Source organism: Chenopodium quinoa, unplaced genomic scaffold, assembly GCF_001683475.1.
Source record: "Chenopodium quinoa cultivar QQ74 unplaced genomic scaffold, ASM168347v1, whole genome shotgun sequence".
Taxonomy (NCBI): Eukaryota; Viridiplantae; Streptophyta; class Magnoliopsida; order Caryophyllales; family Amaranthaceae; genus Chenopodium; species Chenopodium quinoa.
Window position 1 is genome coordinate 1,582,945 of NW_018744151.1, and position 71,388 is coordinate 1,654,332.

Sequence of the window (71,388 nt, forward strand, 5' to 3'; positions counted from 1 at the left end):
AGTATATGAAAAAAAGGATAAAAAGGATTATGAGAAGTTTGAACTAATCTTTCGAACTTTAAACAAGGTCAAACGAATCATATAGTTTCCATCCAAAGCTCAAAATGAGATTAAGATGCATAAAACATTTGAAATGAAATTTTTATTAATTAGAAAACTAATTTGAAGACTTTTAAAGTCATATTGGTATTACTGATTTACCGCAGTTTTTTTTTTTTTTTTTTTTTTTTTTTTTTTTTTTTTTTTTTTTTTTGAACCAAGTATTATCATTTTCATTCTATGGTTCTATCCTAATTCCTAAAGTCTCTAGTGTGCCTCAAAAGTTACTCTCATTAGTTTTTTCCAAAATTCTACTTTAGCTAAAGGAAGCTACCCAAAAAGGGCGAGAAGCTAGGCTAAACAAAACAATACATTTTTTTTTTACCAATGATAAAGTTATATACTAAATGTGCTTTAGTCATACCTTTAGAAATAGAGGAAACAATCCACTATACTACTCCTTACAAAACGAAGCTAAGTTTGGTCTAGTGGTAAAATTGTCACCTTCCAACCTTGATGTTAGGGGTTCAATCCCTACTATAGACACTTTAAGGGTGGGGATCCCCTACCCTTCCCCTTCGTTCCCCCTACCCTACCCTTCAAAGTGTAATATACACGGAAGACATGGAAAATTTTATACCAATGTTATACTTTGTAATATTGTTAAAGTTAAGTTTATATATACTTCATAGTCAACATGCATGGGAACACACTAAAGAAGATTGTGTAGGAAGGGAAGGCAATGGTATTTTACGAATGACTTATGATTCAAAACTTTTAGGCTTGTAATTGACAAAGGAAATAATCGGTATCAATATGCTAATTAGGTGCCTTTATGGTCAAAATAATCGGTGCAAAGTGCAATTAACGTTAAATTGGTATATTCTGCATGCTCTATGAATTACGGAGTACATTTTGAGTGCAACGCAAGGTGTGGCATAGTATTTAAAAATATAATTATATGCGAATTTGTGTTAAACTTTGAGATAATACGAAATGGACTTGGGGAATTAAAATGGAGGTAAGTTAGGTCCACAAAAAAGGCCTAAGAAAAATCCAAACTAAAATCAATTAGTGATAGCTTTGTGTCACAAATTCTTCTATGGACCCTAGTCCATCTAGAAATAGGTGGATCATGCATATACTTTTGAACATTTAGTAAGAAAATATAAACAATTGCAAATATTGAACATTTAGCAAAAAAATCAGAACATTGCAAATTTTGGACATTTAGTAAAAAATACATGAACAATCGCAATGTACCAATACTTTTGAACATTTAGTAAAAAAAAATATGAACAATTGCAAATTTTGAACATTTAGTAAAAAAATCCGAACATCACAAATTTTGAACATTTAGCAAAAATATTTGAACAATCGCAATATACTACACTATACTTTTGAACATTTAGTAAAAAATCTGAACAATCACCTAGGTTTTTAGCGAGAAATGAAGTTTGTAGCGTAAATGTGCCTGTGGTACATCGCAAATTAAAATATATGAACAATCACAATATACTACGCCTATACTTTTGAACATTTAGTAAAAAAAAATCTGAACAATTGCAAAATTTGAACATTTAGTAAAAAAAAAAAAAATCGAACATCGCAATTTTTGAACCTTTAGTAAAAATATCTGAACAATCACAATGTACCATACCTATACTTTTGAACATTTAGTTAAAATAAAAATCCAAACATCACAAATTTTGAATATCTAGTAAAACAATCTAAACAATTGCCTTGGTTTTAGCGAGAAACGAAGTTTGTAGCGTAAATGGGCCAGTGGTGGTTCAGCTAGAAGCTATTCTAGTTGGACCAGAGTTCACAATAGACTTATTGGCTTTGTGTTAAATTTTTAAACAATGCGAAATGGGTCTAGGCAACCCGAACAAGGAGGAGGAGAGTTTGGTCCACATATATGACCCAAGGAGAATCCAAACAAAATCAATTGGTGATAGTAGGAGTAATCCTCTGCCTTATAAGTGGAACCATATCTTCACTTTCTCCAATGTTGGACATTACGAGTGGTCTTCAATGAGTTAATAATTGTAGGCTTTTTAGTAACACTATCTTTCTCCTCTTACTCTTTCATCTCTATTTTATTTGTTATTGTGTTCTTAGTTTTTGCTTGCTCAATTTATTGAAAGTTTTAAATTTAATCTTTAATTTTCTCATGAATTACCAAACTTGCTAATTGAATTATCTTTAATTCCACGGAATTTTAACAATTACATCTATTTTATTATTAAACTAGTGTGTGATCCGAGCGATGCCCCGGATTGCTAGTTTGTACTTCTTTAATTTGATAATTATGTTCAACTATTTGTATATGTGTGGTTTGGGCATTGTCTCGGGTGTTATTGTTTTTTTTTTTTTTTAAAAAAAATTATTTTTAATTCATATGTATTTATATTCTAATCTTGTGAAATATAAATTAAAAAAAAAAACCACTAGTTTACTTAATATATTAAAGAAATACATACTGTTAATTATGTGATTAGATTTAAAAAATTAATCAAAGTTGGTTGAGATGGTAAATGAATAACCTTTGTATTTTGGAGGTTAAAGGTTGATTCTCACTCAAAGCATAATTTATTTTGTTGAATGAAGTGGCAAGCTTACGTGGCGCATAAATCTAGTGAAATATGGCATTATGCAAATACTTTGAAGAGTGCCACGTGACACCTCTTCTTTAAAAGGAACACCTGAATATTTATTCTATTTTCATTTAAATGCAACACACTCTTTTGGAACACCCAAGTTTATAATCCGTTTACATAACTAAATCTTTTCCTCAAAGTGCGTGCCGAGAAGGTGTATTGCATTTAAAAAAAAATAGAGGAAGTATATATTATAGATTTTACGAATGTTTAATTTTCTAATTTAGAGTGTTTTATTGTATCAAAATTTTTTATGGTATATAACAACATCAGTATAATATAACCAACTCAACTTGAGGTCATAATATTGACTTTTTAAGGTTTAATAATTTGTGAAATGTCAATGAAACTGTAAAGTAAATTACTCATCAGATTATAAATATTTAGAAATTAAACGTGGATAGATTTACACATTAGTGATAATGGGAAAATTAATTTTAGTTTATATTATTTCATAAGTAATCAATTAAGGTTAATAAAACATAAGAATATATGTTACGCAATGAACCCGGCCTGGGCGATGGCCTCGGGGTACGTACACTAGTAAGGCCCTATTCTCTTCATCTTATTTTTGCTGAACTGAAATTATTTTTACTGAAACAAAATTATATTTGCTAAACTTAAATTATTTTTACTGAAATTAAATTAATTTTACTGAACTGAAATTATTTTTGTTGAACTAAAATTATTTTTACTGATTTTCTATTATAATTCTTCTTTAAGGCCCTGTTTGATTCACCTTAATTTTGCTGAACTGCAATTATTTTTACAGAACTAACTTAATTTTACTGAACTGAAATTATTTTTACTAAACTTAAATTATTTTTACTGAACTGAAATTATTTTTACTGATTTTCTATTATAATTCTTCTTTAAGAAAACTAAATTTTACCGAATTGTACTTATTTTTACTGAACTGAAATTATTTTTATTGAACTGAAATTAATTTTACTGAACTTATTTTTACTGAACTGAAATTATTTTTACTTAATATTATTATTTTAAGGTGAAGAGAACAGGGCCTAAGAAAACAAAATTTTACTAAACTGAACTTAATTTACTGAACTGTAATTATTTTTACTTAACTGAAATTAATGTTACTGAACTGAATTTATTTTTACCGAAATGAAATTATTTTTACTTAATATTAGTTTTTTAAGGTGAAGAGAACATGGCCTAAATCATATATAATAAATCTTCCCAAACCCATAAAATTGATTGATTATATCATATTAAATCAGGCACAAAAATCATGAGATTAAATTAGATAAAATCAAACCAAAATAGAACATATATCATACCATGATATTATATTAAATGAAATCAAATGGAAATAGAGTACGTATAAATCATATCATGATATCAGACCAGACAAAATCAAATCAAACCAAATTAGAATATAAATCAATGTCATGATATCATACGGAGTATCAAATAAAATCAAGTTAAAATAAAATATAAATCATATCACGATACCAAACAGATAAAATCCAGCCAAAATATAATAAAAATCATATCATGATATCAGATCAGACAAAATCAAACCAAATTAAAATATAGAACATATCATGATATCAGATCAGACAAAATCAAACCAAAATAGAAAATAATAATCATATCAAGATATACCGGATCAATTAAAATCAAACCAGAATAAAATGTAGATGCCCGGGTGAGGATGGAACTCTCAAGACGACATCCCCATCAAGATATCAGATCAAATAAAATCAAGTTAAAATAGAATATGAATCATATCACGATACCAGATAGATAATCTAACCAAAATAGAATATAGATCATACCATGATATCAGATTAGACAAAATAAAACCAACATAAAAAATAATAATCATATCATGATACCAGATCAGATAAAATCAAACCAAAATAGAATATAAATTATATTATGATATCATATCAAATAATATAAATCCAAGTTTAAATAAATTATGATTTATTTTATGATACTATATCAAATATAATCAAACCAAATAGTAAATATAGATCATATCATGATATCAAATTAGGCAAAATCAAACCAAAATAGAATATAACTATCATATCATGATACTAGATCAGATCAGATCAGGTAAAATCAAATCAAAAAAGAATATAAGAATCATATCATGATATTGGTTCGGATCAAATAAAATCAATCCAAAAATGAATAATAGAAATCATATCATGAAATTATATGAAACAACAACAAATATTAATTAATAACAGGATACTTGGCCTTGTTCAATTCACCTTAAAAAAAAATATTTTATAAAAATAATTTCCAATCATTAAAAACAATTTTCAGTTAAGCAAAAATGAGTTCATTTAAGTAAAATGAGGTCCGTTAACTTCACCTATTTTGCTGAAATGAAATTATTTTAACTGAACTGAAATTATTTTTACTGAACTGAAATTATTTTTATTGAACTGAAATTAATTTTATTGAACTGAAATTATTTTTGCTGAACTGAATTATTTTTACTAATTTTCTATTATATTTCTTCTTTAAGTTTACTGATTTTTACTGAACTGAAATAATTTTTACTGAACTGAAATTATTTTTGCTAAACTAAAATTAATTTTACTGAACTGCAATTATTTTTGCTAAACTAAAATTAATTTTACTGAACTGAAATTAATTTTACTGAATATTTTTTTAAGGGAAAGTGAACAGGGCCTTAGTTTCTGTACAGTAAAATTATTTCAGTTCAGCCAAAATAAGTAACTCTAAAGAAGAAATATAATAGAGATTAGGTAAAACTAATTTCAGTTCAGCAAAAATAATTTTAGTTCTAGCAAAATTAATTTTAGTTCAGTAAAAATAATTAAGTTAAGCAAAAATAAGATGAAATGAACGGGGTCTTAGTAGATTAATTTTCAGATGTTTATATTGAAGGCGATAATCTAACTATAATAAATATTTTACAGGGTCATTTTAATTGTCCGTGGAAGCTACACCTTCCCATGGCGGATATCAAGTCTATTTTGGACTCCTTTACGGCTTTTAAGTCACAATATATTTATCGGGAAGGCAATTAGGCAACAAATTTTTTGCCCTTCTCGGCTATTCTACCCCGGCCCATCAGGATAATTATTGACTCGAATGGATAGTAAATTTTCTTATTTTTTACACCTTGATAGATTAAGACATAGTCATGTGAGAAGACAATCCTAATCTCCTTTCATGTATCTTTCCTTAAGAAAAAAAAAAGAAAAAAAAAAAAAAGAAAGATACATACATAGCTTATTTGACAAACAAAACACAACCATTTTCATTAACCAAAAGAAACTTCAAATTCATGTCTTACATTCAAACTTGACAACCAAAACAAACATAAACTTAAACTAAAACACCTTAATAAAGTCAGTGATCAATACAAATCACTACTCAAAAGAAAAAAACAATACAAATAAATGGAACAACACCAACAATAACAATAGTACTAGTCCCTTAAAATAGGTCTAATAATAAGGATAATACTTAATGAAATCTTGATGTGCAGGAAGAATTTCACCATCTTCTTTGTGACGATACCTATAGACATTCACCTTAGCTGTAGGAGATGTTTTCCATGAGTCCAAGAGGTTAACCAGATCGACAATGGCAGGTGCATTCTTCTTGGTGAAGCGGTAATTCCTCATGCCAAATATAGCTAGGGTTTCCAAATTCACCGCCTTCTCTAAGAAGAACCTTAGCAATTGTTTCTCAATTTCACTAAACTTGAAGTTGGAGACCTTGACCAATTTGAGGAAGGGTAGTTGCTTTTCATATTGCTCAAATTTTTCTTTATCATTCAACAACCACAATTGGCAAGTTCTATCAAAAGCAAAACTTTGCATCTGTTCAATTAAAGAGATATTAATTATTTTGAATTTTAATTAAATATGAGTAAATATATTATGGAAAATGAATGAAATGAAATATATGGCTTTAAATTAAACCAATAACTCAACATGCATTCCCTTGTTTTCTTTAACAATTTTCTTCTAATTAATTAAGATATTAGTTTAACAATCAACAAATAAACTAAAGCAAATTTTATATTTGATTAAGAGATTATTAAGAGATACTCACATCAAAGAAAAACCTCTCAAGAACTGGGCATTTATCAAGAAAATTGATAATATCATATGGGTTGAGAAAGCTTGAGGTCTCCATAAGCAATTGAACCTCCTTTAGATACCAAAGATAAGGTTTTGGTCCTTTAATCTTTCCTTGTTCTAAAGTTGAGCAAAGATCCTAGCATCACACAAGAATTCTCCATTAAACAAATTCGATAATATATATTCAAACTTTATATATAGGTTTTACAAATATATAAGATCATTATAGAAGAAATTTATACGTGTTAATAAGATCCCCTTGCAAAAGTACAAGTTAAAGGGTTTGACTTTTTAAGATAAATTCAGATATAATGATCTCAAAAGAAGATGTTTCTAATGTAATCATCCTTAAAATGACTATCACTATACTTAATTTTCATTGGCCTGTTTTTTATTTTATTTATTTATTTGTTAATCAAACTTGTTAAAAATTAATTTTTCTTTTTTAATATCACTTTTTGGGAAATTAATTATTAATTAAAATGTTCTTTGAAAATTTAGAAAATTAATTTTTGAATTTTTTTTTTATATAAAAAAATCATTTTTAATAAGTTTGACCAAAAAAAAAAAAAATTCGGTGGATGAAAATCAAATACAGTTGTAATCATTTTAAGGATGTGAATTTTCATTTAAAAAAAAAAAAAAGGTTAAAGGTTGTGTACCTCAAGCAAGGTGCTAGAAATAGTGAGAACTCTAACATGTGAGACGAACGGCATTAATTTCTCCATTCTATTCTTTGGAACAGCATATGGGACGATTGTAAAATTGAACATTACATCTTGTAGTTCATACATTCTATCATTAAAATCCAAGTTTCGAGGTTTTCCAATGAAGTGAAAAACTCTCAGAGTTGGAGCATCGACAAAGGCTGAATCGAGCCGATAACAATCAGCAATTTTCAGTTTCTTGAAAAATTTTAAGGCACTTGCATAGATCTTAAAGTGACGAAGACCATAACATTTTACTATGTCCATGGACTCTAGGAGTGGGCTATTATCAACTACGGTTTTGACAAAATTCGGTTTTACATTGACATGCCTAAGGACCAAAGTACGCAAAAAGTGTAGATTTTTAAACTTTTCAGTTGGAAAATTTAGCACACAGTATGCAAACCTTAGGTGTTGTATGGACTCAATATCAAAATGTTGGAAAGGAACAACAAAGGGACCCGCATAAGGCCTTCCCATTAAAAAATCCAAGTCTACAACACTAGGATTTTTTAAAAGAACTATCCTTAGCCATATATGAATCAAATCCTCAAGACGGTTTGAATCAAGACATAACTGAAATGTTTCAATTTTCTTATTAGAATGACCTATGATGACACGATGGACTATGTCAGCAATTTCTGACTGAGAGTATTTTTTTGATAATAAAAAATTAAAACACAAGTAAATGGAATGTTGCCATGACTTTTCAAACCTCTTAGAGAGGATTGATGATTGGCTTGCCAATTTGATGGGTAATAAAGAAATGATGTGCTCAATAACATCATCACTAAGTGTAATTATAGGTGGTGAAGGGTTTTGGGTATGATCTATAAGATCACATAAAAGTTTGAGCTTTTTTTGTTGTGGATTATCTTCATCTATACTTGAATTACTCTCCATTGATGAATATAGATAGCTAAAGAACACAAATTTTAAAAGATGATTTTTTTTTTTATGATGATATGTAAACTTCTTCCACTTTATAAACATGTAATCAGAACTATTGTAATCTTCTAATAAGGGAGAAAACTATCCTTGATTTGCTCCAGCTCTTCATTGATCATTTGAGAGTTTCTATCAAGGGTAATAATCATTTTCTTTGATCATTTGAGATTTTCTATCAAGGGTAATAATCATTTTCTACCATACAAGAATTGATTATGATGATATTGATAATAATGATGATAACAATAATAATAAGGATGATGAAGATGATGATGATATGATGACATAAAATAAGTTTTAATAAGTTCTGATAAATTTAAATAAGTAAAAATCAGGTGAATAGAACAAACACACACTTAGGCTATACCTTTAAAGAGAAGTTGGATAGATACTTATTATGAAGTATTCCGTAGATGTATGAATATAAACAATTTTAGGAACTTAACACCACACCAATGTTAGTAATGGTAGTAGTAGTAGTGGAAAAAATAATAATAATTTTATTGCTTCATATATCAAAATTCAAAATCCAATCTTCCATAGACTTTACTAGTTAAGCTAGCTAACACATTAATTAACATTATGTATGTGTGAGCTAGCTAGCTAATATGATAAAGTGTATAAAAGATGGTACCTTAATTTTTAAATGTAAACATCACATTTGTTGTACAATGTACAAGACATGATACGTTTATGATTTTTCATCTACTTAGGTGTGATATGGCAAAGACTAATAACTTGAAAATTGGAATTTTGAATTTAAATTAAGTTCTAATTTTTTTAATTACCGTAGGCTTCACTAGATAAATTTTCCAAAAGTTTGCTAAAGGTAACTTAGATTTATAATGAATATACAAAAATTGAAGAATATGTGAGCGAGTGTAAAATGAAGTAAAAGAAAAAAATGTAAAAATACGAGGTTTGTATAGGAATAAGGTGAATAAAGTAAGATATAATAAGAAAATGAATTATTATGTAGAATAAAGCAAAGTGGGTAAAACATATAAGAAGATCTAAAATGAAAAATGGAAAAAACAAAAAAGATGGAGTAGTTAAGAATAACATAATAAAGATATAAAAAACAAGGAAATAAATCATATTATTTTAATTTAATATGATTTATTTTCTTAATTTTTGTATCTTTATCATGATTTATTTTATAAAAAACAAATTATAAAGGAAGTAATTAATTTTATTTAATTTCATTGAAATGAATCAATTTTTTCATAGAAATAAAAATAAATCATTTATATAACTAAATCTCCTCATTCATTAATAAATTCATGTAATATTGTAATAAAATGTCTTATCTATTTTAATTTATATTTATCGAAAAATACACGAAGTACAGAGTATGAGGTAAAAAAAAAACACTCCATATGTTAATTAATGTATTAATTGTTAATTAAAATTGATGTTATGATTAATAAAAAGGGACGAAGTATGTATGATATTTTTGGACTTGAAAATATATGTTCATAACATAACATGAAAATTTTGAAACTTTTGTTAGAAACTTATATACTAAAATCAAATTAACCTCATCAATAAACTAACATCAAATTATCAACAAATAAGGGACACAAATTATTCTAGTCCTTTTTAAATAATTTAAAGGAGTTTTTTTATTTTTTCATCAAAATCCAACTAAATCAAACAACTAGTCCACTATTTTTTTATTAAATGGTTATGGCAGGAGTAATCAACATAGGGTTGGTGTTACCATTACGCTGGGTCAGATTTATTTTTAGGTTGAATATATGATTGAGAATTTCTTTAATCAAATCTAACCCATCCCACAATTTATCGGGGTGAAAACCTCAACTTTGGCCAAATTTTAGTTTTACTGTTATTAAACAATTTACAAACAAAATTAAAATTTTGAGTTGTAGTTGACCTTTATTATTTCTTAAAAGTTAACACTAATTTCACATTTTCAATACTTTATTTGGGATTTATAATTGAAAACGCGTTAAGAAATGACAATTTTAACCCAAGAAATTTAATCAAATAAGTCATTTATGTCAATGCATTCGCTTAAAAAAATTGAAATTCCCAAACCTAAATTTTGATCAAATGTTCAGATCGAGTGATATCACAAGTACTAAAAATTTGATAGACAAATAAATAAAAAGAACTTATCTAATTGAGGAGAATAGCTCTACTTGAAACCAGCTTTCCATGCACTTCAGCCATCAAACTAACAAGTTGCTAAGAATTGATGCCTTAAGGCAAATGCTAAGGTTTTTGAGAATGCTTTATTTTTTTTGGAGAAAGAGAGAATGCTTTTTAATTTCCAAGAGATGAAAGATTCAATGATTTTTGGAAAAGAAGGCCACTTAAATAGCCTCGTGAAAGAGCTATAGGTTTTAAGTTTGACATAAGGCATTGCGTCATTAAACATCATAAAATCCTTTAAAGGTGATTTCAATAGTTGTAATACTTGAAAAATGATCGTATAATTATGCCAAAAAGATTACATACTATGACATACGTAAGACATTGCGTCATTAAACATCATAAAATCCTCTAAAGGTGATTTCAATAGCTGTAATAATTGAAAAATGATCGTGTAATTATGCCAAAAAGATTACATGTGACGTTAAATTGATCAAGTTGACGTCATAGAATCCTCTAAATTTAATTACAATGGCAATATTATTGAAAATTATCATGCAATTATGCTACAAGATTACAATGTAATGTAAGAATGACGCGCAATTAAGTCGACTTCATAGAATCGTTTAAAATATTATTTCATCCGTTTTATATTGATCTTTCTACTTAGAATCTTCTTGTGAGACAATATTGATCAAAGTGGATCAATATAGAATAGAGGGAGTATTAAAATAGCAATAGTTATTGAAAAACAGCGCGTTTCTGGTGCCGCACTATGCGACATGGTGCCAAATCAGCAAATGACAAAGTAACCCCACCAACCTAATAACCCTTCCAACCAAGTAACCCCTGATCAAACCTAGTAACCCCTGACCGGACCAAGTAACCCCTGACCAAACCTAGTAACCCCTAACCAGACCAAGTAACCCCTGAGCGGACCAAGTAACCCCTCAAGTACCCATCTAGTAACCCCTAACCGGACCAAGTAACCCTTCTAGTAACCCCTCCGACTTAGTAACCCTTCCGACTTAGTAATCCCTTAAGTAACCCCACTTAAGTAACCCCTCAAGTAACCTCACTTAAATAACCTCCCAGATAATCCCCTAAGTGACCCCTTCAAGTAACCCTACTTAAGTAACTTATCTAGTAACCCCCGACCTACTCATCTAGTAACCCCTTAAGTAACCCCGACCTAGCAACTCTTGACCCACCACCACCCCCAAAATGCCACTAGCCCCACCCCCAATACGCCATGCCACCACCACCACCACCACCATACACCAAACCCACAAACAAACATAGATCCAACCGAACCCACAACCAAATCGTTAAAAAAAAAAAAAATCGAACAAATACTTTTAAAATTAACAATGGCTTCGCATTTCACTTCAAATAAGGCTAAAAAGGCCAAATTCGACCACGAAAACTCCAGATCTAGAGTTTTTACGGCTGAATATTTCACGTCAAATAACAACCTGTAAGTTTTTTTTTGACGACGGAGTACGTGGAGCTCACGGAGTACGACGACGGGTTGGTGGAGGACATGCGTTCTTCCTTTGTAATTGCAGGTGGTTTGTTTTGCAAGTATGCTGCCCTTTTTTGGAGAAAGGAGGAGAGAAAAAGAGGAGAGAGAAAGAAAAAATAGCTTAGTGAAGGGGGTGAAATGAGTGGCTAAGTGGAGAAGAAGAAATTAAAAGAGGGGAGAGAAAGAGGAGTTAGAGAAGAGAGAGAAAAAGATTTTTAAAATAAAAAATAAAACTATTATATTGTGGCTGAGCCAGCCACATATGAAACTTTGTGATTGAAAAATGATTACGATATTATGATGATATTTTTCAAAATTATTTGCTTTAGCTATGATTGATGGAAAATTATGTTGAAAGTTAAGTTTTGCTAAGGATATTTTAAGTCAAAAATATTAATATATTGATCACATGAAAGAAAGTCCAACCAAAACTTTAACTATCAACATAATTTTCCATCAATATTATGGAGTAATATTTTTCCTTCTTATTTTGGGTTGGACTTTGCTTTAAAATACGGAGAGAATAATACTTTGCTTTGTAAACATTTATAAACATGTCAAATAATACTTAGGATTGTAAATATGTCAAATATCACTGATGTGTTTTTCAATTGTTTCTTAGGATTGAATGGAGAAAATGTCACGGTGTGTTGGGGTAGATTTAGTGACTTATTGATGCAACTATAGAGAATTGTCTTGAAGTAACCAGTGCTTGAACCTTCACTGCCTGGCTTGCATCAAAAGGGCGGCTGAAGGCAAGTTCAAACATAGGATTAAATTCATGCCAAACCCTTCCAATCTTCCATGGTTAAGTCCTATAGCTTAGTCACTGACGAGAGTTAAGGTAAGGTAGGATTAAGACAGCCTCAACAACGCCGGTTTAGGACTGGCCTTCAGTTTGGGACTGTTGGGGTTACAACAGACTCAACAGACTGACATATACCTTCTAAGATCTTTCCATTATTTTAGCTTGTAAGTTACATGCTTGAGTGCTCTCACGTTTGTGAGAGGGGATATTTTTGAATCTTGAGTGCACTTACAATGGTTTTATTCAGAATGAACTAGTACTGCCAAACACATGAATATCATTAACTTATACCAACATTTCATGATGCGTCCATATAGGTCACCTTGCACATAGGTCATCGATTCGAAAAGGGCAGGCTAGATAATCTATATACTTTTCCGTTCGAAACAATAAGAAACCTATAACTTGGTAAATTTTATCAAACCAACTGTACTTCAAAGTTGAAAACCCATAAACCTGACATGGCTCATTCCTGGCAATGATCTAAGTTAGCTATCTAGCACGCAAGAAATATAAGATATGGCACCAAGCCAACTTGTACAGTCTAAATGCTACATATTCACAAGCTACAATAGGCTAATGATAGTGCTTGACTTACACGAAAATGAAGTCTAGATTGTTCAATGAAATTGCAGAACCTGAACACTTTTCATGCCTCTCAGAAATTGACAGTGTAGAGTCACCTAAGCTCCTCTACAACTTCTCATCTTCCAACTTTGGATCCGAATCTCCATTGTCGATGCTCATCATGTTTTCTGCCGCTGAAGTATAGGAGAACCCCCAGACAGAAGCACAATTCTCATTACCTAAATGAACAGGTGAAGGAGACAAGTTACCTTGGTATGGATTTGCCAAGAATAAAAAATTCATTTGCAAGCCTTGACAAACAAGATGCACACATTAATTCATATGATTTACAATAAGTTTCTACTAACAAAATTCAGTTAATAAAACAAAAATTACACCCTAACTCTAACTCTCTAAGCACCTCATTATTCATAATTATTATCTGAAACATAAAAAACTCTGAAGTCTGAACTTCAATTCTTTTAAGAAGTCACTTGTTTTTTGGTTTCATAAAGAATGCACTTGTATGAACAGATCACTATGAGGTTTCCAAACCACTCTCTTAGACAGATAAGAAGACCTTAATGTCTAGGATTATCTCCTTTAATATTTAACGCCAAAAGGCTTAATAGTAGCTACTATCTCCACTTTCTTAAAATCACAATAATTTGACTTATGCTTGACACCAGACAACTTTGTCCTTTTATATTTTGATTTTTATATAATACCAGTTTTAAAAGTTCAGTATTTGAGATTACTAATCCAAAACATTTTACATTAAAATATTTGTTTACATATGATCTCTTTGTTATTCTATGCCTAGCAAACACTTTATCATCTTCAACCTATCTTACTCAATGTTTACACCATTCTAGTCACTCTTAATTAATCTACGTTCTATCTTACACTTACCATTTTACTTTTATCCACCTGTTTCTTACATTCACTCACCTGTCCTAGAAACCAAAGACTACAAAAAATGAGTACCTAAGAATTCAGGGGAAAAAAAATATGGAGGAAGTAAAATAAAGCTCGAGGGCAATCACCTAGTGCCCCTAATAGTTCTTTAGACAGGTCAGACAGCTTCAATGTCTATAGAGTACATAAGCAATTAAGCATGGAGAGTCCAGATGTAATATGAAGGTTTAGTTAATTTTTTTACTACAGCAAAGGGAAATTAAGTGCATCAACAGCAACAGGGTTTGAAGACTTACTGTTTGTGGTGACAACTTCTGCATCATCAGCATCATCAGGAAACCCAAACCTTCGATGTCCGGATGAAGTGACAGCCATTGGAAGGAATGGATGGAAGGAAAATCCATTCACAGTATCTACAGAAGAGCATGATAGATATAGAAAAAAATTAGTTTGACATCCAACATAAACAACATAAGCTATCCTGTTAATCTTGCAATATACTTTGTAAATGCTGAACAGTGCAATGAATACCTGATGCAGCTGCAAAACTGGATGCCCACTGCCCAGTCTGCAGATCATAAATGTGCACCAAACCATCCTAGCAAAAGGAATGAGATACAAATAAGATATAATGGATTTTGTGATCACTTACTAGTTATCTTAAGATTAATGTAGAATTAATAACATACCTGTCCACCTGTTCCAAGATGTCGACCGATGGGCTCAATGTCAAATGATATCCGCTGGTTAGTATGTTCTGTTGATCTATATAACCTACAGAGAGAAACCCTGAAGCTTAGTTCATTGTATACAACTGATTATCTAGCGAAGCATGTACAGAATATCACCAATGTAGCACCTTAAAACCATCCATTTGAGGAAATCAGAGAAAGGACAAACTAATTTAGGCAAAAAAATTGGAAAATTAGACCCTGCATGCTTTTACCACAAACTACTTTACATCTATGGCAACAGCTATTACTCATCAGATAATCAAAACCATAAATTTTGAAAAATTTGTAAATAACAATTGTCCACATATATGGGGAATAACAGCACAAGTATGGCTGCATGTAACACCTCATACAGTAATAATATAGTGCAGTGCGGCAGTGCCAATATTGTAATAAATAATAACAATTTGATTTATAATTGATAGCCATAGCAGTATATAGCACACAGCCTTATATTCAATATATATATTAACCAAGGAGAGAAGAATACTGCTTACTTGTACACAACCTCCACAGTATTACGCACATCCCAGCACATTATATAGGGATCCTTCAAAAAAAAAAAAAAAAAAAATTGCTTCAGCAATTTTGCAGCTTTTTATTATTAACCTCTAAAATTCAACTGATCCAGAATATTATACCAAGAGGGATATACAAACTAACAGGTAATCTGAAACCAAGCAATACAAGAGACCTTATATTAATAATATCACAAGTGACTAATTTACGCAACACAATCAACATTATAAAATAAATAAATAAATAAAGCTGCTTTTTTTTTAAAAAAAAAAAAAAATAAACAAAGCCACTTTTGCAATCCCATTACAAAGTATAGTTTTGAATCAGAATCCCTTCATTGTTCTCCCTTCTCTGTTCCCTAGCCACAAAAGTAATGTGCTTCAAAGAGGCATCATAGATTTGGTACTTCGAAAACCATTTGTAAGAGCGGAAGTAAAAAATGCTAAATCCAGATTTTTCAAGCATCTAGAGATCTACCAACAGAAGCATCCTCATAATTACTAGTGCTGGTAGTATCTCAACAAAAACCTAATTAACACTGAAGTCAATATTTGCAGAGACTATTGATTAAAAAAGAAAAATTAAGACTATAAAAAAATAAGTAAAAAGATACAAGACCTAAGCAAGAACTATAATACCATAAAAGCACCTACTCAACCAATGCACCCAAGAAATGTTTTACAATGGACACAAAATTATGTGTGTGTCAAAAGAGAAAGAGGTTAACAAAATCATCATCTGGCTAATAAGATTGCCCTGCCCCACATAGTCACATTCACTTTTTCAGAAAGTAAGGGTGCGTATATCTGACTGAACTTGCCTCCTCAATGGATAAAAAGCTAAAAGCAATGTTCAGAAAATCAGACACACTCCGACGTCCAAACCGAGATATCAACCTACATGACGTTCTAGAATTTTTATGACAATTATTATTTGTTATAATCACTTTCTTATACTAGAAACCTATGCATCAGAGTAACAAGATCTGGCTTAGAAGCACGATTTCAAATATCTGTTTGTACTAACAGTTGCACCTAGCAAATCTGAAGACACTAAAGTTCCATTGAATATTTATTCAGCATTCTAACAACAACTAAGACAAAAGGACCTATAAAAGAGATGAATATATTGCTCAAACATCCTCCAAAGGTTATCAATAACCACAACTTTTTGTATGCCCATATATCTACAGACTGAAGGAAAAGCCTCACCTTCCGAGCACCTGTATATAAATAGTTGCCATCCTTTGAGAACTGTAACTGCATAATATTAAAATTGTACAAAAATAAATTGCCAAGTGATAAATCAGTAATCACCACAAGAATCAAAACAACTGAGCAGTTAACAGAAAACTTACATGTGTAATCCCGCCTTCTTGTCCATGTAAAAGATACAAGAGTTCCATATTGTCTTCACTATATATGGCAGTAGTCTGGTCATAAGAACCAGTAGCAAACATACCAGAGTTTGCAGGAGAAAAAGCAATTGCAGATATGATACCTACACATGGCAAACAACAGTAGGTAACCTAATGAAAACAGGTATCTGACCAAAAGAATAACAATTAGAAAGAAAGATAAAATAAAATTCTAATTTGGCCTATTCTTTTGCTACCCTCTCCGCTCTCTATCAGCTGAATTTTTCCCATTGTGGAAATCTGAAAATATGTTCAGGATTTTTATTAATAATCATCTGAAGTACAACATGACAGAAGATAAATAGATATTCGTTAAAACTGATTAAGTTACTACTACCTTGATTATGCCAGCCATTAGAGATTGGAGGTTTAAAATGCTAATATTCACTTCACTAACCGACACATTCCTTGAGAAACACATATTCCTAACAAAAGCATAATTATAAACATACAATCACAGGCCAGGTTTTTGACACCGGATCCTACAGCGCGCTCTTGTCTTCTGTGAACAAGAGCGCAAGCCTTTTGGGAAATGGGCTTGTAAGCGCAAAGCAACACAAGCTAGAATCTGGATCTAGACCTAAAGGGCCATTCCTATCTTTTTGGTGACGGAGTACGGGTGACTGGGATTTGTGACAGCCGAGCTAGTCGAGGGGGGCACAAACAAGATCAAATCATGAATTCCTTATAGTGTCTAGTGAGTTAGGACACTAAATTGCATGTGACAACACAATATCTTTAGAAGTCTAATAACACACAAGCATTAAAGAAAGACATCACTTGCTAGGAAACTTCTGTATTTTTAATCATCACTTGCTCCCTAAAAGAGCTTCTTTTTAGATTTACATTGTTTAACACTGGATTGACAGAATGTTTATGAAATCTAAAGCCTAGAAAAGTCTAGGAAAACATCGAAAACATGGAAAGGAGGTTGAATCCTAACACAATTGTTATCCCAATACCCTAAATGACGTTCCCATCTAGATAAGGGAAAACAAGTGTGTGTGTGTGTGTGCGCGCGCGCGCGCGTAGAGAGAGAGAGACAGAGAGAGAGAGTGTGTGTGTGTGTGCACTCGCGCGTGGAGAGAGTAAAAAAATTTCATATAATAACTGTCGGAAAAATGACACCTACCCAATTACAAGTAACCTAACAATGACCTAAAAGTATATAAACAAATGATATTTCTAGGAAACTAGATAGAATTGGATATGGCAGTGGAAATTTCTGAGAGAAAGAAATTCCTATCTCCTTTTATTCTCTATGTTTTTGTATGCATGTGCGGAGCCATGACACATTATTCTCAAGTCAGAATACCATAAGTGACTCACTCCAAAGACGATATAGAGTAGGTCTGAACATCTTAATGCCGTGAACTTCCCTTTTCACCAGTGTGATAGGTTTACGTGAAATTTAGGAGAGCACAGATCCGTGTGACATAAAAGCATTATGGTGCCAGCATAGTGTATCACTGAACAAGTACAACCAACACCTCACACCTATCAGAATATGCCCGCAGAGAGGGGAGGGGGGAGGGCATGTATATACAGCATTAGGAAGTCAACATAATTGAACATGTAATTAGATGCTTTGAATTGCATAATTGAGAGATCTTTATCTAATTTTCATGCCTAGATACTTGCAGTCTACTCTTTCGCCCTTTTCCTAAACTAGTTTAAGTCCCATGCAATGCACGGTTTTTACTTAGCATATTTATAAATTATAATGTTAATTTTACAATAATTAATTAAAAATAAAAATCAATATTTTTAATTGAAACAAATACTTGATTTTCTTTTCCATAAAATACCTATTATAAAATATTATATGTCAAAATATTTTCATTGAATGCATGTAGAATATACTTTATATATAGTTGTCAAATTGAAAGTTAAATATTATAGGATATTATAAAATAATGTTCATAAATATTTGTTAAAAAAAGGAAAGTAAAAGTAGCGGGAATTTTTTTAATAAAAACCTGACAAGTGTCATACCAGATTCGCCTTTAGTATAATGTAATTGATGTTAATTCTTATCAACCATCAAGACTCTTCTATCAAGCCTTAAACCAACAATTAAGGTTAAAATTCTTCAATCACAATCCAACGCATTTGCATAAGTTGTACTAGTATCTGAAAAGGCAGAACGCTGTACCAGACTGCCCTTCTTTGGATCCTTGAAGAGTTGAATGTTGTTTGAAATCTTTACCCGGGCGATGCACATCAAATACCCTCAGTGTTTTATTGTACCCAGCAAATATCCTAGGAATTGAGAAACAAGGAAAAAGACAAGAATGAGATAAATCACTTAATCATTGTCAAATAATGCAAACAGTATAACTTAGGTGCAGTTCCTAAAATTTGGTGGCAGAACTTCAATGCCTGAACTTGACAACATACAAATATAAAGTGAACACTAGAAAAGCAAGAGAACAAAGAATCCTTCAAGCAACTCATGTCATATACTTGGTTCCAGTAGGGTTGAAAGCAACCGAAAAGGCAGCAGTAATCTCATCCATAGCATCAAAAGCTCGATATGTACAGCGTAGCTGCAAAAACAAATTTATAATTAGAAAAATAATTAAGTGCTAAAAAGAGGAAGACAGAAGCCAAGAGTTTTAGGCTTGATATATGGTAAATACAAAGAATAAAAACAAATAAGATAGCTTTTAAAAAAGTCAAAGAAGAAAGCATTATAGACTTTGAGCAATTATTTGAAAGATGTTAAGGCAATAAGATGATCATGAGAACATTGGCAATTGAAATCTACAGCAGACTCTTAAGCAGAAGATTTACAATAAAGGCACAGCACCTCACCGGTAGTTGAATCCCAAAGATGAATAGGGTGGTCACGAGTAGTTGTAGCAAAAACACAGCTAGTCGTATCTGGAGATAAAAAACAAGGGCAATGATATTATATATCAATATTCAAGGGTCTAATGGAGATAGCATCTCTGCACTCACTGATGTAAGATTAAATTGTTATTGCTTTAAGCAGGAGCCTCATGAAAGGAACTGCAATAAAGGCACACTAAACCAGAGATGCTATACATAAACATCACTGAACATGTAAAATCTTCCATTATGGAGTATGACTTAAATATACATGAACAAAAGGAGGTTAAGAGCCTGTAGTCACATACCTGAAGCTGACATGTAAGGGTACCAACAATAGTCATACACAGACTCCCCTTCATTTATGACAAGGTTGGCAGCATATGAATCTGCACCCAGACAATAAACTTCAGAAAGCTATTCCTCCATATTCCGGGGAGGGAAGAGAAGAAAAGGGAGGGGGGGGGGGCTACAGTATGCTTGAGATGATAGCAGAAAAATTCACCACAAAAAGTTGAAACATAAAAAGCATTTTATGGAGTTTTTTCTCAAAATTAACTCTTCTAAGTTAGGTATAGCCCCACATTAATTAAGAAAGAGATTTACATGAAGCTTGGTCAATTCTATTTGCAATAAAGCAAAAATTTTATGTTCATGTATACATGAATTAGACAGGTTCACAAGGCAGGTCATGTAATCAGGCATCAGCATTCAAATTATGTGCAGATCATATACATACTGGTACTTTAAGCAATTGACTCAAAGATAGTAAGGCAGAAATTAGTACGGAGTACTTTTCATTTTCTCCAGATTTAGGCAGAATAGCTGTCAGTAAGAAAAGGGATTCCGCAATCATTAATAGTTTTGCGAAGTAAATTCTCACCTTCATCGGGATCAGAGGAAAAAGACCCATTCGGGTAATCACTTTCATTATCAGGCCTGCATAAAAAGAAACAAGTTAACAGTAATCAAAATTATCTCGCTAATGTATATAATGAGCAGAAGGAGAGTATGAGAACAGCAAATCATAATCGCCTACTGCTAGAGTGCTTTGTGCTAGCTACTAAGAAGAGACTTTTTTTCTGTCTTCGTGTCAGCGTTATACACAAATACATTCACTAAATTTTGAGGTGAATTTTTGAGTAATAAAATAGAATAAAAACAATAATGTCAAGGTTAGAAGAGTAGTTCTGATATACAATTTCAGTTCCATAAATTTCTTACATTAATTTATAGAGTCTAGCTATTTAGCGGACTATTACTTAGCTAACATCTAACAAAAAATGATACATAAGTTCCCTTCATCTCTCTATAGCTTTCTCCATTCTCCCACTTCAGTTTAATCTTTACCCACACTCCAAGACATCTCAATTTCAATACAACTTAGATGGCTACCTATTGATGTTGGCACAATGTACTATGGAAAATCAGACACTACGGACAAATCAATAAACTCAAATAATCGTATCAAGGGACTGTCCCCGTGTGAAAGAACCATAACATACAAATATTAAAGACCGTAAAGGCTCATTCGATAAACACCACTCCCTCCGTCCCTTAATAAAATTCCTACTTCTAGCATTTATTCCCCACATAATAGAAAGAAGTAGGAATCTAATTAAGGGACGGAGGGAGTAATGAATTTACATTTTGGAAGCAACGGCTCAGGCTAATGTCTATGATAATGTTTGTCCACTTACAAATATCTCACTAAATTACTCATAAAACAACATTACCGCAGTTATAATGCTCTTTGGGATGGAGTTTCGTTATTGGCACGAAACTTTGTTACAAATAAATTCATTACCATTAGCATAGTTTATTACCGCCTATCAAAGTATTACTTTGTTTTATAATTGCAAACCTAGAAATAAAAATAAAAGAGAAAGAAATACTGACAATGAGAAGAGGCGAAAAGTGTTATCATCAGAACTGGTAAGGAAGCATGAACCATCAGGCGACCTGCACAAAATCAACAGTAAAATTAAATTTAAAAAATTGAATAAAATTGTAAACAAAAATCAGAAATGAAGAGGAGGAGGAGGAGAGAGAAAGAGTACCATTTGGCGGATTTGAGGAAGTTGTTAGGGTTAGAATGAGAGCGAAATTGGCGATGAAAATGGTAGTTTCTGTGAGGTTGAATGTCGAACCTAATTTCTGGCCATGAATAAACTTCACTTTGATTATCAATGGTTTCATCGTTTTCTTCAAAGTGTTGTTCTTGTTCATCTTCTTGTTGCGGCTGCTCTTCCGCCATTGAAGCACTGGGTATTAGAGCTGCCAACTTCACTCGGTTTTTTTATTTTCTAGGAAGCTTGAGCCTTGAGTCACTAGTATCTACTGTAGTTATTATAGTCTTTCATCTATTGTTGATTTGTTGGGCAGCCAGAAAGAATATGAGAAACTAGAGTTCGCAGCTTAGCACAAGCCGGGCCTGTGTACAAATTCACAATCTATGTCAATGGAATGGACCTCATGGTGTTCGAAACAACCCAAAAATCGAACTTTTCGCAACTTTAGTTTTAGCTCATGCACAATTTGACTCGCATACCAGGTTTGTGTTTCACCAATTGACTCTATTGGATTGGAACATTTTATATAATTAACGGGTTAGGCTCTTTGAAACAAGAGGAAAGGGTAAAGGAATCCCTGCATCAAGTAACCTTATACAAAGTACTTTTTTCTTGCAAATGGTCAAAAAGTGAGTTGTCATATGGATTGTCTTGTTTTGTGGTAAGTTTATGTTAGGTTAGACTATTTTTGTGTCGGGTTTGGAGAGTTCTTCAGTTAGCTAAACTTATGTAAGTCACATCTAGACCATGCCTATCACTCTATTAGTACAGGTTTGGGCAAATTTTACTAGCTATAGCTTGTTGTTAGCTTGTCTTGTTCAATGTAACAACTTTAACACAGCCATTTATTGCCTAAGGGCCTGTTCTCTTACGTTGAAATTCAGTTCAATTCAGCTCAATTCAGCTCCTAATTTCCTTCTCTTATAAAATATTCATTTCAGTTCAGTTCAGTTCAGCTCAGTTGAGTTCAGTCAATGAGAACAAACCCTAAATTACGTTTTCTTTTTATACAAGAGCTTATCATAACATATTACATTACATTGGCTAGCTAAAATTATTTATTTTTAAAAATATTGTAGAAAAATAGAAGTGGCTTTTTATGATTTGAGTTGTGTTATAATTACATTTATGATCAACACTTCAGTGGCTTTTTACGTGCTATTGTTTGGAATTTTTTTACACAACCAAGCTAAGCATGGTCTAGTGGAAAAATGTCTATCTTGTAAATATAAGAACAAAATAACCTGAAATATTGGGGTATAATTAAGATCATTCTCCAAGAAAAGAGAGAGAGAAAAGTGCCATAAGGCGCCCATAAACAATAATAATAGTGTGACACAAACCATAATGCAAACATAAAAAAAACTAGGGACATTCACATCAAAGCACCAAGTAGTCACCATTAAATTTTTACCAAATTACAAACAAGCTATAAGTAATAGCTACATAGAACAAGTAGTTACATTCAGAAATTCCCGGCTTTCACGTACAGCTGTACCAAAACTGATACAAACATGCCTGAATATATGGAGCATTGTGTCTACAGCCAGCAAAAGGAGACATGAATCTAGAGCCACACTGTATAGATACTGTAAAAATACATCATGTTTATGAATAGTAAGGAGAGCAAACTAGCACATAGCCAACTGAACTCGGCCCAGATGGACAAGAACATCTTCCATTATTATTATATTTTGATGATAAAATGAGAAGATGTATTGTAATAGTTCTGTTTCCAGAGATCCATTACAATAAAATTATCAAATGAAACATGTTTCTTCATATGCAATTAGTCATGACTTAGTGTGGCTAACAGTGGTCTCCAACAAGCTGTTAAAATAGGGATCATCTTTGTACTTTGAGTAAATGGGCAGCTCAAGAGCGCTCTCTGCTATTCTCCGGTCCTCATAAATCTTTGCTACAAGACTTTCCAATGAAGGAAAATTGTCCTGTAAAATTCAAAGTAAAAAAGGCCTTAATCATGGTATTCATAGTAGAGTGGAAAGGGAATAAAGTTTACACAAAACACGTTACCTCAGGTCGTATATAACCAACAACAATAAGGCGTAATTCTTCTCCATAAAAGTCATCCTCAAACTCATGCAGAAGCCAAGGTTCCTTCAAAAAAACAAAAGGATGTTAAAGATAAATCTTATAAAGTAGTGAGAGGGGAAAAAAAAAACAAAAAACAAAAATGGGGTAGACCTCCATAAAATTCATGTTCCACTCACTATTGTCTTCTCTGGATTGTTGAAGTAAGGATTCCAGCCAATGCTCATAACCATCTTGTAAATTCCGCGTTTGGAAACTCCCGCCCAACCAAAGTATACACCAGATGGATATTCAGAGAGAACATTTGAGTAGCTATGTGTGGACAAATTAGCTACAAAATATTGATGAAATGGTCAGAATGCAGATTCTGATATTGTCAAGAAATTATGAGCACAAATATAGCATGCCAAAATACCAATTAAGCTAAGTATTATTACAACGTATTAGTAACAAACCGAAATGTAAGAAAGTACGTCATTTTTTGAGTCATTCAAAATTTCATACAGTTATACACTTATACAGTATAACAAAACAGTTAATCAGGGCTAGTGGGCTGCTGATAGAAAGTAACTAGCCCAAGTATGATGAGTGATGTTAGTACAAATCTTGAATATGGTTCACCAATCCACAAACCAATTAATCTGGATTCAGAATTTGAACCATCCATTCAAATGTTCAGTAGGCTCTTATTATATTATCAGGTTTAAATTCACACAAATCATCCAAATCTCTACTTCAAAGATAAAAGTTGTGGAAATTTATCAAACATATTACACAAGACTCTAGCAAATGTCAGATACATTATAATGGAACTATTGTTAATATATATATATATATATATATATATATATATATATATATATATATATATATATATATATATATATATACTAGTTTTGTGCCCGTGCGATGCCCGGGTTGTTTATTGAATTTTAAGATATATTTTTAATCTATATGTCAAATTTTAAAACATATTATTGATACAAAATTAGTTAAGAATTGATGTGTTTTTGTGACGATTTAAACTTGTAGACATGTAATAATGACTAATAATAATAATATTGGTGAAAAATATTTTTTGACCCGTAACCTGAAATAATGACCCTGCCTAAAATGATAGGTAACTCGACCTGATTTACGGGTCTACACACAGTAATAAAATTATATTAGATTGTGAAGTATATTATTTTAATTGATTAGGATATATTATAAACAATGGATGTGGTACATTTTAAACTAATTCCTTCGCTCCAGAAAAATATTATGATACAAAAAATAAATTTATATGATAATTTATGAGAGTTATAATCTAATTATTTTTTCAATAAAATTATAATTTAATTTGTACTTTATTAAAAAAATAAAATTCTATGATAAAAATATTGGTTCTTTATCAAAAATAAAACTCTAAATTAACAATTTTATCCTAAAATTCTATCCAAATTTGATTGAAATAAAATTCTAAACTAACTTTTTTATCCTACAAATTGAATTTTATATAACTCTATCCTACGTGGCACGAGACTTGGCGAAAAGTTGGAACGCCAAGTGTCACTACCTCGTCGCCTGGCTAAAAGTTTAGCTTTATATATATACTAGTTTTGTGCCCCGGCGATGCCCGGGTAGTTTATAGACTTTTAAGATAAAATTATAATACCTCCGTTAAATGTTATGTGTAACATTGACATATTTTATATCTCTCAAATAATACCCCAAAATTGCACTTAACATTTAACGAAGGTAGTATTATAATTCAATTTGATTGAAAATAGAATTCTAAATTAACTTTTTTTTGCTACAAAGTCAATCTATATTTATCCAACGTGGTACGATATTTGGCGAAAAATTAAAACACTAAATGATGTTGTCTTGTGGCCTAATTATAAATTAATTATTTGATATTTTATCGAAAATATATCTCTAAACTAATAATCTTATTCTAAAATTCTATCCTAATTTGATTGAAAATAGAATTCTTACCTAATTTTTTTATCTGATGAAATCTATCTAAGGTGGCGCGACACTTTACGGTTTTTTTTATCAAATGAAGTCTATTTAAATCTATCCAAGGTGGTGCGATACTTGGCGAAAACTTGGAATGCCCTGTGCAATGCCCGGATTGTTTATTGAATTGTAACATAAAATTTAACATATATATCAAATTTTAAAATTTATCATTGATACAAATTTTAATTATAATTTGAACATCTGAAATATTGATATTTTATCGAAAATAAAACTCAAAACTAACAATTTTATCTTAAAATTATATCCAAATATAATTCTAAACTAACTTTTTTATCTGGTAAAATCTATCCTACGTGGCGCAACACTTGGCGAAAAGTTATAACGCCAAGTGTCGCTGCCTCGTGACCTGGCTAAAAGTTTAGCTTTATATATTAGTTATATGATATATATAATTACTGACTAATTAAAACACACCTGTGGGGATGCCAAGTACCTTTGAGCCACGGCCAAATCCCTTAATATATAGCAAATAAATTACTGACTAATTAAAACACACCTGTGGGGATGCCAAGTACCTTTGAGCCACGGCCAAATCCCTTAATGACAGGACCACCAATGTGCCAAGGATCTATAGGAAGGGTTCCGTCAATCCCTGTACAGTTTCAGGGAAATATTCAGTAACATAAACTGCAAACAGCATCCCATCTCTGACAGCTTTTAATTCTGGCAATTTACAATCTTGAAATGGAGGTAAGCTCCACTGCTCCGGACGAAAATCAAATAGAGAATTAATGACTTCGTCTGCCATTGTGTAGAGATATGATTGTTTTGGCTGTGATGGTACAGCAATCACTTCCATTCCAGCAGCCTTGCCTGCAGTAACACCAGGTCTAAAATAGGCAGAAAAATTAAAGTGTCAAGCATGACATATACAGCACATAACACAATGCTAACTAAAAAAAATTAACTCAAAAAGAAAAAAGGGGAATCGTGTTAAAAATCAATATGTTTAAAACAAAGTGTTCTTAAAGTTTGTTCACAAAGGTTAAAATTTGGTTTCACACACCGAGTCATCCAAAAAAAGAAGTATAACTACATCGTAAAATAACTTGAAAAGTATGCAATAGATGGCAACTTTTATAGACACAGAGTCGCAACAGTATAAAATATGAATCAGTTGATCTTGTTTACACCCCAAGATGTTTACTGATGATTATAAGATCAAAGTTTTTATTTCTCTCATCAAAAAGTAATGTAGAGTTTTTGCAGAACTATTTGCTACATACACATTAAGTGATGCTTGTAAACTTTTGGTTAAAAAAAGGGGTGCACGGTGCACCTTCGGCCTAGGGACACCTCATTAAAATAGCTTCACCCACCTCAGAGCCTAGGCACACCTTTATATACACTGCTGACAGCCAATACTAGATATCTTTGGCAGGACACTTACATGGAATCTTCAATAACGAGGCAACTGGAAGGTTGGACATTGAGCCTTTTGGCTGCTTCGAGGAACCTTGCCCAAAAAAAAGAATTAAGCACATTAGAAAAATTGTTTAATTAGATCAAACACAGGTTATTTTCCAATTCCTCTTCTTACCAACACCACAACAGCCCTCACATAAATGCAAAAGGATTACAACCTACACCCTTAATTGATTGATGCACGAGGAGAAAGATATAACAAAAAACTTTGCAAACAGAAGTGTACTTATTACTCACAAATCAGCAGATGGCTTTCCAGCTTTAACTTCATCTCCACCAATTACAACAGAAAATGATTCTTTCCAACCTACAAAATGAAAATGAGTAAGCATGATGATGGATGGAGAAGCCATCAATAAAATGAATTAGGCTTCAAGATTTATGTACCGTGGTGATAGGACAATTTCTTCTCTATGGAAGTTCTAGGAGAGTTTGAAGCCAAGGCAATCGGTATTCCATGCCCATGCAAATGATTAATCAGCTGCTTGGCACCTGGAAGAGGTTTGATGTTGCTCAAGCTACAGTCAAAATTGGAAGAACAATCAAGCAGAAATCAATAATAGAGGGTTATCAAATTTACGGATTGCAGTATTTCAGATGAATATGCTTATCCTACTCAAAAAAGAAACAGTCATGCTTTGTCAAAAATATTCAAGCGAAAATACAGACACTCTGTTCCGCAAAGAAAGGCTATATGAGTAATAAGTATATACAACCATACAGAAATGGCACAATCAAATGCCAGCTTTCCAAAGAAGATGATGGCTGAAACAGAAAAAGTTTCAGCTTTCATTTGAACAAATTTTGCTACACATAGCCTTGTCCTTAATCAGAGTTTCCTAATATCCCAAATCATCACCAAGATGGTTTACAAAAAGAAAATAACACTCGGATAGAAGAGGGACAATCATTTGATAGAACATGGAAGTAAGCTAGAAGATAAATTCCGTATTTAAGTATGAAAAATGACAAAGTGAAGCGAAATCAACAATTGTCAAAATAGATTTAGTAATTGATGTGAGATCAATAATTATTATGTGAGGGAGAAATCACAAAATTTTAAACTCAATAGCTCAGGAATAAATTCCAAGAAGCCACAATATAAGTAAATATATCCAAGAAGGCAATAAAAAAAAAGTAAAAATAGATATTTGCTATGATATAGAGAAAAGAGAAAAATATATTTGCTTCACATGCTTGGAAAGTAATATTACTGTTGACGTTCCATAATTGGCCAAAAAAATGTCCACGCTTTAGAATTTTAGATACAAGCAGCACTTGATATTTGCTATTCTACAACACACAAAAACAAGAAAACACAAGTATGACAACATCAAACTTTTGACTATTGATCCTAGAAATTATTGCAGGAGGACTAGGTAAGAGTTTCTTTACTGATCAGAGAGCATTGGGGTGAATTCTTTTTCAAATTCCTCTGCCGTGCAAGGTAGGTTATAAGCTTCAACAACAGCAGCAGATGCTTCCAAGGGGGTCTTTCCAGCTATCCTAAGCACCTCTCTCCCATCCCACTCCTTTCCATACTTAATCAAGAAACTCTTCAATACATCAAGTATTACTCCATCTGTAATAAAATTGAAACTAAATCATCATAAAGCACCTAGAAGTTTCAAAAGGCGTGAGGCATGATGTGCACACTAATAAATTATTGGTCCTAGAGTTCAGCAATAGGGTGAGAGGTAACTGAAACCACCTTGGCAAAGAAAGGCACGATGTTTCTCATTCAGAATCGCATCTTACAAGAGTAAGAAATAAAATCAAGAAACTCCGTGATGCTATATCAAGCATCACCAGATTTCTTAATTTTGATAAAATATAGAACAAATTAGAAACAGTAATTTAAACAAGTCTGCCTCTTATCCTCAAGCACCTCTAGGCTGTTCTTGGCAAACTTAAGGTGAGCATCCCTTAAGCCTTGTTGTGCTTGCCTTTCTAACATACTGGCATGATCCAATATTGTTGACAAGCATAGATATTTCAATTTCTGTATCCTCAAAAACCATTCAAATCACATCCCTAATATTATTTTCTTTTGTTAATCACTTTTAGTACGTAGATCAGATCACATTTTCACAATTCAAGTGCCTGATACAGTAGTCCTGTCCATTGTCCATTTCAGATAAAGTACAAGATTAAGTAGAATGACAATGATTCAACCACTGAGAAACTTGCATATGGTTTAAACTCATTGAGAAATACTCCCTTCATCTCAGATAAGTTTCCACAAACGCTTTTTCAGTCTCCAAAGGACACGATATTTTACCATAACTATCTCAAATTGCAAATTATAAACGGTACATAAAACATAGATGTATTGGAAGAACACATTGTGATGAATCTAAGAAGACCGCAAATGACTACAGTTTTTCTCATATTATTGGTGAGAATTTATGGTCAAAATTTGTGAGTTTGATCTTGATATGCAATTTTAGCAGGCAGTAGCAAACAATGATTGCCTATGAGAGTGAGAATTTTTTTTTAAAATTTATAAAAAAAAAAAAAAAAAAAACAACCTCTCTTCATTGCAATACATTCAGCATTTCAACCCCCTAACCCACCCTAAGTGGTACGAACAAGAAAAAATAAACAAAAAGGGGGGGACTTGGGGGGGGGGGGGGGGAGTGGGGGGACAAGAGCAAAAACAAAAACAAAAACTCTCTAATAATGATCCTCAATATCTACTGCAAATCTTAAACAAAACAAGTACAAATGTAAATTGAAATAAACATCATTACTAAACGATCACAAAATTGTCTTCGTAAAGGAAGGGCTTAAACTGATTTTTCAAGAGCCAATGATACCGCATTGACCATCTCTTATCCCAAGTATAATATTTAAGTGATGGTCAATGCACAGACAACCGAAAGCTAAAATCCCATATTCCCATCAACAACTATAATTAGTGGGAGTCCACAATCAAACAATTCAAATCTAAAGGCAATGCAAAGTATCTCCAAATGAACTCTCTAATCTTTCTTTTCCATTTCTCTCCTCTGGATACTCTATCGGAAAATAAAATTAAATATACTAACAACCCAAAACATTTGAAGAGACTAAAAACATTTTAAGATAAAGAAGCATTGTTAAAAGTCTTGCAATTTGCAAATTGTTAGGATTCTCAGGGAAAATCTACCATTAATCTCTCTATCCGAAGCCTGCAGGAGAGGGAAGGAGGGTGGGAGAACTCTACAAGCCCCATGAAGATGCAGCCCAAAATTCCCATTGTATCTTCTTTACTTCAGTTTTTTCCAGTGTTTTAAGTCCACAATCTTCTAAACACTAGCAGCTACAAGCAAACAGCTGTAAAAGGATTTCCTTGATTTCCTTCACCGGTTCACAACCCATATTCCCAATATTGTAAGAACAATTACCAAACAAGCAAATTCACCAAAGATCACATAATATTCCATTGTTTTATGACAGTGAGCACATACAAGGTTCAGCCACCAAGCTTCAAAAGCACAACATAAATTATACCCCGACTGTACTGAGTATTTGAGTAATATGAAATTGAAAAAATTTCTTCAAGATTTGATTTGCAGGGTGGGGGATGCAATTCATAAAATTTTGGTCAATTTTATGCCAATTTCCATGCCAACCCCACACAATTTAATGCATGAACAAAATAGCATATATACTATTGATCTCCCCTCATAAAAGATGCATAACTTCATACAAGTTTAGAAAAGCAAACAACCCACCAATTGATAAATAGGAAACACAAAACATTAATTAATCACACCTGTATCAAGAAGTGTACCATCCAAATCAAGGATCACTGAAAAAACTAATTTCTTAGCAGGATTAGATGTTGTCATCTTGTCGATCACAAGAAGCTCCCACACCTTTGTACTTTATATCTGTAAGGAATAACATAGACATCCACTTAGTCATGTATTACAAGAATTGATCAGTATCTACTATCTAACGAATCTACACAATGGGAACACAGTATCAATTCATCGTCTTGCAAAAACAGCTGTTAAAAGTCTTAAAACCCAAGTTGCAATCCAAAAAACAAAAAGAGAACGAAATGAACAACAAAACTTCAAATCAATACTAAATCCATCAAAGCCTCCGATTGAATCCATAATAGTAGCTAACTATTGGCATAAATGAGAAATAAGTAATGAGTAGAAAGACAATTCTTCTAACTCTACCACAAAACAATGGTTTCTGGGTACATGATTCCGGCTTCAAATTTTCAAAAATAAGGCTTTGGTGGTATTGTTGTAGTACCACAAAACCTGTAAGGATTCAGGATTTCAAAACTAGAGGCACAAACTGTAAACTGATTCAAGACTTTCAACTACTACATAATTATATACAAGATACGAAAATTGTTGAATAATTAATATCATGAATTGATTAGATCTTATCCATCTTCAAATTACAGTTAAACTACAAATGTAACATTCGTTATTTAGAATAAAATTTACAGTATATACAATCAGCTCAAAAACAGTTCCAACAATAAGAATAGACAATTAAACAATTTCATAATACCTCATCATCCTACAACAACTCAAATCAGTCAATCAATTGCCTTAATTTAACAACAACAAAAAATCATTAAATCAATCGCAATGAAAAAGGTGGCATTTGACAGCATCTAAATTTAACTTTCGAATTGTAATTTAAGACCAAGTGACAGGATATAAAACCAATTAATCAAAAAATAACGAACAAAATTGATGATTAAACCAAACCCTAAATTATCTTTCTCATCAAGTATCAACCAGAAAAATAAAATTAACACTAAGTAAAATAATTATGCACAAAATAGCAACAAATGAGCTGATGACCTATCAAAATTTCCAACAAAATATTGAAAATTCACCAGAATTGCTGGAACGGAAGTGGCCTGGTACTGCGGCTGGCGGATGATATGGCTTGATGGTGTGGACAATGCCACGATCGACGTCGTTCGCCGGTGTCAATTGTAATGAGAATTGTGAGTTTTTTTTCGTAATAATCGCAACACGGTAAAGTTTCAAGATAATTATAAGTTGGTTATTGAGGTAAATTTCATTTGTTTTTAGTTCAATTCGGTTCAATTCAATTCAACTTCAATCAATTTATTTCAATTTCATTTCTATATCGTTTGATTGTGTCAACTCTAATCAATTTTCGGTTGTTTTCGGTAAATCATAGGGTTGTTCATCGGTCCAAGATCGGACCGGACTGAAAATTAGAATTTTAAGAAGTGAAGACCTGATCGGACCGCTTTGTACCGATTTAAGATTTTTTTTAAAAAGAATACTAAATTTTTATAAAGTTATGGAAAACACAAAAAAGTAAAGGAAAAACTATATTTTGACGTTATTTATACGTTTTTTTATATGTTTGGTACAAAAAAACTTATAAAGTTAAAATTTGCTAAGTTTATTAAGGATAATTTTAACCATTATTTAAGGTTTCATGCATAATTTTAATAAAAAATTTGGTCCGGTCCAAGACCGATTTTTTATAGGGTTTTGGACCGAAGCGGAACGAAGACCGAAAAAATGAATTTTAAGACCCGAAGACCGGACCGAATAATTCGGTCCGGGGTGGTCCGGTCCATTTTTTCGGTTCAGACCGATTTATGAACACCCTAGTAAATCAGAACAAGCTCTGACACTCTCATTAAACTACTCATACTTGGTTAAAGCTTGTTTGTTTATTCAAAGGAAAAATTTGTACATCTCGAAAGGACACATATGTTCACTAATTTGTTTGGAAGGACTTCTAAATTTAAAATAGTCTAAAAGGACCTTATAAGTCTATTTTGTTGTTTGGAGGACCTTGACTCTGGAATCCGACAATTGACTTTTTTTCCCCTAGCGTTGACCTCACACATAACCTTAAAAAATGACCCTCCCCTCCTTTTCCCACGTTTTTCCTCCAATTCCTCTTCCTCTCTCTTCTAATCCCTAAATTTTCTCTCTCTCCCCTACTATTCTCTATCGAATATTCAATGAAGGTGTGAAGAATGAACTCTAGAAATAATTTATCTCATCTATCAATTGAATTCGATTCAGAAAGGAGTGGACTTTTGTTGGTATAGGTATGAATATCCTCTTTTCTCTCATCTGTAGGTCATTTTCATTTCCTCTTTTGTAGATCAACTTTTTTTTTTGCTCTTTTATGGCGAAAGTAAAAAAAAAAAAAAGAGAAAACATCCCGTAAATTACGCTTTAACAAACAAAAACATATAATTTCAGAAGCAATTACATTACAAACCCTAATTTTGCAAACTATTTCAATTACAAAGAAATTGACGACAAAACCCACAAACATTGATCTTACCTAATGCGAAAAGTACTTAATTGAAATAAGATGGATATTGAATTTGTTTGAAAATACTAACATAGAAAGGATTTGGTGGAAAATTTGGGCAAAAAATGGGAATTGGAGGGAAAACTTGGAAAAAAGAAAGAGAGGGGGTCATTTTTATTTTAAGGTCACGTGACAGTCACATATAAGGTCAACGCCGAAAAAAAAAAGTCAATCATCGGATTCCGACGTCAAGGTCCTCCCAAACAACAAATTAGATTTATAAGGTTCTTTTAGACCACTTTAAATATATAAAGATCCTTCCAAATAAATTAGTGAACATATATGTTCCTTCCATACAAATTTTCTTTATTCAAATTTTAAACTCATTTTATAAAATGTCTATCAAGCATAGCTATTGATAACTTTTGTGGAAAAGGCACATGTTCTTCATAGGCTAATTGAGCAACACATTTGGGACCTTTGATCTTTATAGTTGCATCTATTTTGACACGCAATTAAAGAAAGACAATAGCATATTAATAAGAACATGTGTTAAGATCTAAATGTTTAAGATTAATTCATCTGTTTACCTTCTTTAATTCCTTTAATCTCAACAATATTAAATTAGTAGATCGACTTGTACCCTAATAATAAATAACTAGTGTGTGTCCCGGGCGATGCCCCACCCAAATTGCTAGTTTGTACTTCTTTAACTTGATAATTATGTTCAAGTGTTGTATAGCTAGTGTGTGATTTGGGCGTTGTCCCGGATGTTACGGTCTTTTTTTACTACATATGTATTTATTTTCTAATCTTGTGAAAAATAAATAAATTAAATAAACTCTAATTTAAAAGGAATATATAATGTTAAATATGCGAAATTTAAAACACAAATAAAAGTTGGTGGAGATGGTAAGTGTGTAGCACTTATTGTGTGAGGTTGAGGGTTCGATTCTTAATAAAACCATATTTTATTAATTTTGTTAAATGAAGTCGCAAGCTTACGTGTTGCTGACGTGGCATTATGACATGTTGTCATATACGTTGAAAAGTGTCACGTGGCACCGTTCCTTTAAAAGGAACGCCTTTTAATATACTTTATAGATATAAAGTCCAACCAAATAATTGAATTTTGTATTATCGACCATTTTGCTCCCCTATCACGATCAAAACAAGGTTGCACCCAAACATGTCAACAAGGTGTTTACCAAATCTTTCAGGTTTTTTTTTTTTTTTTTTTTTCTTTTTTTTTTAAAAAAAAAAAATTGGGGAGAATCTTTCTCAAATTCAACTGTATGGCGGCTACCTAGCTTAGCTATCCTAGAAGAGTACAATACTAGGATCTATCCTATGAAAGCTGTACAAGCTGTATACATCACGAAAAAAAAAACTAACTGTAGGAAAAGACAAAAATAATACAAATGTACAGTTCAGATTTCTTTGATTTGGGATCAAATTAAAACACTTGAGCCAAAATTATGTAGTACATCCTATATTTCTACATTACCACAATCTCTTTTGACATTCACATAATCATCCTACCATTTGGTAAATTCTTTTGTAGAGTGTTATTTTGGTAAATTCTTTTGTAAAGTAGCTATTTTGAAAAATAGTTTTACAAAATTAGTCATTTTTGTAAATACGATCAAAACACTGATATTTAAATATGATAAAATAACTGCTAAGTACGATAAAAAAATATTTAAATATTCTATATTATTTTGTCTTAAAAATTGGTTCAAGTAAGGGAAACTGGGAAAGCATGTAGCCATGTAGGGTTTATTCCCCCCCCCCCTTTGGCGCAAAGGTTGTGTATTTGTTTCATAAAAAAAAGTTGTGTATTTGTCTATAAAGTCAGCATCATTCTTTAATTTAAAAGCTTTGAGAAGAAATTTTAGCAATCATTAAGTCACTTAATTATTTTTATGTAAATACTAGTAGGAGTATAAAATTAGAATAAAGCTCTTAATAAATAATATCACCCAAACGACTAATTTTTTCTTATTATTAAGAAATAATAACTCTACGTCAACATGATGCAATGCTAAGCCTTAGCTTAATTAACAATGTAATGACAACTCCTGATAATGATTAAGAGTATAATATAGATTATAAAAGAATTGTTAGGCGTAATAAAACAAACCTATTCATTCTTTGTGTTCACACCATTAGATTCTTTGTATTTTGGTAAAGGAAACGATGAGAAACATGAGCTTTTGTAAGCCCTGGTTTTTTAAATCGCACAGATTTTCAGATGATGAATGCATTATTCCAAGTAAGTTCTTTCTTTTTTGTTTGTTTGTTCGGATGAATACATTTCCTCTTTATCGAGTCTTTGCTATTTTATTACATTGGTTGTCTATTTTATTATTGTCTACAAGAAGTCGCTTCTTATATATTTATGGACAATTTATTTCTAATATTATCTAAGTTATAGCTTGTTTACAAATAAATTAACCAAGTTTTTATTGGTCAATTTGGGGGTGTTTGGTACGAATTTTTGAAATAGAATGAAAAGGAAACGACATATAAGAAAGAGAAATAAATCATTACTCTATTACCTTTAATTTTGATTTGTTAGGTGAAATTGAATCACTTAACTTCTTTGTTTTTATTTGAGGAAGTTAAGGATAATGGTCACCTTAGGGCTAAATTAAGAGCTACATACCCTAGGTTGCGGTAACCTAATTAGCTTTTTGATAATGATTAAGAGTACTGATTAATTTTTAATTTTTTTTTTTGACAAAGCTCAGTTTATTTTCAATTTAATCATTCATCATGGTCGAATTTAAACTCATATGATTGTGAACTTTTCAAAAATAAAGGGTGTAAATAACTATTATTCCCTACGTTTTAAAATACTCCCTCCGTCTTTTTATTAGATGTCTATTTCTAGCATTTATTACTCACATAATAAAGAGAAATAAGCATCTAATTGAGGGATGGAGGGAATAACGATTATTTTGACCTTTTTCCACTAAATATAATGGGCTATACTAGGAGAGCCAACTCTTCAAGGCATCCCCGTTTTCTCTTACAAGGAGCTAAAAACTGCTACCAGTGGCTTCAAGGCTTCAAATAAAGTTGGAGAAGGCAGCTTTGGCTCTGTCTACAAGGTATAGTACTACTTCTAACTTCCTAATTAATAATACTACCCCCGGTTCAAATTACTCGCAACTTTGGGTATTACTTGTGAGATATAAAATATTCCAAAGTTGCGAGTAATTTGGAGCGGAGGTAGTACAAAGTTTTTTTTTTTTTACCAAGGTTAGCTAGTAGTGACATAAAAATTAGACTTGTTGATTAGCTTAATTATACCATTCTATTTGTTGGACATTTGAAGGGACGCCTTCAAGATGGATCAATCGTGGCAGTTAAAGTACTTGAACTCGAATCATTGCAAGGAGAAAAAGAATTCATATCCGAAATCTCTATGTTATCAAACATTACACATGAAAATCTCATCACCCTTAAAGGATGCTGCATAACTTCTACCAAAAGATTTTTGATCTATGACTACATGGAAAACAATAGCATGGAACTGGCCTTCCTAGGTACTATACTAAAAGATCGAGTTCATTCGATATTGATTTTCTGAATTCAAGATATGATCATATATGAAAAATACATACAGGAGGATCTGAAAGCAGAAGAAAGTTTAGTTGGAAAATGAGGACGAACATTTTACTCGGAATAGCGCGAGGGCTAGCCTTTCTCCACGAGGAGGTCGACCCTCATATTGTGCACCGTGACATCAAACCTGCTAACATACTTTTGGATAAGAATTTTGTACCAAAGATTGCAGATTTTGGTTTGGCAAAGCTATTTTTGGACAGTGTTTCTCATGTGAGCACGCGTGTGACGGGCACATTGTAAGTAGAATGATCCTCATTCCTCAATGTACATCTTCCTCCGTCACTTTGTCTATATGTTTGTTGTTAATCACAAGTAATAACGATTTTCGTTGCAATATCAAAACTTGAAAGGGGATATCTTGCTCCAGAATACGCAATTTCTGGTCATTTGACGAGGAAATCAGATGTATATAGTTTTGGGATACTGCTATTGCTTATTGTTAGTGGACACAAAGCCGTGGACTACAACTTAGAGCAAAAAGATGCATACCTAGTTACCAAGGTAATGTATTATTAGGCCCTGTTCACTTCACTTTATTTTTCCTAAACTGAAATAATTTTTAATAAACTGAGGCCCTGTTCTTTAGAGTTGCTTTGCTCTGCTCTGCTCTGCTTGGCCCTGCTCTGCTCTGCTGAAATCTGCTCTGCTATGGGTTAATATCAATAAACCAATAATTAATAATACTTAATAATTAAAGTGCATAATAATTAAAGTACATATTTAAAAATTATAATAATTAAAAATTCACAATACAAATTTTTTAATATTTATTAATAATAATGTCTAACAATTTCTAAATACATATTGATCTTAATAATAACACATAATACATGTTTTTTTTTTGGGAATAGTAATACTACATTATTATAATAATAGTGAAAATAATGATATAAAAAGGAAGATATTTTACTAATTTGTTACCTTTTTTATGTAAAGAAATTAAAAAAGTAAATTGAATTAATTAATAATTAAATCTAACACTACAATGTTGTAATAATTTGAATATGTAATAATTTGAATATTTTAAACCATTATCGTCTTTTATCTATTCACTATAAACATATGTTAACGTGGTACACATCTATTTATGTTTTCATTCACACATCAATTATAATAGTGGTATTAATAATAATAATAATAATAATAATAATAATAATAATAGTGGTAGTAATAATAATAATAATAATAATAATAATAATAATAATAATAAATTAATAATAATAGTTGTATTAATATTAATAAAAATAATGCTAAAATCTGCTTTGCTCTGCCCAGAAGCTCAAAAGAACAGGGCCTGAATTTATTTTTGTTGAACTTAAATTATATTTAATGAGCTGAAATTAATTTTACTGAACTGAAATTATTTGTGCTAAACTGATTTTCGACTATATTTCTTTTATAAAGATAGATACTAAATTTTTATTGAAATTTATTTTTATTAAACTGAAATTATATTTTACTGAACCAAACTTATTTTTATTGAACTGAAATTATTTTTATTTAATACTCCGTATTATTTTTTTTTAAGATTGAAGTGAACTTACAATTATTTTACATACATTCCATCCAATAACTCGAAATAATAGATCATATTCTTTCGTATTCATGAATTAGGTATGGAAGGCTTACAAATCTAACAACCTTCAGCAGCTGGTGGATCCCTCACTCGACGGAGATTACCCCGAAGAAGAACCTATCGAAGTGCTTAAAGTGGGCTTGCTTTGTGTGCAAGAGATATCCGGTCTTCGGCCTCAAATGTCAGAAGTTGTGAAGATGCTAGGAGATGGTAAAAGTAGGGAAGATGTATCAATATCCAAACCTGGTCATCTTCTTGATCTCATGTACTATAATATAGGGGATGATCATTCCCAAGATAATACTGCAATTAGCAAAATCTCTACCTCTTTCAGCTGTTAGCAACAGCACCACGATTGAGATTTGTGATATAAACTCTAATTGGTGTGAATTTTATTATTTATTTTTGTCACAAATACCTTTTAATTTTCAAATTTTGCAAACAATTATCTTGTAATTTTAATATTGTAAACAAATGAAACTAACTTTTCCTTTGTTTTTATTTTGATAACACTATTTGTTCAGGGTCCTGTCAAAAATAACGTGTAAACAACCCATATCCAACAATTTCAATAATTCACCTCAAATTAAGAACCCTAGGTCAGTTCCCGCCAAAAAAAAAAAAAAAAAAAACCTAGGTCAGTTTTTAAATTTGAAGAGAAAAACAAAAACTTGAGGGAATTACATGCAAATTGGATGTATAATAAACAAAAATAAACCACAAATATTATTTATGCTTGAATTCTATTGATTGAATTCCAAAATGAAACCCTAAATTTATAGCTTGACAAATTTTCCCAAATTGAAAACCTTGTCAAATTTGGGTGTAAATTAGACAATTTAAAACTATAAATTGTTTGGGTCCAATTTAGTCCAATTGGGCCTAGGCATTAAATGATCCAATTAAAAGCCCAAGGTCAAGGTTCATCTCTCCAATTGTGCTAAAGTCAGAGGTCAGCCCTCAAAGCAAGCCAATTGGGCTAAGGCCTAACTTCTCCATGTATGAAGAGGTATAAAAGCCATCAATATTACATTTTTATATTAGGATTCACATTCATTCACATATTCTCATATACTCTCATATATTCTCATATATTCAAGCAAAGCCTCAAGCAACTAATTCTCTTGCATAGTGTTCTCTTTCTACACATTGTACTGACTTTAGCATCGGAGGGGCCTTCCTCGGCAACACCCCCGAGGCTAGTTTACGTGTGTTTACTGTGCAGGAAACCTTCGGCCCAACATAACTTGGACCGAATCTAGTCTTCTCCGTTTCAGCGGACCTTCGGCAAGGTCCCATTGTTTCCAACCGAAACAATTTGGCGCCGTCTGTGGGGAAGACTTTCAAAAATCTTTAAGCCAAATTTATAACCAAGATCATCTTGCAATAATCTTAGTAGCAATGGCTAAGAACCGCTAGAGCAAAGGCCTCCGTCAAGGAGCGGGTGAAAAGCCTAAAACCCCTACACCATCACCCTCGCCGGACCGGAACTCTCCCAAGGGTGCCAGCTCGGGGGGGAGGATCATACAAGGAGGATTCCCTTTCTCCCGTAATTCATGACTCTCATCATAGGCCGAGTCACTCTCGGTCTAGCAGGGGTGAGTCCGATCATAGGACACATTCAGTGCCCCAAAGCCAACCATCGGCTGTGCGCCCTCATTCCCATACTCGGCCGAGGACCCCTTTGACGGGGCCCAGCTCGGAAGAGGTGGCAAGAGCGCTGGCAGTACTCATGGAGGCGATGAGGGCACAAAATATGCCACCACCTCGTGATCGAATTCCTCCGCATACCCGGCATCAGCGGAGGAAGCTAGACCATGATAGTGGGAAGCTTCCTTCCTTCCGGGAACTGGAAGAGTGGGAAGAGGATACCTGGAAAAATGAAAAAGAGAGGAAAAAGAACCCTCAATTTTTAAAAGGATCCTCATCCTCACGACCAGAAGCGCATAAGAGCAGCAGCTCAGCTTCTCGGCCAGAATCTACTCACCGAGAACCTGAGACTGTTCGCCGAAGCGTCCTCGACCGACTCGGCGGCAAGGAACCTAGCGTGCGCAGTCGCCTCTCGTTCCCTGCAGCCGAGGCCCAGACTTCCCAGCCAGGGACGAAAACCACTCCTACCTCTCTAAGAGGGCGGAGCGCGGTCCCTTCGGCCAGGAACAAGGGCAAGGTCGTTATGCTACCCGCCAGTTCACCATTCGAGCAATGGATACTGGAAGAGCGCGTGCCCGCGGTTAAAATACTGTCGCACATCACATATGACGGGACCTCGGATCCGAAGGATCACGTGGCCTCGTATGAGACTCAAATGCATCTTTGCCCCAGATCCGAAGCGACTTGGTGCAAATATTTCCCAACCACTCTCAAGGGGGTCGCGCAAGCGTGGATCTCCAAGGAAGTAAAGCAAGGCTCCATAACAGGGTGGGATGATCTGTCCTCCAAATTCAGGAGCAAGTTTTCCACGACAAACCGCCGAGAGAAGACTACTGCAGAACTCATGAGTCTACAACAGGGGGAAACCGAAAGCCTCCGAGACTATCTGACCCGTTTCAGTAACGAGTCATCCAGCGTCTCTCAGCTGGACCAGGGGCTAGCCGTTTTTGCGATGCAGAATGGCCTTCAGCCCGGAAAGTTCCTAGACTTCATGGTCATGCATACCCCGCAGACCTTGGAGGAAGCTCTGAATGCCTCGGATAAGTTCATCCGAGCCGAAGAATGGAACAAAGCGAAAACCCAACCTCAATTTGGGGGAGGGAAACAAAGACAAATACCCTTGTCTGAAGGCCAAGGCCATAAGGAAAAGGGAAAGTCAAAGGCCTCGGAGCAATCTTCGGCCAGCGACCCAAAGAAGGAAAGATCTGCCTCATACACAGGCAGATACGAGTCCTAAACTCCGCTCTCTCTTCCACGCGCCAAAATTTACAGCGTGACGAAGGAGGAGCAGAGTTACCGAAAGCTGAGACCACTCCCAGAGTGGTATCAGCGAAACAATAAAAATCAGTGGTGCGAGTTCCACGAGTCTTCGGGACACAACACTGAGGAGTTTATCCAACTGAAGGACTAGATAGAGGACATGGTCCGGAAGGGATACTTGAAAAAATACATCGCGGATCACCGCGAGAAAAAAGAATCCGAGAAGTCAGCAAAGGACTCTCGGCAAGACCTCGATTTCCCCCGAAAGAATAGTAAAAAGACGGAGGGGAAATTCCCTCCGATCAATGTTATCTCGGAAGGAATATACTCTCGGAGGGAGCACAAGCGACACCTTAGAGCTTTGACTCACCAGGTGAACAACGCTGACATTCAATCTCCCCAGTCGCCGGTGCCGAACATGACGTTCACAGCCGCCGACTGCCGGGGGATAGCGTTCCCTCACGAGGATCCGTTGGTGATCATCGCCACGGTGGCCAACCACGACGTCAGTAAGGTCCTTGTTTACGGTGGCAGCGGAGCAAACATTCTGTTCCGAAAGGCCTACAATCAAATCAAGTTGAAGCCCAAGCACCTTACGCCGGTACCCTACCCGGTATCCGGGTTCAACGGGGCTTCAACTTATGCAGATGGGAAGGTGACACTTCCTGTCACCATCGGCTGCGATGAGGCAGCCAGGAACGTCATGATTGAATTTTTGGTCATTGACGCTCCTTCAGTGTACAACGTGATTTTGGAGACCCATAATTCATGAGATCCAAGGGGTCGTCTCAACTTATCATCAGCTGATGATTTACGTCTCAGACGCCGGCTTCCCCGAAAGGATACAGGGCAACCAAAAGGACGCCCGAAGGTGCAACTACCTCAAGCCATCCAGTAGTCGCCCTGATGACGACAAGGATGAGGAGGAGAAAGAAAAAGAAAGAGAGCCAAGCACAAAAAAGCCGAAAGGCCTAAGTGCTTCGGCCCAAGGATCTGTACCCAGAGGTAAAGGGCCCGAAAGGGAAAAGGCTAGCTCTTCAGCTGAGCCGCAAGACTCAGAGAGCCAGCCGAAGAACAAAAAGACTGGGACACCTGCTGACATTGGCAGCAGGCCAGATTATGAAGAGTCCAGTCCATCAGCAATGGACATGGACCAACAGACTGAAACAGTTGAGTTGGCCGAAGGAGACGTTGAGAAATGTGTAACAATCGGGATGGACCTTGATCCGAACACCCGTTGTGAACTTATTCAGCTCCTTCGGGACAACAGAGATGTGTTTGCTTTCTCGGCAGCTGATATGCCCGGGATAAGTTCAGACCTCATCTCCCATAAGCTTAATGTTGACCCAACGTGTCGACCAGTTAAGCAAAAGAAGCGGAATTACTCCGCTAATAAGAACCGAGACATCGCAGCCGAGGTCAAAAAATTGCTGGAGGCAGGCTTTATCGAACCTTGCCAATATCCAGAATGGCTGGCAAATGTGGTGATGGTTCAGAAGCCCAATGGTACCTGGAGGATGTGCGTTGACTTCACGGACCTAAATAAGGCTTGTCCGAAGGATTTCTATCCCTTGCCCAGGATCGATCAGCTAGTCGATTCAACAAGTGGCCATGCCTTGCTTAGTTTCATGGACGCATTCTCGGGGTATCATCAGATCTTCATGCACCCCGACGATCGAGCAAAGACAACATTCGTCACGAACGCTGGGGTGTACAATTACAAAATGATGCCCTTCGGATTGAAAAATGCGGGGGCAACCTATCAAAGGCTGGTGGATCAAGTTTTTGCCGATAAAAAGGGCCGAAACATGGAAGTCTATGTCGACGAATCGATCGTCAAAAGCAAAAAACCTGAGGACCATGTAAAGGACCTGGCTGAAACTTTCGCCACCTTGAGAAAGCATCAAATGAAGCTGAATCCGAAGAAGTGTGTCTTCGGCGTGAAGTCAGGGAAATTCCTTGGGTTCATGGTCAGCAAAAGGGGGATTGATGCCAATCCCTCCAAAGTCAAAGCGACGCTCGACCTTCCTGAGCCGAAAACGAAGCGGGATGTTCAGCGGCTCACCGGAAGAATGGCAGCCCTCTCGAGGTTCATTTCCAGAGCTTCGGATAAGGGGTTACCTTTCTTCAAAGCCCTGAAACTCCCGAAAACAAAAGAGATCGTTTGGGAGGAAGAGCAGAAAGACGCCTTTAAGCAGCTTCGGAAGCATCTGGCTCAACTCCCAACGCTTGCTAGCCCAGCTGAAGGAGAAACTTTGTACCTGTATGTGGCCGTTAGCCCAGCCACCATCAGCGCAGTACTACTGAAGGAAGAAGGTAAAAGTCAGCAACCGATCTACTTCGTCAGTCATACACTGACGGATGCCGAGACTCGCTACCCTCTACTCGAGAAAGTCGCTTTCGCGGTAGTAGTAGCTGCTCGGAAGCTGAGGCCCTATTTTGATTGCCATCAGATAGTGGTCTTAACTGATCAGCCGTTGGAAAAAGTTCTCGGCAAGGTTGAAAAATCTGGTAGGCTAGCCAAGTGGGCTTTTGAGCTCACCGAATTCAGCATCAGCTACCGTCCGAGGGCTGCCATTAAGGCTCAAGCTCTAGCGGATTTCTTGGCCGAATGCTCATACCAAGAAGCGCTAGACAATGAAAAGAAAGTCTGGACCGTGTTTACGGATGGATCTTCCACCGAAAACGGTTCGGGGGCAGGAGTAGTGATAACTTCTCCCGAAGGCAAATCCTTTGAGTATGCACTAAAATTTTCTTTTAAGGCCTCGAACAACGAAGCCGAATATGAGGCAGCAATCGCCGGCCTAGAATTGTGCATCTCCCTGGAAGCTGATCATGTCTGCCTGAAAACAGACTCTCAGCTAGTTGCATATCAGATCAGCGGCAGCTACGAGGCCAAAGAGCCCTCCATGATAGCTTATCTTGCCAAGATCAAGTCAGTCATTGCAGAGCTGAAAACTTTTGAGGTTCAGCTGATCCCAAGAGGTCAAAATACTCAAGCCGATGCACTCTCCAAACTTGCCAGTTCATCTCTTACCGAGCTGAACAGATCTGTATATGTAGAAGTGCGTCGAGAGAGAAGTGTCGACGAAGCACCTGAAGTGTGCTGCGCTGACCCAGAGCCTAGTTGGATGGACCCCATCCTAGCTTTCAAGCTTCGGGGAGAAACTCCCGAAGATAAAGCTTTGGCCTCCAAGATAAAGAGAACCAGCTCTAGGTTCATTGTCTTCAGGGGGGAACTTCTGAAAAATTCCTTCTCAGCCCCATTGCTGAAATGCGTGGGACCAACAGATGCAGATTATATCCTACGGGAGATTCACCTCGGCATCTGTGGGAACCACATTGGGGGAAGGACCTTAGCCCACAAGGCATTGAGGGCTGGATATTACTGGCCCACCATGATCGCAGATGCTAAGGAGCTGGTTCGGAAATGCGAAAAATGTCAAAAATACGCTCCAGTTATCCATCAGCCAACAAGGGATCTTCAGCCGATCCTTAATCCACTCCCGTTTGCCCAATGGGGACTGGATATACTGGGACCATTTCCAGAGGCTGTGTACCAGAAAAAATGGCTGATAGTTGGTGTCGACTACTTCAGTAAATGGATCGAGGCCGAAGCAGCCTCGAACATTACAGAGCAAACTGTCAGAAAATTTATCTGGCAGAATATCATCACTCGATTTGGCATCCCGAGAGTATTTGTCTTCGATCATGGGAGGCAATTTGATAACTTACCGCTGAAGCGGTATACAGATCAGTTCGGCATCAAACTGGCATATTCAGCGGTATGCCCTCAAGAAGAGGGTGGAAGATCAAAAGTCCAAGTGGCTGGAGGAGCTCCCTGGAACCCTTTGGTCCCTTCGGACAACTGAAAAAGAGGCAACGGGCTATTCACCTTTTGAATTGGTGTATGGTGCCGAAGCCGTCCTTCCAGTGGAAATTGGCTCTGAGAGCCTACGAGTGCACCACTTCTCGGCTGAGAATGAGCAACTGATGAGGGAATCTCTCGATTTCCTTGACGAAGTAAGAGACTCAGCCCGAGACAGAATGGCCGCTTATAAGCAGAGAATCAGCAAATTTTATAACCGAAGGGTCCATGCAAGGCCTCCTAAAATTGGAGACCTTGTCCTTCGAAATGCTGCTGCAGTTCAGAAAGGCCGAATCCATGGGAAACTCTCAGCTGCATGGGAAGGGCCTTATGAAATCTGTGATGAGCTTCAGCCAGGGACATACCGACTTCGGCAGTTGGATGGAACTGAGTTGAAGAATCACTAGAACGCTGATGTACTGAAAAAATATCATGTGTAAACCCTTCGGGGCAGAACAATCTTTGTAAGTACATTTTGAATTAATGAAAGGCCTTGGAGACACCATTTATATAAATGTTTGCAACTTTTTATCCTTTCAAAGTTTTCTTGGTTCTATCTACTCTTTAAGGGTTTTTTTATTCAGCCTCGTCTGAAACCTTCGCCTTCGGGTAACTGGGTTTCAGATTGCTGACAAAACTCGTCTTTTTAAAGAACACTGGTCTTTCAGCTGAAGTCAAACTTCAGTAAGACTTGTTCTCCAAAGACATGAGTCCATGGACAATTCTGGGATATTGCCTTAACTGAGCCTTGTATCCCAGAAAGCCATTACCCGAAACATTGCCTTAAGTTGGCCCTGTGTTTCGGGTATCCATTTTTCAATGATAGACAGAAAATCAAGGATAACAGCGACAGTTGGAAATTGTTTATTCAGGCTTGTCTGAAACCTTCGCCTTCGGGTAACTGGGTTTCAGATTGCTGACAAAACTCGTCTTTTTAAAGAACACTGGTCTTTCAGCTGAAGTCAAACTTTAGTAAGACTTGTTCTCCAAAGACATGAGTCCATGGACAATTCTGGGATATTGCCTTAACTGAGCCTTGTATCCCAGAAAGCCATTATCCGAAACATTGCCTTCAGTTGGCCCTGTGTTTCGGATATCCATTTTTCAATGATAGACAAAAAATCAAGGATAACAGCGACAGTTGGAAATTGTTTATTCAGCCTCGTCTGAAACCTTCGCCTTCGGGTAACTGGGTTTCAGATTGCTGACAAAACTCGTCTTTTTAAAGAACACTGGTCTTTCAGCTGAAGCCAAACTTCAGTAAGACTTGTTCTCTAAAGACATGAGTCCATGGACAATTCTGGGATATTGCCTTAACTGAGCCTTGTATCCCAGAAAGCCATTATCCGAAACATTGCCTTCAACTGGCCCTGTGTTTCGGATATCCATCTTTTAAAGAACTCTAGTCTTTCAGCTAAAGTCAAGCTTCAGTAAGATTTGTTCTCCAAAGGCGTGAGTCCATGGACAATTCTGGGATATTGCCTATCCCAGAAAGCCATTATCCGAAGCATTGCCTTCAGTTGGCCCTGTGTTTCGAATACCCATTTTTAAGAAATAAAGAAATTGTTTATTCAGCTGAAGCCATACTTCAATTTCTGGGGGGGGCAAGAAGCACTACCAGTGCAAGTTTATGTTCAGCAGAATTGAAGAAACAGTAAAGCACTCAAAAACAAAGCAGCTGAAGAAAAGAACATCAAATTAATAATTTATGCTCAGAAATTGAGCTACAAGTTCAAATAAACTGTATCGGCAGCCGCCCACAAGCGGAAAATAACAGCTGCCGAAATACGTACAGAAGCAAAAAAATAAACTGTTTTGTACGACAAGACAAGCTGAAGCAAAAAACAAACAAGGCAAAAAATTCAGAAAGCGGCAAGTCTAAAGTTGAGCGCATGATGAACCGCAAGATTCTGAAGACGACTGCCCGAGTTCCTATGCTTTAGCCCGAGGATCAGACTGGTCAGCATTGTTGGGCCTCATGGTGGTCTCAGCCCCAGCAACAGAGGAAGCAGGCTTTGCACTCTGCCGAGGCTCCCTTTCCCTCTGTTCAGCCTCCAACTCCATTCTCTCAGCTTCTTCTTCGGCTTCCTCAACCTTAAGGATTTCAGCTTCGACTGGAGTTGCATACTTCATATGAGGGTCTTCGGGATTCTGGACCCATTCAGCACATTTGGACCAGTCCAACTTCGGCTCAGCATGAAGGCAGACTCTTCGGCACACTCTGAACCCGTTTCTGAAACCCATTTCATATTCTTCCTGGGTATAGACACGGACTTTGAGTAGAGCCTCAGCATCAGCCAACTTCTTCTGGGTCTCCTCCAAGTCTTCCTTGGATTTCTTCAGCTCATCGGCGAGCTTGGAGGAGGAACCTTTCAGCTCATTCAGCTCCTGCTGAACTTGGGAAGCCTCTGTCTGAGCCTGGGCCACTTCTTCTTTTTTGGCCATCAGCTGATCCTCAGCCTCTTGGAGCTTAGCTCTCTGAGCTTCAGCAGCAGCAGCAGCCTCTGAGAGTTGGACATCCCTGGCCTGGAGCAGCTCTTCAGCAGCCATTCTGCTGGCTTCAAGAGCTTCTAACCGTTGCTGCACTTCAGCTTGTGCAGCAGCTCCTTCCTGGATTCGGCTCTCAATGGCAGCCTTGAATTTGGAGACGTCCACTCCCATGTGCTCTTGGAGGAATTTTTCCCCTTCCATCAGTGGGGGAAAAACTTCCTTCTCCATAGCGTCGCAGAAGGTTTTGAAGGCTTCAGCAGCTTTTTTCTCGTATTCCTCACCCTTCTGCTGCTTCTCTTCAGCTGCTGCTTGCTTCAGCTTAGCAAGCTTTAACTCCTCTTCGGCTACCTTTTTGTCGTGCTCGGCAGCGTCTACCCTATCTTGTAGGGTATCTATCAGCTCTACAGTGAGAGTCTGATTGTGCACGAACTGAAAACAGGAGCACAAGTTAAAAATAAAAAAAATAAAAATAGAGCTGAATTTTAGAGGAGATAAAGGAAAGGAAAATCACCTGCATCATCAGCAGTTGGTTAGACCTGGCTGGGTCAGGAACTGATCTGCTGGATTCGCCCATCCCAGCAGTGGCCTTCAGCGATCATATTCTTGCCCTATCTACTTCGGACGTGCCAGCAAAATCGCCGAAGTAGGCTGCAGCACCTTCTCGGTTCTGACCCCATATGAGGTCCCAGATGTGATCTGGGATTGGAATTCGGGGGGCCGAGAAACCCATTTCTCCAGATTGCAGAGTCTGGAAGGAAGGAAAGGATGACGACGGAGCTTCTTTAACTTTGGATGGCTCAGCATCCTCCTTCTCAGAAGAGTCAATTATTATGACCTCCTCTTCTTCAGGGGTGAGGACGAAAGCCTCAACCTCTCTTGCAATGTCTGCCATGAAACCCTCAGCACTGGGCATCACGGCATCCTCATTCTTGTGCTCAGCAGCACTCTCCTGAACTTCTTCTTGGACCCCTCCCTTAGAGTCGGGAGTTTTCTGATCCACCTCCATCTCAGGAGGTGGCGGAGGGGTCTTTGGAGGTGATTGAGGTGGTGGCCGGGGAACCCTCGGCGATCCATTGCCTTCCTCGGGTTCCCTTATTTCAACGCCGATGGTCATCGGCCTCCGCTGAAAGTCATGCGGGCCGATGATGGCCATTCTTCGGCGCCTTTTCTGAAGCGGTTGCTCGTCCATGTCTGAGTCTGAAGACTCTTCTTTTATCTGGTCTTCGGGACGAACAGGGGCTTTCCCTTCTCTGTGTCTGTTACTCTCTTCAGACTGTAAAAGACAAGGGGGGAGGAAGAATGTGAGTAAAAAAAAAAAAAAAAAAAAACAGAAACAGACAAAGTTAAGTCTGAAAGCTCACCGAGGTCTTCAGCAAAGCCTCGTCTTCTTCAGCTGCCCTAGCTGCAGCTTCTTCTTCAGCAGCCCTGGAGGACCCTTCTCCTCCTTCACAAGCTTCAATAACCCGTGCAACCTCTTCGGCCGTACGGGCAGCTTCAGCTTCTTCGTCCAGCAGCTGAAACCAGGGATCTCTCTTCTTCCACCAAGGCTTCTGCCTCTTATACAGAGCAACAGCCTCAATTTGGAAGTGGGAAGAGTCTAGATGAACTTCCCTATGCCTCGGTTCAGTGATAGAGGGGGCCCGATCAGTTACAACTCGTTCTCGGTTGACGCCAAGACGAGCGTAGTTAATGCCGACGTTGGTCTCGTCCCGCTCTGAAAAAGAAAAGGGGAAAGGTCAGTTCAGTTAGGTTGGCACAGCATAAAAAAGCGAAGTGAGAGGAGAAAAAGAGATAATTAAAAAGCCTCGGCCCCAGCCGAAGAAGCTTACCATCCTTAAACTTTCGGCTGAGGCCGACAACTGCTAGCATGTTTTCTTGGAAAACATAATGCGTATCGGGGAGCCAAGTCTCCGGGATATGCTGCATTCGGCCGCTGCCCCCCCGGTTCGGCAGCTTGCCGAAGATATTGCAGACCCATAAGTATGTCATCACCCTTCGGATGCTAGTGGGAGTTAGCTGACATAGGGAGATATTGTAATGGATCGGCAAGTCTCGGACGAATACGTCCAAAGGGAACCTCAGCCCGTACTGAAGTTGTCTTGTGTACACCCCCACATACCCCGGGGGTGGACGATGGATTCTATCGGATGCCACGGGCATTCGGCACCAATACCCATCAGCTTCAAGGATGTCGTAATGCAACTCAATTTGTTCGGCAAACCGATACTGTTCGGCATTCTCCACCCACCATGAGTAGGGGCGGTTCTTTATCATGGCCGAAGCTACTTCGGCATCCTCCCACTCTGAAAACCCGGGGAGGATATCCCAAAGGACAGCGGGAACTTCATCGTCCCGCCCAGAAGCGCTCGGCCCCTCCGTTCTCTGAGGAGGAGCCGAGGAAATTGGAGTTGCCCTAATCCCTTCAGCAGGGTCAGACTCTGCTCTTCGTCCATTCCAGGTCCCAATCCTGTTCCTGGGATCGGGAATTGGCCTTGCTCTTCTTGGAGCACGGGCTCTACCCCTAACTCCTCTTGCCATTGATAATTTCGAAGAAAAAAGTCGAAAAAAAATGGAAGGAGTTCGAATTCGAAGAAAAATAAACTAAAATCAAAGGAATTTACCTTAATCTGAAGCGAAAGTTGCCGATTTACGAATTGGTAGTGGCAAGTCTCAGTTTCTAAGCTTAATGCTCGGGGAATTTGCGAAGTTTTGATGCGGGTTCTTGGGTTCTCTCGAGAATTCTGGGTTTGTGTTGGTGAATAAGTGAGGAGAGATGACGCGCCTCTGATTATATCTCCATGAATGGGAATACGGGGAGTCCGCGTTTCAATTTCTCTTAAATACCCCACTAAGTAACCGTTAAACACACGACCTTGCGATTAAACTGCCCATTATCTGTCCAACTTCCACAATCATCCGCCTTAACCGTTGTTATCTCATTAATTACGGTTTAAATTCAAATTTTTGGATTAATTAAATCATTCACTTCCCTCCTTTTCTGATTAAATCAAACCCGACCCGTCATCCTTCCAAATCGGGTCTGAGGGGCAAGTTGTTTGGGTCCAATTTAGTCCAATTGGGCTTAGGCATTAAATGATCCAATTAAAAGCCCAAGGTCAAGGTTCATCTCTCCAATTGTGCTAAAGTCAAAGATCAGTCCTCAAGGCAAGCCAATTGGGCTAAGGCCCAACTTCTCCATGTATGCAGAGGTATAAAAGCCATCAATATTACATTTGTACATTCATTCAAGCAAAGCCTCAAGCAATTAATTCTCTTGCATAGTGTTCTCTTTCTACACACTGTACTGACTCTAGCATCGGAGGGGCCTTCCTCGGCAACACCCCCGAGGCTAGTTTACGTGTGTTTACTGTGCAGGAAACCTTCGGCCCAACATTACTTGGATCGAATCTAGTCTTCTCCGCTTCATCGGACCTTCGGCAAGGTCCCATTGTTTTCACCCGAAACATCCTCTATTATTTATACTATTCAGTTAGCAATTATTCACTTCAATTTCACATGAACAACATATAAATATAATGCTCCCTCATTCCGCTATAATTGGGTCAATGGAAAGCACGGGGAGTTGTGTATTTGTTTATTAAGTCAACACCGAGATATTTCAGCAATTATTCACTTAATTATTTTGCTTAAAACAAGAATAATTATACAAATACAACCATATAATTTTAGTTTTAATTAGCTCTTAAACTAACATATCCAAACGACTAAAAGTTTCTTTGTTTAATTTGAAAATAAAGTTGCTACCTCGCTCAACATGATGCAATGCTGACCTTTGATTAAACAAGGCAGTCCATTAAATGTTATACATATAGAGTGCAGGTTAAAACCAGATTTGTTGGCAGTCAAATGTAATGTTGTGTGAAATTTCTGATAGGTTGTTTAATTGATCGGAAAAGAAATCTATTTGGGCTGTGAGACTGTTAGAACGAACGATTGATGACAATGTTTAACAGTGACACAGCGAGAGCTGAGTGAGAGGGTTTAGTGTGCGCGTGTTAGGAGGGGGTAGAGAGAATACCCAGTGCCACTGTTCAGTAGTTAGCCCTGTTAGCCTTGGACTGGTAAAAACCCGGCTGCCTGGTCCTGATATGAATTAAAAAAAAAAAAAGCTATGAGCTAGATTTTCTACTAGAAAGAGTACCTAGTTGCTCATACCAACTATATGTTCCATTTAGACAACGTAGTAATGCTCTTCCATGCTTTACATTGAAAAAAAGCTATGAGCTAGATTTTCTACTAAAAATACAATAGAAGTTAAGCTAGGCAAGGATATTCTAAAAAGTTGTTGACGATTAATTTATGAAGCCTAATATAAATACACTTTTAAGTTCTAAATTAACATGCCAGATTCCACGTCTTTAGGGCAACTGAATCATACAAGAGCTGACTTTTGGTGCACGTTGAAGGGATCCACCCAGAGATGAGAGGGTTCGTATTGCACTACCACATCGGGGGAGGCTGTAGGAACATCAAGAAGCTTTAAAGCCTCATCTATTGTCCCCTGTGTCACATATCTTGACGCTTGAATAACAATCTCTAGAAGAGCACTAGAGTTTCGAAGCAAAAACTCCAGAAACTGAAACAGGGGCTTCATTGATGTGCATGATTCAAGGAAACCAATGACCTTGACTGTCTTAAGATGATGAAGGGGACATTTGGAAATCGTACTCCATGACTTCCAATAGTATCCCTCGTCACAATTGTTGGAAAAGGGATGCTCCAAAGCACACTGCAATTAACACTCATGGCATTAGGGTCTTAGCCAAAACAGAAAGTCCCAAGGTAACTGAGTCACCCCACTTGGGTAACTAGAGGAGTCCAATTCCAAGAAAAAATAGCTTACTGCTATGCATTCTTCTACTTGCACTAGTGTATTACTGCATTATTTGGCTCACATAATGAAACCATCATAACACAATCACAACATAGCCATTCTGGCATCACAAAGTTACAGTAACTAAATCACTTTTTCCATGCTTTGAGGAAACAACTTTGAATTTGGAATAGCAAACTTTATCAATGGATTATATGGATGCAATCCACTTTCCTCTTTCCAATTGATTGCCAAGGGTTTGAAACTTGAACAAATGAACAAAAAAAGGTCAAAGGATAATTTGCATATTACTTAACAGATATGAGTTCATGGTTGGGTAATGCAATATTTGTGTTATTCAAATGCATTCGAACAATTGAAAGTTTATCCCAAGTTTCAATAGTCACTTGGGTCATCTTTACCATGAAAAGTTAAAAAATCAAAACACCTCAACTTTCCAGAAGATCTTTTATTGTCTGCAAAAGGTGAAGTCAGCCCAAATAAAGCATGCTGTTGAAAATTTTAGTAAAAGCAGATTGTATTTTGGAAGTGTGGAAGAGAATATGAAGCAAAATATCTGTCAGTTTCAAGGCTATTCATGTGGGATATTTCCCTTTCAGCATTTTTTTTTTTTTCCTCTTCAAGTTCATGGAAGAAACGTGCAGAAAACTTCTACAGACAAGAGCTCTGGAAAGTGTGGAAATTTCAAATAGGGCCTTACAACCCTTAGTGGCCAGCTCAAGGGATGTTTTCACCATTAGCACTTTATCTAAGTCACCTTACTTTTGATGGCAAAAGAATAAACGAAAGAAATGGACAACATAAATAAATTATATTTAAAAAAGGTGTTACCTCTACGGAGGTTCTACATTTAGTCTCATGGTAAACAAGCAATATTTTGGATGCAGACTGCAGAGTAAAACAGAATACCCACATCTTCCAAGCATAAAAAATGGCAACATATAATACATATGGAATCTAATGCTATAGTGTACAAGAGAAGGTTGTGCAGCAAGTGCTAATGAAATGCATGAAAATTAATAGTCTGAGACAGCTCCACAAGATGTGTGATCCTTACCTTTCCTGTTCTAACCCTTCCTAAAAGTGGAACCCTACTCCAAGGTATCTGTGAATCCATGGTAGCCTGACAAGCTCATTAAATATTTGGTTGATTTGGTTTTTACCCAATTCTGTACATATATGAGCTTTTAATTTTGGTCTTACAATAGTTCATGCTTTGTCTTACATGACATTTCAGCATATAACAGACTCAAGATCCTATAGAGCTCTTAGCTTAAGAAGTGGGGTTATTGCCTAAGAACTTACAGAAGCAGGTGAACACTTCTCAGTAAAATTAAAAAAACAATAGAAGGTACAAGAAGCTTACCGTATCAGAACAATAAGAGAGTCTGATGGCTAAAGTCTCCAAACAAGGAGAACTGTGTAGTAGGCTTGCTACTCCAAAATGATCCCATTGGAGCATAGGTATGCACAGAGTTAAACTTCGTCGTTCGGACCAAGGAAATGATAGGTTGTAAGCCTCACATGTAGATACAGCCTAGTACATACAGTAAACAAGAATCAGTTAATATAATCAGCATTTGGTTATAATAGCAAATGCAAGCCACCAAGAAAGAGAACGTGCACACCAAAGGAGATAAAGTCATATAACCCTGAAAAAACAGGACATTGCTCAGGGTTTCATTATATCTTTTCATACAAATATTTTAGTTGCAATATTATTCATTTAGGCCCTTTTTGGTTTGATGTAAAAGGTTTTCATGGAAAGTGAATTTTCCAATTTTTCCCATTTTCCTTTGTTTGGTTTGTTAAGGAGTGGAAAACAATTTTTCAAGGGTGGAAAATTCCATCTTTAATGATGGAAAACATTTTCCTTCCAAAAACAAGGGAAGCCACATTTTCCTCTCTCTTCCTTACCTCTTTTTTTACTTCCCTCTCATTCATCCCTTCATTTCCACTCTTATTTTTTATTTTTCTTGGACTTTTCTTGTATGCAACCAAACAATGGAAAACTAATTTGCAATTGTGTTTTTCCTTGAAAATATGTTTTCCATGAAAACTAATTTTCCATTGAAAATGTTTTACGTTAAACCAAACGGGGCCTTACTGTAAGAGGAAAGGCTTTTTGTCCGGAAAGTAAAAAAGGGAGGAAGAACAATGCATGCTTATCAAAGTGAATAAAACATATGCATACTGTATTTAAAACGCCTGATGTTCTTCTATAAAGTTCAGAAAAAGGCATTCTGTTAATTACTTCCTACACTTCAAGATGACATATATTACAAGTTCATTATACGTAGTAGAAAAGTTACATCATGTTTCATAGTCCAGCAATCAGGAGGTTAGCATTCCATGCCTAACACACTTCCCCATACCATCCAGGGAACATCTTATTGTCAATAAGAGCCAATATTGATACAGAAATGAGAGTGAGGAATAGCTCAAGTGCTTAGAGCTCCCCTCCCGGTTCCAGGAGATCATGGGATTGATTCTCACCCCCGCCCTTGTGGCTCTCTAAGCACCCAAAAAAATATTGATACAGAAATATTTCCTACTAGTAGAATCAATACTACTTAAACATAAATGGTTTGAAGCTATGAAAACATCTAAACATCTACCAATAATGCTAAGAGAAGCATGACAGAAAGGATGATACCTTAATGCACCAATCGTCAATGCCTTTACAAAGCAAAGACTCCCAAGAACTTCCCTTATAATATCTTGATCCCTCACAACATACCGAGAATTTTTAGGACCATGGTTCTGAGGCATAATCTCGAAATTCATCGTAGCATTAGACAAACACCCTACATCAGTCAACCGAAGTTTAGTCCTATACAAAGAACCCGAAACTTCCAAGGACACAAGATTCGGACCCGAAACCTCCAAGAAGCAATTATCTTCGGGGTGTACAAAATAACTCGGTTGTTTCTCCTCAACAATTTTCAACACCCTCAAACTACCTGATTCAATCTTCAGCTTATCAAAACCAATCCACTCCCTCAATTCCAATGTCTCCAACACAGGACACCCACTCAAAACCCTAGAAATCAATTCCTCATCCACCTTTGTTCTCGTTACACTCAATAACTTCAATGAACTCCAATTAATCAACCACACAGTAGAAAATTTACAAGCATTAGTAACCAATTCAACCAAATTCTGATTATTGTACAGAAATTCTGGCAATTTATACTCAATAATCGGAAATCGAACCCGATTTTTACCACACTTCTCAATTAAATCCAAATACAGAAATTTAACCTGCTTTTTAACAGCAAATTCAATCCAATCATCAACAGGGCTGGAAAACATGAAATCATACCCAAATTGGACGGAAAATCTCTCGATTTCCCGGCGACGATGCAGCTTAAGTGCAATATCAACAAAACTGATGAAGAATTCACCAACTTTGCCGGCATTCTCGTCGGAAAAATTGAGTACGGGAACTGAGTTCCAGATTGAGTTGAAACGTTTCGATAAAATGGCAGTTCTTGCTGCTTCTTCGATGTACAAGTGAGAGAGAATGTGAGTGAGTGCTAAATCGGGTAAATCGCTGAGTCGATCACGAGTTGGTTTGAGTCGTTTGGCGCGTGAGGTTGAATCGCCGCCGTGTGAGTCGCCGGAAATTGAGTTGTTGCCTTCCATTTAGAAAACCAGTTAAGTGGTCCGCCGGAATTGTTGGTTGTATTCTTTATTAAGGTAAAAAGTATACTTCATAGTCAAAAGTCAGAGTGAGGAAGTAACATGAAATGTGTAAAATTTAAGAGTAAATTAAAAAGTGAGGAAGGGTATTCTAAAATTAAAAAAATGAGGATATAATGGTCTATATATACGGAGTATTATTTAAAAATAGAAATAAAATAACATTTTGGTTGTCCAAAAATGAAAAACGAGAACTATATTATAGAACGGACGAAATATTTTTTATAAGACAAGTCAATGTCTTCTAATTAAGTCAATTGAATGGTTACTTCATGCAAATTTGTCACTTTTTTTTATATATAGGTTTAAAACAAGTTAAGCAATCGAAAGGAAATCTTTAACCATTTGAGTTATTCCTCACTCTCACTATTTTTACATAGTATCTTAAAATAAGTTTTGATTCTTCCGTATATATACATATTGATTTTGATTCCAAAAATACCTATATATACTTATTACTTTTATGAAGGAATCTATTGGTTTGCATATACTTTGTGATAATTAAGAAGAGTAAGATCGGCAATCAATCACTATAGTATATATTGCATAAGATTTTTAGGTTGAACATTTAATCAACTCAGAGTCCAGGTCGATATAAAGGAGTAATATATTTAAATTACATTTATTATTTATGTAAAATCTTTTTTCGTTTTTAATACTTGCAACAAAGCCTTGTAGTACGTACTTTGAGGTTGAGATTACATAATATAAACGACCAAATAAATAAATTAATCAAAATAATTATTATACTTCTTCTTATCCTAATTCGTTTACCTTCACTAATCGTCGCCTAAAGATTGTGTTGAAAGTAAAAGAAAACGAAGAAAGTATTAATGTATTTTATGAACGAACTGCATGTAATGACTATGGGCTTGTTCATATTTACTTATTTTCAGTTCAGTTCTGTTCAGTTCAGCTCCAATCAGTTCAGTTCAGTTCTGTTCAATTCAGCTCCAATCAGTTCAGTTCAGTTCAGCTCCAATCAGTTCAGTTCAGTTCAGTTCAGTTCAGCTCTTAATTTCCCTCTCTCATAAAATATTCATTTCAGCTTAGTTCAGTTCAGTTCAGTTCCAATCAGTTCAGTTCAGCTCCAATCAGTTCAGTTCAATTCAGCTCAGTTCAGTAAATATGAACAGGCCCTATGAGCGGAAATAAAACAAGATGCATATGCTCATTAGTTGTTAGTTGTTAACTTGTTACTAGATTAGAAAAAGGAGAAATGATACCTTGTTGCTTAGCTTATTGCATACAACTCCTATGGTCGGAAATATGCCACCAGCAAGCTAAGTGATTAGGGGATTTTCATCCTCCAATCACCTTCTGACAAGTGGACCAACCAGGTTCCGCCACGTGTCCTTCACGTAGGCAAATAGGAGCCTGCCACGTGTCAATCACAGATACGTCCTCTGCGGACCAATTGAGACACGCCATGTGTCCACCCATGCCAAATGGGAAAACCGGCCACCAAGGCCCAATCCTGTTTAGAGGCCCGGTCAGCCCTAGGTTTACCCTAAACCTAGAGAGTGGCACGCTTCTCAAGACTATAAATACTCTTCTTAATCCTCATTAAGAAAAGAGAGAATCAGAGAGAGAAAAAGTGACAGAACACTAATCACTCACGGATTATACATTAAACACTCTCACCTAGAGAGACCTTATTACTTTAATTTCCGTAATCATTACTCCTTAATCAGGTACTAACTTGACCGTTGGAGGCGGAGCTCTCAGGAGTCTCCGTTATTTTGCAGGTACAGGCGGCCGGTTCCAGTCTCGGTGTTGTAACTCTCCCGCAGGACATCAGAAAACCCCGAAACATTTGGCGCCGTCTGTGGGGAGAGTACTTCTGAGATGGCATCCAAGTCTGTACCGACTCCTGAAGAGAGGCGTCCCCTAGACGACCCTCAAGTTCAGTCGGACCATGACACCGAAAGTGAATTTGAAGTGGAAACTCATACAGCTCCAGACGGGACCCTAAGGGCCCGACGTACCCGTCATACCGAAAGGGGGGAACGGGAGCATCTTCAAACAGGAAGCGAGCCAGCAGGCGCCCAGCCTGCTCGGCAACAGCCGACTGATGGGTCTGCTCCCATCACAAGGAACGAACTCATGACCTTCATGAGGGGCTTCAAGGGAGAGATTCAAGAATTGATCAACAAACAGCCGCCTGCTTCAGTCAGAGAGCAGTCGGCCAAAAAACCTTCCACTTCACTGAAGAGGAAGCCAGTTCAAGGGCGAGAGGCGACTCCTCATCCTAAATCCAAGAAGCGGGAGCCACTTGCTCTTGATTTCACAAAATTCCGTTATCCTACGGGAAATAGGAAACCTGTTCGTCACATTCAGGCGGACGGGTCGAAGAAGACATACACAGACGCTCGTCTGCTGTTAGAACAGAAGAAGAGTGACCGACTGTCAGAGTCGGCCTCTACTTCAAATTTTCAAGAAAGTTTACAAAATACCTCGATGAGGCATACTCAGTCGTACCATGAGAGTCAGTCAGGCGGTACCTCCCGTCAGTCCGGCTTTCATAGTGCCCAGGCGGTACCAAACCCACCGTTTGTACCGCAACAACAGTATTTTATGCAGCCACCTCCATTTGGTGGACCTGCAGCAAAAAACGTCCAACCTATGGACTGGCAGCTACGGTTGCTTAGACTTGGTGAACAGCCGTCGGCTTTCTCCAAGGAAATTACTGAAGCCGTTCAGCCGGCCAAAGTAAAAAATGTACTAGTAGGCGCCTATGACGGCACTACTAATCCGGAAGACCATCTGATGGCATTCACCAACCTGATGTACCTTCAAGGGTTGGATGATCCCACTTGGTGCAAGTGTTTCCCAGCGACTCTCAAGGGAATCGCACAGCAATGGTTCGGCAACCTGCCGACTGGTTGTGTAAACAGCTTCAGGACGCTTGCTTACTTGTTTGCCTCCAACTTCGCCATGAACATCCCTGCAAAGAAAACGACCCTTGATTTGGGAACAATTCAGCAGGGTGAGAAGGAGGGGCTTCGTTCTTACATCAGGCGGTTCAACCTGATGAGAATACAGATTCAAGGGTTACCGGATGAGGTAGCCTATACTGACTTTTTTAGAGGTCTCAAAGACGGGTCTACCTTCAAATTTGACTTAGTTCGAAAAAGGGTGTCGACTCTTCAAGAGGCCTTGATTGAAGCAGAAGCCTATATACAGGCGACTGATCTGTGTACGATAAAACAGTCGGACGGGAAAAGGTTCGACAAAAGAGAGGGACGACAGAAACAGTCGTCTAACAAAGATGAGAAAAGAAAAGAGGTCTGGGCGGCCGATTCCTCTAAACAGCCGGCCCAGAAGAAGAAAAAAGAATTCAAACCATACTCCCCAAAGTATGTGTTTAACAAGGATAACCAGTTTATCCTAAAAGAAATAAAGGGACGTTTTTCAATTGAGAAGCCGCTCCCCATGAAGGGTTCTGCAACCAACCGGAACCAAGACAAAGTCTGTGCTTATCATGATGACGTTGGTCATCACACCAATGACTGCATCAGTCTCATGCGGTACCTAGACCGCTTGGCTGAGCAAGGTGATCTTGACACTTATGTCAAGAAATCTACGGGGAATACTTCCTCAAAAAAGCAGTCGGCCAAAAAGAATCAACAGGCCGACAGTTCCGATACAGATGATGCAGTCGTCTACACTATTGCAGGCGGCTTCTCAGGAGGCGGCCCCACTATTAGGGGCAACAAAGATAATATAAGGCGGTTAGATGTAAATTCCGTTCACCAAGAACGGCCGTCCAAATATACGTTTCCTGAGATTGTCATCACTGAAGAGGATCTAGGAGGGGTAAGGGGGCCGCATGATGACCCTCTTGTTATTGAATGTAAAGTGGCCAACCAGAGAGTTGGCCGAATCCTCATAGATACCGGGAGCTCCTCAGATCTCATCAGCAGCAAATGTCTGTCAAAACTGAAATATCAGACGGACTGCATACATCCGGCCTCCCACCCTTTAATAGGGTTTGGAGGAGGAGTCGTCCACCCACTGGGACGAGTAGATTTACCTATTCGCCTAGGCGAAAAAGGGGAAGGACGACACATGGTAGTCCGGTTCCTAGTAGTAGAGGAACTCTCGGCCTACAACATGATCCTGGGTCGACCAACCCTGACTAATTCCAAGGCTGTTATAATCCCGTCTCTTATGCTGCTTAAGTTTGAGAGGGATAATGGAACAGTCGGCTCCCTAAGGGGAGATCAGAGGATGGCCCGAGAATGCTATCTCTCGGATGTCAAGCCCACTGTTATGGCCACTGGGTCAAGTGGAGAAAAAACAGACCTTGACAATGTCAAGGAGAGTGCGCCTGTTCAAGAAACAGGCGACAAAAAGAGAAAGGCGTCACAGTCAGAGTCCGCAAGAAAAGCAAGAAAATAGCAATCATTGGCAGAGGAGCGGCCGGATGAGTTCCGCCCTCAGCCGGCTGGTGAGCATGCGGACCTGATCTTAGACGATTCACGTCCTGACCGAACAGTCAAAGTTGGGACGACTGCTCTGAGAAACCTTGGTGACGACTTTCACAACTTATTAAAAGAATATAAGGACATCTTTGCATTTGAAGTCCATGAAATGCCAGGCATTAGTCCTGATCTGGCAGTACATAAACTCGCTGTGGATCCGAAAAAGAAGCCGGTACGGCAAAAGAAGCGGAACCATGGCGAAGAAAGAAGTCAGGCGGCAGCCGCCGAAGTTAAAAAATTACTTGATGCAGGATTCATTCGGCAATGTTACTTCCCAGACTGGGTTGCAAATGTGGTGCTTGTTAAAAAGCCGAATGGTACCTGGCGAATGTGTGTAGACTACACAGACTTGAATAAGGCGTGCCCCAAAGACAGTTACCCTCTGCCTAAAATTGATAGCCTGGTCGACTCAACAGCCGGCCATGCGTTGATGAGCTTTATGGACGCCTACTCTGGTTTCCATCAAATTCCTTTGTGGAAGAAAGATCAGGAGAAGACGGCCTTCGTCACTGATCAGGGGTTATACTGTTACACGGTCATGCCGTTTGGTCTTAAAAATGCCCCAGCCACCTTTCAACGTATGATAAACACTGTGTTCTTTGATCAACTTGGGAGAAATGTCGAAGCATATATTGATGATATGATTGTCAAGTCTAAACTACAGACAGATCATCTGTCGGACCTCCGAGAAACTTTCGCCACACTCAGGCGGCACCATGTCATGCTCAATCCCAAGAAATGTGTATTTGGAGTTGAGTCTGGGAAATTTCTCGGATTCCTTATCAATCAGAGAGGAATAGAGGCGAACCCTGAGAAGGTACAGGCGGTCATCGACATGCAGTCGCCCCGTACCGTCCGAGAGGTTCAGAAATTAACAGGTTGTCTGGCTGCCTTGGGGAGATTCCTAAGCCGATCAGGCGACAAATGCCTATACTTTTTCCAGGCAATTAAGAAAAAGGCAAGGTTTGAATGGGGGCCGGATGCTGAGACCGCCTTCCAGAAATTAAAAGTTCATTTGCATTCCTTGCCGAGGCTGGTCAGCCCTTTGCCTAAAGAAGTACTTTACATGTATTTGGCCGTCTCTGATCATGCGTTAAGCGCTGTGCTCCTTGCTGAAAGGGACGGCTGTCAGCTCCCGGTCTACTTTGTCAGTCATGTACTGAAAAATGCCGAGTTGAGGTATCCCCTAGTGGAGAAATTTGGTCTTGCACTCTTTATGGCTGTTAAAAAATTGAAGCCCTACTTTTTGGCACATGCAGTCGTCGTGTATACAGACCAACCTATCAAGCGGCCCCTTACCGTCATGGAGTCGTCAGGACGAATGATCAAATGGGCCATAGAAATTCAAAGCCTCGAAGTTACTTTCGAGCCTAGAAAAGCAGTGAAGGGGCAAGCCTTTGCTGACTTTATTGTAGAGATGACTCGTCCTCCTGACTCTCAAGTTCCAGACCAAGTCTGGAAGGTATATGTGGACGGAAGCTCTACTTCAAATGGTTGTGGAGCAGGCGTCGTATGTCAATCTCCAGAGGGCGACAGGTTCGAGTATGCTCTACGCTTCAGTTTTCAGGCTTCAAACAATGAGGCAGAATATGAAGCTTTACTAGCCGGGATCCGCATGTGCAAGGCGGCAGGGGCAAGAAAAATAGACGCCTGTTCTGATTCACAATTGATAGTGAGTCAGTACAATGGCGAATACGAAGCAACTCATCCGGCCATGATCAAGTATTTACAGGCGGTCCGACAAGCAGTCGACTCCCTTGAGGATTTCCATCTAATCCAAGTGCCGAGATCAGAAAACAACCAGGCAGATGCACTGTCAAAATTAGCATCATCCGCCTCCTCCGATACTCCACGAACTGTTTTTTGGGAAGTAATGGAGAAGAGAAGCATCGAGGAAAACCCTATTGGAATCCTAGACAGAAGCTCAACCTGGATGGATTCAATCAGGGCATATCTTACAAACGGTACGCTGCCGGATGATCCTCAACAGGCGGCAGCAATGAAAAGACGAGCCACCAATTTTGAAATTATAAAGGGGGAACTTCACAAAAGGGGGTACTTACAACCTTTCTTAAAGTGCGTTACTCCAGAAAAGGGACGAGAGATACTAGACGATCTCCACTCTGGTTACTGTGCTTCACATATAGGTGGAAGGACGCTTGCTCAAAGGGCAAGGCGCCAGGGCTACTTCTGGCCTACCTTAGAAGCTGATGCAATGGAGATGGTGAAAAAATGTGACAAGTGCCAAAGGTTTGGCAAATTAATTCACCGTCCGGCTACTGACCTCACTACCATTCATAGCCCACTACCGTTTGCTAAGTGGGGCATGGACATTCTGGGTCCATATACGCCTGCTACAGGCGGCAGAAGGTACATACTTGTTGCCGTTGACTACTTCACTAAATGGGTAGAGGCGGAGGCTGTAAAGGGAATAAAGACGAAAGATGTAATTTCATTCATTTGGAAAAACGTAATCACTCGGTTTGAGGTTCCCATGTCTATGGTTTTTGATAATGGTCCTCAATTTGAGACGCCTGTTCTCAAAAACTGGTTGGGTGACCAAGGAATTGCAAACTACTTTGCATCTGTCGGCCGTCCACAAGCAAACGGCCAGGTAGAAGCCTTTAATAAAATCATCTCAGACGGTCTCAAGAAAAAAATTGAACGAGCAGGCGGCCTATGGGCGGATGAACTCCCACATGTTCTCTGGGCCATTAGGACGACTGAAAAAGGGGCGACTGGAGAAACTCCATTCCTCCTAACTTATGGTGCGGAAGCTGTTCTTCCAATAGAACACTACGAGCCGACTCTTCGAGTAATGCTATATGACGAAGAGGCAAACTGGGAAGCCATGCGCCTGGCGTTAGACTCACTCCCTGAAAAGAGGGGCAATGCTGTTTTGCGCCATGAGATCTATCGCCTGAGAATGACTAGATCATACAACAGAAAAGTGTACAGGCGTCCACTCAAAGTAGGGGACTTTGTACTTAGAAAAATGGAAGCAGTTGGTAGGGCTAATGAGTCTGGCAAACTAACTCCCAACTGGGAAGGACCCTACCGAATCTATGAGGAAGTCAGGGACGGTACCTACCGTCTGGAAACAACAGACGGACAACCGTTGCCTCGAACTTGGAATGTAGATAACCTTAAAAAATATTTCTTCTGAATGATGTAAAGTAAAGAACTACTTAATAAAGTTCGCACTTACTATTCAATTTTGTATTACGAGGGGCATGCCGTCTGTACCTTTACAGTCGGCTACTCTCCATTGAGTTTTTTCACTCCATCTTCAGAGGGGCATGCCGTCTGTTCCTTTACAGTCGGCTACTCTCCATTGAGTATTTTACTCACAATACTTGGCTAAAAAGATTAGGGCCTGGCCGACCCTGTGCCTAACAGGCGGCTACCCTTCTTTTACTTAGCACCTACGTTCACCAAGAACTTACCAAGGCCGCAGGCCGAATGATCAGACCAGGCGCCAAGCCACCTGATCAATTTACAAAACTAATACGACCTGTCCCAACATCATAGCAGGCGTCCGACGGCATCCCTCCGGATGAAATTCGTCGCAGAGAGCAGCTCCCTTTTGGGTGGAACATTGTTCTATAAACTAATTACACGGCACCTATACGACTGCCCCCAAGGGCAACCACGTAGCCGTTTTTGAGACAAGGATAACTCTATCACTAACCAAACCAGTGGTAGCAGTTGACATCTGAGTCAGATAACCGCCTGTATTACTTGGGATAAATGCAGGGGGTACCTATTGAGTTAATAGCCAACAAACATTGGCGAATCAAGGGGTCTAGCCGGCCTACGCCGCCTGGTACCTCTACTTCTCAAACAAAAGTGGCGGCGACTGAGTAACTCCAACGTTAACTCATAGTCACTCCTTCAAACTTGGTATGGAACCTAAAAGGTTGGAGTCGTCCGCCTGTTTAAACAAACAGGGGCACTCAAACCCCTATTCCTACCTGGTAACCTATTGAGTTAATAGCCAATAAACATTGGAAAATCAAGGGGATCAGCCGGCTTCCGCCGCCTGGTACCTCTACTACTCAATCTAGATTGTGACGAAGACTAAGTAACTCTTATGTTAACTTAATAGTCACTCAAACTTAGTATGGAGCCTAAAAGGTATGAGTCGTCCGCCTGTTTTTAACAAACAGGGGCTCTCAACCACTACTCTTGCTGGGTTAACAAATTACGAGTTAAAAGCCAACAGTGGCAATAAAGGGAAACAACCGGTACACGCCGCTTGTTATCCTACTTAATTCCTTTGCGACTAACACTCTTTTTACTTGGTCAGACCGATTAAATAAATGGCCGACTGATCGCCCAGCTTGGAAACAGACAACCAGTCGTCCAGGGGCATAGGAGGACCATCCGTACTTATCTACAATCGGCCATGCAAAACAGTCGATATAGTGTACAATGCAATATCAAATATTCAACACTTAGACAAATTTCAAGCAAAGAATGATTTCATTAATAGATAAAAATATTCAGAACCCCGGCCCCCTGGCCGGGTAATTACAAAAGCAAACGACACGCAGGCCGTGGAAAAAATACTTAAAAGCTTAAGAAGGGGGCAGTTCAGTATCAGCAGCTGCCGCCTGGTCAGCACTCTTCTTGCTGGACTCGGCTTTAGTTGCACCCTCTTTTGATGCCTTACCCCCAAGTGGCACAAGCGCCACAACCGGCTCTTCCTCCTCCAACGCACCTTCCAATGCCTCTTCTTCAGCAGCCGCCAGGATCTGTTGATTATATGTTTCCGAACACTGGCGGTACGTTCTTTCCCAGGAGGCAAAGTCGGCACTGGGGAACAGTCGTTCCCAGGTCATGCGCTGGATTTGAGCGGAGTCTTCCACCATCTCCCGGACGAGCTCTTTCTTCTCTTGCTCGGCCTTTTCCGAGAGCTCTTGGGTAAGACTCTTCTCTTGGTTCACCAGGCGTTCTTTTACGTTGGCCAAAGATTTCTCCATGACTTCGTAAGAGTGCATTTTTTGGCGAAGAGGCTTCAGCTCGGCCTTAAGGTTTGTGACGGTCGCCTCCAGCTCGTCAACCTTCTTTTGGGCCGCCTCTAACTGAGCCCGAACAGCGGCGGTAGCCTGCGCCTGATAATAAAGAAGATCAATGGTCAGTACTTCATTTTGGGCAATTTGAAACATTGCCTTATCACAGCTGGAGGCGGCCATAGCTTTTGCGGCCTTTACCTCTTTGTTTTTTCCGATCAATTGGCTTGCGAAGGCTGTTGACTCGGAGCAGGGCCTAAGTACAAAGAAAAACAGGCGTCAGCTTCCAAGCAAAAAAAAGATAACAGGCGTCCTGGAACTCAAAAACTCAGTATACCTCAGCAAGGATCCCTGAAATCCCATCAAGGTCAAGGGTGCCGGCACCCCTGACCGCCTCCCTGTCAGATGGAGGAACTACTTTAACCATGGACTTGGCTACCTCAACCAAGTCAAGCCCCTGAGGGCCGGCTGCATTAAGCGAAAGGAAAAACAAGTTAGACCTAGTCAAGAAGGAAGCAAGAGTGAGTTTTTACAAGTGAGGGTCCATACTACTAGGCGGCCCCGCCGGGGTTTTTGAAGAAGTGGCCGGCTGCTTCTCAGCCGCCACCGTTTTCCTGGAAGACCCAGGAGAGCTTGCAACAGTCGTCCTCCGGGCCTTGGGGTCCGGCTGTTGCGAGGAAGAAGCCCTTGGAGTGCCAGACTGAAAACAAAAAGAGTTAGTATATGCATAAGACAACTAAAAGAGGAAGAGTTTTCGAAGCTTACCAAGGGTGCCCCCTTGTTGGGGGAGTCGGCATAAGACTGTTTCATGAGCGAGGCCCGCAACATGGCCGCCGCAGTCTTGGATGCTGTTATTTTACTCATGGCGTCAGCTGCAAGGAATAAACAGCAAAGTTAGTAAAAATCTCAAGTAAACAAGGCTTGAAAAAACAAAGTATTTGACAGGCCGGCTACCTCTAGAGCACCGACTGCTGAGGCCACAGGCGGCCAAAAAGTACTCATCATAGAGCCACTTAAAGCTCGGGACGCAGTTTAGGGGTACTTGCTCTCGTACCCCTGAAGTAGAGTTCACCCTAGTCTCTACTTTGAAGAGTCCTTTGTCTAGGATCTCTTTTTTAGCCTTTGGGGGAACAGGCGGCATGCTGCGACCGCCTGCGAGAAGAGGCGGATCCCTATTCCACTTGTTAAAACGTTGGTTCAGCTCCGTGTCTGAACCCTCAATGATAAGGAAGGTGTTCCGCCAATCCTTCCATTTGTTCGCTTTACCTCTCGTCATGAGGTAACCCCTATGGCTTGTCAACTGATACCAGCCGGTACCTCCCGACTTAGGGGTCCGGCTGAGATAGTTCATGTGGGCGAAAGCCTCAAAGCTTGGCTCCACCCCGTACATTTCGCACCCGGCCACATAGCCGAGTACGTTTACCCAAGAGTTGGGGGCTAACTGCCATAACCCCAAATCATACCCATCTAAAATCCGCTGAACAGCCGGATGTAATGGGAAGCGCAGTCCAGCTTTGATGGCCGCCACATAGCAGCCAAAGCAGCCGTCATCATAACTGGTACCAGCCGGCCAGACGACAGTGTCTTCTGGATCCGGCACAAACAGTAAAAATTCCGGGCCCATTCTGTGGTTGGCAATAAAGCTCGCCACGTTGTCTTGCATGGTTGCGATCCGGCCCCGGGGCACCTTGCAGTAGTAGGGGGCGTTTTCCTCTCTGTAAGAGGCGGACGGCTCCGCCCAATTGTCCCCCTTCTCAACTGCGTGAGAAAGTCTCGCCTCTTGTAGGCGGCTATGTTTTTCTTCTGAGCCTGGAGAACTGTGGCCAGAAGAGCTGGACTCGGACTCGTCCTCTGATGAGTCCGAAGAGGACGACTCCTCCCCTCTCCCAGAGGGGCCCGCCTCCTCTCCCTTAGAAGGGGCAGGAGGAAAATTAGACATGTCGACGGTAAGATGGGAAGGGACCACCTTGGCCCCTCTCTCAGAACTGTCGGCTTGGCAGTCGCCTCGTTTCAATTCTACATCTGGCGCCTGGTCAGATGTTTCACTAAGGAGCACTCTTTGGGAGGAGCCGTCCGATTTTGATATCATAGCAGTCTGTTTCGTTCTGGCCATCACGTTCTGCATAGACACAGATACAGTCGGACTTCGTATAAAGGGCAAAGATGGGTCCAGAAAAGGGCAGGCGGCACTCCTAGTCCTAGATTCAGCCGTCCCCGGTGACCGGCTGATCACTAACTTAGGTCGTGTCGTGTGCTTCCGTGGTGCCATTTCAAAAAAAAAAAAAAAAAAAATAAAAAGAAAAATTAAGAGTAAGAGAACTGAGTTACCTGAACGAGTGACGGTCGATGAAGTTCTGGAAATCCGGGTCAGTCGGCTTGTCAGAACAGGCGGTAGGCAGAAAATGTCCGAAATGTCAGAGCAAGTTCAGGGGTCCGAATGTTCTCGCAAAGTTCTCAAATGTGAAAATGACCGAAGTCAGCACTTCCTTATATAGGCGAAGTGAGAAGGCGAAGGGTCGCTTCCAAATTCAAAATGTGGGCGGGAAAATCTCTCGGCCGTTTGCAAGGTGACACCTGTAGCAGGCCGTCGCCTCTCACCATGCGACACCTGTCACAGGTGACACGTGACCAGTCACGTGCCACCTGTGAGGGGCAAATGATTAGGGGATTTTCATCCTCCAATCACCTTCTGACAAGTGGACCAACCAGGTTCCGCCACGTGTCCTTCACGTAGGCAAATAGGAGCCTGCCACGTGTCAATCACAGATACGTCCTCTGCGGACCAATTGAGACACGCCATGTGTCCACCCATGCCAAATGGGAAAACCGGCCACCAAGGCCCAATCCTGTTTAGAGGCCCGGTCAGCCCTAGGTTTACCCTAAACCTAGAGAGTGGCACGCTTCTCAAGACTATAAATACTCTTCTTAATCCTCATTAAGAAAAGAGAGAATCAGAGAGAGAAAAAGTGACAGAACACTAATCACTCACGGATTATACATTAAACACTCTCACCTAGAGAGACCTTATTACTTTAATTTCCGTAATCATTACTCCTTAATCAGGTACTAACTTGACCGTTGGAGGCGGAGCTCTCAGGAGTCTCCGTTATTTTGCAGGTACAGGCGGCCGGTTCCAGTCTCGGTGTTGTAACTCTCCCGCAGGACATCAGAAAACCCCGAAACACTAAGTACTGAGAATGATGGAAACTGTTATACATGAGGTGCATGTCAAAGAGGAATAACTTAGCTTAGCTTGTTGGGAATTTCATGCGAGAATAAATTGATGATTCATGTTAACCAACCCAAATCATTTTAAAACTAAGGCTTCGTTAGTTGTTATAATTACATGCGAGAATTGGCAACAGCCTCTCAAGTGCATTAAGAGAAAGGCTGCAATCGTAAAAGAAATTATGTGGTTCGTTCTGGTATTCTGGACTAACATAGTAACATATACACTCTAATGTCTTTATTATTGTCTCAAATTTCGTTTGATAATACAAGTAGGTGATACTAGTAAGCAATGTAGTAACTGTAATGAATATGTACATAAATTTGTAAGAGATTGGAGGCATTCCAAACGGAGGGTTGAGAGACATATAGAAGTGTTTCACAGGGGTATGTTGGTCATTTTATATGAGATTTAAATTTTGCCTTTATAGATTCAGTGATACAAAATACACTCCTAGTGGTACAAAATAAAATTTCAATGGTATATCAAAAATGGTTCAAATGTCTCATTAGACTGTTAAATAATACCATTAGAGATTCACTGGTACAAAATACACTCTCAGTGATACACAATATAATTTCAGTGGTACCTACAAAAATACTCAGTGGTACAAAATATGATCTCAATAGTTGTAGTCCAAATTGTTTTTTGTCTTTTTTTTTGCACGTGAAACCTTTTTGATAAAAGGTGAGCCCCCTTTTACCCCTTTTTCACTCTCTCTATCTCTCTCTTCCTTTCTCACTCTACCTATTTGTTATAATTTTTTATGTTGTGAGACAATTTAGTTAACATTAGATTAATACTTCCTCAATCTATTCCAATGATAATGTACATAAATTATTGATGCTTGAAATATCATCTTTAGGTCTATCGATCTCCATTTCTCACAACACCAAGAGTTGCGAAAATGGAATGCCTCATACAGAGGCATAATCACCCATATTTAGTTAAAAGAATAACCAATTCAAGTGCGAAATTTCCTATTATCAGATAATGTGATTGCAATCAAACCCTGCGCAATCTTCAAATACAAAGTACAATACTTCATTCGATATATAGAGGACTACACTACCAAGCAAATTACGATGGTTTGAGAGATTATATTATGTCTAATTGCTACTATACATTATACACTACTAATTCCTAATCAGTGTATGTAACTCCATAAAATTAAATATCGAACAAATTTGGTCATCGAGTATAGCATTAAGTAGTGATTGTAGAGAAGAGGCCTACGATAGGATTTTAAATCTTCGATATGCTTAATATGTGAGAATTTAGTCGTTTGATAATGGTGGTGGCCTTTGTGTTATTCATGTAAACTTGGAATACTCAAAGTTAATTAAGGCCCCGTTTGGTTTAATGTAAAACATTTTCAATGAAAAATTAGTTTTCATGGAAAACATATTTTCAAGGAAAAACACAATTGCAAATTAGTTTTCCTTTGTTTGGTTGCATACAAGAAAAGTCCAAGAAAAATAAAAAATGAGAGTGGAAATGTAAGGATGAATGAGAGGGAAGTAAAAAAAGAGGTAAGGAGGAGAGAGCAAAATGTGGCTTCCCTTGTTTTTGGAAGGAAAATGTTTTCCATCATTTATGATGGAATTTTCCACCCTTGAAAAATTGTTTTCCACTCCTTAACAAACCAAACAAAGGAAAATGGGAAAAAATGGAAAATTCATTTTCCATGAAAACATTTTACATCAAACCAAACAGGGCCTAAATTAAAGTCAATTTTACAAAAATATAATTCATCGCAATTTTAAAAAACACACAAGCATTAAAAAGATTTTACAGCAAGAAATATAGCTTTCGACAAGCAACAAGATTACTCTAGCTGAGAGGCATACCCAAGTAATG

The 71,388-nt window shown here is 37.5% G+C and overlaps 5 protein-coding genes across 6 annotated transcripts; 1 reads left to right on the forward strand and 4 right to left on the reverse strand.

Annotated features, from left to right (window-relative positions):
- Nucleotides 1-6,089: 6,089 nt before the first annotated feature.
- Nucleotides 6,090-9,579, reverse strand: LOC110693527. Its single transcript, XM_021870647.1, has 3 exons — nucleotides 7,468-9,579; nucleotides 6,777-6,941; nucleotides 6,090-6,541 (listed from the first exon to the last, which is right to left on the reverse strand). Exons 1-3 carry the CDS (start codon nucleotides 8,503-8,505, stop codon nucleotides 6,164-6,166), a joined length of 1,581 nt encoding a protein of 526 aa, XP_021726339.1. The 5' UTR covers nucleotides 8,506-9,579; the 3' UTR covers nucleotides 6,090-6,163.
- A 3,722-nt stretch (nucleotides 9,580-13,301) lies between these two features.
- LOC110693528 (telomerase Cajal body protein 1-like) lies at nucleotides 13,302-22,341 on the reverse strand. Its single transcript, XM_021870648.1, has 14 exons — nucleotides 21,962-22,341; nucleotides 21,801-21,863; nucleotides 20,785-20,840; nucleotides 20,210-20,290; nucleotides 19,879-19,952; nucleotides 19,533-19,615; nucleotides 19,222-19,328; nucleotides 17,007-17,149; nucleotides 16,861-16,908; nucleotides 15,628-15,680; nucleotides 15,086-15,170; nucleotides 14,928-14,994; nucleotides 14,693-14,809; nucleotides 13,302-13,717 (listed from the first exon to the last, which is right to left on the reverse strand). Exons 1-14 carry the CDS (start codon nucleotides 22,156-22,158, stop codon nucleotides 13,605-13,607), a joined length of 1,287 nt encoding a protein of 428 aa, XP_021726340.1. The 5' UTR covers nucleotides 22,159-22,341; the 3' UTR covers nucleotides 13,302-13,604.
- Nucleotides 22,342-23,264: 923 nt separating this feature from the next.
- Nucleotides 23,265-32,488, reverse strand: LOC110693529 (bifunctional riboflavin kinase/FMN phosphatase-like). 2 transcript variants are annotated; one of them, XM_021870649.1, is made up of 11 exons: nucleotides 32,337-32,488; nucleotides 31,239-31,356; nucleotides 28,874-29,060; nucleotides 27,866-27,996; nucleotides 27,716-27,785; nucleotides 27,444-27,509; nucleotides 26,729-26,883; nucleotides 26,550-26,645; nucleotides 24,205-24,356; nucleotides 24,008-24,091; nucleotides 23,265-23,922 (listed from the first exon to the last, which is right to left on the reverse strand). In XM_021870649.1, the coding sequence occupies exons 2-11, from the start codon at nucleotides 31,312-31,314 to the stop codon at nucleotides 23,767-23,769; spliced, it is 1,173 nt and encodes a 390-aa protein (XP_021726341.1). In that variant the 5' UTR covers nucleotides 31,315-31,356; nucleotides 32,337-32,488; the 3' UTR covers nucleotides 23,265-23,766. The 2 variants fall into 2 exon arrangements, with proteins under 2 accessions (XP_021726341.1, XP_021726342.1); XM_021870650.1 differs by having other exon boundaries at nucleotides 32,302-32,480.
- A 3,451-nt stretch (nucleotides 32,489-35,939) lies between these two features.
- LOC110693756 (putative serine/threonine-protein kinase) lies at nucleotides 35,940-39,596 on the forward strand. The gene is made up of 6 exons (XM_021870927.1): nucleotides 35,940-36,032; nucleotides 36,758-36,873; nucleotides 37,101-37,311; nucleotides 37,392-37,629; nucleotides 37,744-37,894; nucleotides 39,008-39,596. The coding sequence occupies exons 1-6, from the start codon at nucleotides 35,957-35,959 to the stop codon at nucleotides 39,308-39,310; spliced, it is 1,095 nt and encodes a 364-aa protein (XP_021726619.1). The 5' UTR covers nucleotides 35,940-35,956; the 3' UTR covers nucleotides 39,311-39,596.
- A 12,579-nt stretch (nucleotides 39,597-52,175) lies between these two features.
- On the reverse strand, nucleotides 52,176-57,113 carry LOC110693388 (putative F-box protein At1g49610). The gene is made up of 3 exons (XM_021870512.1): nucleotides 55,610-57,113; nucleotides 54,459-54,629; nucleotides 52,176-52,987 (listed from the first exon to the last, which is right to left on the reverse strand). Exons 1-3 carry the CDS (start codon nucleotides 56,738-56,740, stop codon nucleotides 52,631-52,633), a joined length of 1,659 nt encoding a protein of 552 aa, XP_021726204.1. The 5' UTR covers nucleotides 56,741-57,113; the 3' UTR covers nucleotides 52,176-52,630.
- Between the last annotated feature and the right edge of the window lie 14,275 nt (nucleotides 57,114-71,388).

Excerpts from the sequence above, each read along its gene's own strand:
- LOC110693529 (XM_021870649.1), bottom strand. The coding sequence starts at position 31,314 with ATGACAACATCTAATCCTGCTAAGAAATTAGTTTTTTCAGTGATCCTT. Across the intron at positions 26,884-27,443 it reads CTCGTTATTGAAGATTCCAT|ACCTGGTGTTACTGCAGGCA; the intron begins GTAAGTGTCCTG and ends TGCCTATTTTAG. Across the intron at positions 24,357-26,549 it reads GGTACTTGGCATCCCCACAG|CTAATTTGTCCACACATAGC; the intron begins GTGTGTTTTAAT and ends AATATTTTGTAG.
- LOC110693388 (XM_021870512.1), bottom strand. The coding sequence starts at position 56,740 with ATGGAAGGCAACAACTCAATTTCCGGCGACTCACACGGCGGCGATTCA. Across the intron at positions 54,630-55,609 it reads TCAATATTTTTTTGGGTGCT|GCTGTATCTACATGTGAGGC; the intron begins TAGAGAGCCACA and ends TGTATGTACTAG. Across the intron at positions 52,988-54,458 it reads TCTCTTATTGTTCTGATACG|TGTGCTTTGGAGCATCCCTT; the intron begins GTAAGCTTCTTG and ends TGTTAATTGCAG.
- LOC110693756 (XM_021870927.1), top strand. The coding sequence starts at position 35,957 with ATGAGAAACATGAGCTTTTGTAAGCCCTGGTTTTTTAAATCGCACAGA. Across the intron at positions 36,874-37,100 it reads GCTTTGGCTCTGTCTACAAG|GGACGCCTTCAAGATGGATC; the intron begins GTATAGTACTAC and ends GGACATTTGAAG. Across the intron at positions 37,312-37,391 it reads CATGGAACTGGCCTTCCTAG|GAGGATCTGAAAGCAGAAGA; the intron begins GTACTATACTAA and ends AAATACATACAG.
- LOC110693527 (XM_021870647.1), bottom strand. The coding sequence starts at position 8,505 with ATGTTTATAAAGTGGAAGAAGTTTACATATCATCATAAAAAAAAAAAT. Across the intron at positions 6,942-7,467 it reads TTTCTAGCACCTTGCTTGAG|GATCTTTGCTCAACTTTAGA; the intron begins GTACACAACCTT and ends GTGTGATGCTAG. Across the intron at positions 6,542-6,776 it reads TTGAGAGGTTTTTCTTTGAT|ATGCAAAGTTTTGCTTTTGA; the intron begins GTGAGTATCTCT and ends TTAATTGAACAG.
- LOC110693528 (XM_021870648.1), bottom strand. The coding sequence starts at position 22,158 with ATGGCGGAAGAGCAGCCGCAACAAGAAGATGAACAAGAACAACACTTT. Across the intron at positions 21,864-21,961 it reads TTCCTCAAATCCGCCAAATG|GTCGCCTGATGGTTCATGCT; the intron begins GTACTCTTTCTC and ends GATTTTGTGCAG. Across the intron at positions 15,681-16,860 it reads TATATACAGGTGCTCGGAAG|GATCCCTATATAATGTGCTG; the intron begins GTGAGGCTTTTC and ends TTTTTTTTGAAG.